Source organism: Vicia villosa, unplaced genomic scaffold (assembly GCF_029867415.1).
Source record: "Vicia villosa cultivar HV-30 ecotype Madison, WI unplaced genomic scaffold, Vvil1.0 ctg.005968F_1_1, whole genome shotgun sequence".
Lineage (NCBI taxonomy): Eukaryota > Viridiplantae > Streptophyta > Magnoliopsida > Fabales > Fabaceae > Vicia > Vicia villosa.
Window position 1 is genome coordinate 1 of NW_026706703.1, and position 72,089 is coordinate 72,089.

Here is a 72,089-nt window from a genome sequence, read left to right on the forward strand (position 1 = left end):
AATGGATATGCTGATGTATTCATAATACAAAAGAAGAAGAATGTGTTCCACTCAATGCACCTTTGGCCTGGTTCAAATATGGTGTAGAACTCAACTACTGTGTTCTCTTAGCTCTGATATTCCCTAATGTTGGGCAGCATTTATTCTAAAGCCATCAAAAAGATTGTTATAGCAGTTTTTGCTCTGATGTTCAGCTTGAGACATGCTTGATTATGTTATCTTTCGAACTCCGTCGCTTGAGTTAATTCTTGTGCTAAGTTTTGGCAGCATATGCATCATTAACATACATCAAAAACAGTCATACATTTCACATTTGCTATCATGAAGTTTACTGTCAAACAGATTGCTCTTTCATTTAGAGTGTCTTAAGCAGAAAAAAAACTCACTTTCCTTGAAAATCCCCACTGAATTTGTTTCTAGGTGGATAATATGTTTCAGTTTTTCTGTTCAGATGACTACGAACAGAAGACCAGTGAGTTTCTCCCTCACATGGTCCAGTCTTTTTGGCAGCTTCTTTCCATTTTGGTCATGGATTGAATTTTTGTCACTGGATGATGAATATTGAGACTAGGCATTTATGTATGCATCCTCAAATCATTGAAAAAGTATTATTGATTGCTCTTCACCATCATTGGTACAAAGGGACAGCTCTTCATGCCTTCAGTGGAACGTTGGTATGTGTTATCGTCAATGGTACGGCGGTACATCTCTTTCATCGTCAATGGTACGTCGATGAATCATCTCTTATTATATCATCAGTGGTACGGTGATATACCTCTTCATGCCTTCAGTGGAACGTTGGTATGTGTTATCGTCAGTGGTACGGCGGTACATCTCTTTCATCGTCAGTGGTACGGCGGTACATCTCCTTTTATATCATCAGTGGTACGGTGGTATACCTCTTCATGCCTTCAGTGGAACGTTGGTATGTGTTATCGTCAGTGGTATGGCGGTACATCTCTTTCATCGTCAGTGGTACGTCGATGATTTATCCCTTTTATATCATCAGTGGTACGGTGGTATACCTTTTCATGCCTTCAGTGGAACGTTGGTATGTGTTATCGTCAATGGTACGGCGGTACATCTCTTTCATCGTCAATGGTACGTCGATGAAATATCCCTTTTTATATCATCAGTGGTATGGTGGTATATCTCTTTCATGCCTTCAGTGGAACGTTGGTATGTGTTATCATCAGTGGTACGGCGGTACATCTCTTTCATCGTCAATGGTACGTCGATGAAATATCCCTTTTTATATCATCAGTGGTACGGTGGTATATATCTTTCATGCCTTCAGTGGAACGTTGGTATGTGTTATCGTCAGTGGTACGGCGGTACATCTCTTTCATCGTCAGTGGTACGTCGATGATTTATCCCTTTTGTATCATCAGTGGTACGGTGGTATATCTCTTTCCTGCCTTCAGTGGAACGTTGGTATGTGTTATCGTCAGTGGTACGGCGGTACATCCCTTTCATCGTCAGTGGTACGTCGATGATTTATCTCCTTTTATATCATCAGTGGTACGGTGGTATATCTCTTTCATGCCTTCAGTAGAACGTTGGTATGTGTTATCGTCAGTGGTACGGCGGTACATCTCTTTCATCGTCAGTGGTACGTCGATGATTTATCCCTTTATATCATCAGTGGTACGGTGGTATACCTCTTCATGCCTTCAGTGGAACGTTGGTATGTGTTATCGTCAGTGGTACGACGATACATCTCTTCATATCATCAGTGGTACGATGGTGTGATTTCTGTTAACGGAAGATTGGCATTCTGATTCAGGATGCATACTTTCTCATCCCCAGTGAAAGAGGATGTTCCCCTTTTCTCATCCCCAGTGAAAGAGGATGTTCCCCTTTTCTCATCCCCAGTGAAAGAGGATTCTATAACCTCTCTGACGCGAAGTGTTTTCCCCAGAGAAATTTTCTTTCCAAAGTTTCATCTCTCCAACAAAGTCTTGCCTTCCCCAGCGGAGATTTGCCAGCAAGACGTTTATTTTCCCCAGTGGAGTACCTTTTACTCCCCAGTGTTGTCATGCTTTATTATCATCATATGCATCCATTAAACATTGCATTGCATCTTAGGATCAAAAATTGTGTTTTATATATTTAAGTCTCTTCGATTTTGTCAAAACGAAGATTTCCAATCATCGTATCTCCAAATCGAAGAAACTTAAATAGGGGCATCTGTCATACCCCAATTTTTGACCCTAAGATCCTATATCATTCATATCCCAATCACTAATCAAGAGCTTCACTTGGAAGTTTTGTTTATGGTGTTGCACTCACCTCATCAATAAGAGGGACCATCAAGCACCAATGATTGTTTATCTTGTATGCATATTATACTAACCCAAATACCAAAAACATTGCTTTGTTTCTTTGTAGGCTTTTGTTTTGTAGGTACCAAGCCAAGACATGCAATAAACAAGGCATTTTTCAAATTTTTGACTGATGAAATCGATTTCCCTACTGGGTAAATCGATTTCCCTGCAGCAATCTTCAACAAAATCACATTCTGGACAGCATGAAATCGATTTCCCTCCTGGGTAAATCGATTTCCCTAGTGTATTTTGCGCCAAATTCTCTTCTGGAACAGAGTGAAATCGATTTCACTCCTGGGGAAATCGATTTCCTTAAGGCGAAATTCAAAAAATATAAGGAAGGAAGCTTGACATCATTTTGGCACCTTTTTATTTGATCATTGTACCAATTTTCCACCTCATCAAAATAATTCTCTTCATTAAACCCACTTAAACCCCATTTTATCACTTTTTACCATTTAATTGCCACTTTAATCACCAATTAAACACAAGCTAATTACCAAATGCAAAAAGACCAAACTACCACTACTCTTGCTCTCATCCTATAAATAGAGCCCACTACTCTCTCATTTCTCAAGCTTGGAGAGCCAAAAAATTGCTTGCAAATTCATTTCTCACCCTTTCCAAAACCCTCACCCAAAGTTCATTTTCATAAGATTAGTGAGATTCACATTGAATCTTGCTAATTTTGAACTAAGCCTCCTACATTTCACTCTTTTCTTTGTTTGATCATCTCCAAATTTGAAGGATCTACACACCTTGTGCTTGCTCTTGAAGCTACTCCAAAATCTTTGTTCAAGAAGTGGTAATTTGCTAGATCCATGATGTAGATCTTTATTGCTTGTGTTCAATGCATCTTTGATGCTATATTGATGATATTTGTTGGTTTTGTGATGGAAATTTCGTGCTCAAGTTGATGTGTGATCATAAGGTGTTTGTATATTTGTTCAAATCAAGTTTCATGCCTTTAAATGCTGTTTTTGCTGAAATTTACACTGAGGAAATCGATTTCCTTAAGGCTGAAATCGATTTCCTGCTGAACGTAACTTGTTTTTTGCCTTTTTTGTGCTTGTTTTGGCTTCCTTCTTCCTACACTTCATTAATATCATTGGATCTAGGGTGTTGATAGGTTTGAAATGACCTAATCCACCAAAATGGATGAATGATATTAATGATAGTGTGAGTTGATTATCTTTTGTGTTTTCATTCTTATTTTCGTCTTATTTTTCTTTTGATCGATGAAAGTCTTAATATCTTGAGAATTCTATGGATTCTTGATGAAGACTAGATCGATTTGTTTTCATTCTTATCTTTTCATCTTGTTTTTCTTTTGATCGATGAAAGTCTTAATATCTTGAGAATTCTATGGATTCTTGATGAAGACTAGATCAATTTGTTTTCATTCTTATCTTTTCATCTTATTTCCTTTTGATCGATGAAAGTCTTAATATCTTGAGAATCCTATGGATTCTTGATAAAGACTAGATCAATTTGTTTTCATTCTTATCTTTTTTCATCTTATTTTCTCTTGATCGATGAAAGTCTTGATATCTTGAGAATTCTATGGATTCTTGATAAAGGCTAGATCATTTCTTCTTCTCCTTCTTATTTCTTTTGATTGATGATCTTGATACATGGAGAGTTCTCCTACATTTGTCCCGACTCGATAAAAGATCAAATATGGAAGAGAATTGTATGCGGTTGATTTATGACTTATGGAAATTTATCGTGTAGTCGCTATGATTTTATCAAGCTTCTGATAAGTTTCCATTGACCTTAAATCCGAGTACATCATTCACTCACCATCGATCTTCATTACTAACTTTGATAACATACTTGACAAGTTTCAAGATGGTTATCTTTAACATCTAACAACTAACTTTAATTTCCGCCATTTATTATACCGCTCTTTATATTTCTCGCTTTATCGCTTTATTTTATCATTTCATCATATTTACATTCCGCCATTTTCTCTTTGTCCATTTGGACGTTTATAATTCCGCTATTTTCTCTTTGTCCACTTGGACATATTGTTTATGCTTCCGCTATTTTCCTTTTGTCCACTTGTACCATACTTTACTTTTATGCTAAAACACTAATAAACAACAAAAATCTAAAAAACACATAAGGCTCTCTTTGGACTATTGGTTACTATCCTTAGCATTTTGGAGATTTGGACTTATGGACCTAGTGCCTCTGGACTCTTATTCTGTTATTACTCTGCTGTTATTCTGTCTGTCTGGCATTGGATTGTTGTCTGTTTGTATGTGCAGGTATTTCCTTGAAAGCCCTTGATGGTTAATTCCAAGGCATTGAGATAAGGATTTTACCCGAAAACAGCCGTTACTCTGCCCGATTTTTGTCAGAATTTTAATGTGCTTAATGCAAAGTGGTGCTAAGACAATAAGTTCATCTGGATCCCCAAGTGATAATGTTGGTTTAGTATTGATATTCCAAAGGATGGGAAATCTACCTTGACTCATAATGTCAAGTGTTGGCTTCTTCTTCGGTTAGACCGTTCTTTTCCTTAGCTTTTATTTTACGCAATAGGATAGCCTCTTCATCTCCTCCCACTTCTTAAATTTTCAAAATCTTCTCCCTTTTTCAAAATATTCTTATGTTTGCAAATCTTTTCAAAACCTTTTTTTCTTAAAAAATATCTTTTGCCCTTAGTGGCCTCTTTTCTTCAAAAGTTTAGACACTATTAATCGTCGAAACGAGTGGTTATACCCCACGATTTTGAAATTGATTGATATAATGAGATCTTTTCCGCGTGAGAGAGCTAGTGGCATACTCGTCGATTTTACCCGAGTTGGAGCCCTTCTTTCATTTGCGATGCAAAGAACTCGTTTGTTCTCATGCTCAAAATCAATGGCTGAGTATTTCTCTCCGACGACGATAAAGTGTTTATTCGTTTTTAAAAAATGTTTTCCCAAAAAGCGGAACTACATTAGCTCTGACTTCTCCATTGCACCGAGGAGGTATGTAGGCCCAAAGCTTAACGCTTTGCCGAGCTTATTTTAAAAATAAAACAAACCCTTTTTTAGCACACACACACACAGAGATTTTCAAAAAGGTTCCTGTGGAATACCACAGATATGAGGGGTGCTTTAAACCTTCCCCTCATATAATCAACACCCGAACCTGAGTTCTCTTTCTTGTTTTAAAAACAAAACTTTGGGTTTTACGTTCTTTTCCCTTTTCCTTTGAAAAAATAAAGCGCGGTGGCGATTTCAAACGGAATATTGATTCGAGTCAATCCCATGGCTTCGATATCAGATTTTCCCCGCTACACTGACCATTTCATCACTTCCAATATTTACCGGCTCACGGAAGTCGGATTTAGTTAGTCTAAACACAACAATAGATCAAAATGTCAAGTCTTCTATCATAGAATATGAATTAACTTGAAACAGTTTAGTTACTTGATTAACACCAAATCAACTTCCTATCCTACCAATTAAGGCAAATACTAAATTATAAAGAAGCAGTAAGTCCTCTTATAGTCATTTACTCCAATAATGTTATTGAGTCAGCTAACCGAATTTTGCAAAGAAACATTTTAATGAAAATAATGACTCCTTTGAATAACTCAAACATTAAAAGCTTAGTTTAATAGTCATGTTTACATCAATCATAAATATCATAAGCTCAAAATTCTAAATCAAACAGAGAAACCCAACAAATAGCACATGAATAAAGCAGGATAGGCCACACAATCAGCCAAGACGTACCTAAGTACACCTTCAACACACTCATCAATGAATGTGAATGATCGTGTTTGCAAACCATCTCCCCACATCTCAAATTTGTTAGTAGACGTGATTGCTTTCCGACAAAAAGCAGCAGGAGCCTTCTCCCTTCCACCTGTATGACGAAGCAACAAACTTGTTAAATCCAAAAGCACGCCAAAAGTAAAATCATCTACCAATTTACTCATTCGGAAACAACGAAACAACCAAAATTTGCAGTTCAATAAATGGCATACCTTTCCATGTACCAAAAGGACCATATATGTTATGGAACCTTCCAATGCGACACAACATAAGGATAACTATGTCTAAGTATAACACAATTACAGTTTTAGTTAATACACTTAGAGTTACCTTCCATTCCACTTTGACCTTGATCCATTCCACTTTGACCTTGTTAAGAACAGGTAACATACATTAGAGTTAGAGAATTGAGAGAGTGATAGAAACAACAATAATGAATGAAAAACGCAAACCCTAATCACTTGTAGAGTAAGATAACTGGTTCAAAGTCCTTTACTCACCTGTAAAGCACAACAATTATCACAAACCCTAAATTAAAAATATGGAAATCTGGGAGTGAGTGAGAGAAGTGAGAACAAGAAATTTAATCAACCAACCTTGTAAAACACAATGATTAGAAGAACGAAGTTCATAATAATCATTGATTCTGTAGTAGCTATTCTTCGTACCGTAATATTCATCGATTCAGCAGCTACGTCAATACTTCAACGATTTACACAACAGATCTAAAGCAACACGCGCAAATAACATCAATTGGAATCACCGTTCGTCCTCACCGAGTCATCATCTACGCAACAACTTCAAATCGAACCGGATTGCATCACCAGAACAACGTACTTTCGATCGAGCTCAACACCGCACTGACGTCGCAAATCCAACGTCATCATATTGAAGAGTGAGATAAAGATGAGGGTGGATGTGAAGTTGTCATTGTTGATAATGGCGAGTGATGGTGGTGGATGATGGAGGTGAGTGATGAGAGGGAGGGGAGAGGAGAGGAGAAGCTAGGTTTTTGTTTTTTTTTTTGAAGTGGCTGAGTGGTTGAAGATGAGTGGTAAGTGAGAGAATCGTGTGAGGGGTTTAGAAGAACAAAATTAGGTTACAATTTTTTTTCCTTTTTTTACTAAAAAAAATTAGAAAAGAAAATAATTACTAGAGGGAAACTAAAATAAAGGAGAGGGAAATTCTGGCAGGATATATTTTTTGGGCTTCGGCCACAGTTTGAACTAAAAATTATAAGGCTGCGGTTTTTTTTTGCAGCGTAAAATATCTACAGTTACCTAACTGTGGCAATTGAAGTAAAGGCCACAGTTTCACACTCCAGATTCAATTTTTTAAAACATATTTCTACGATTTGAAAACCCTGGCAAAAGCATGTATGTGGCCACAGTTTCTGAGTTGTAGAAAAATTTAGCGTGGCCGTAGGCCAAAAATGTTGTAGTACATGATGTAACATAGATAGGCAAATAATTGTATTAATATTATATTAGACTACAATATTTTATTTTTTTTCAAAAAATTTGATTGAGAAAGACAGGAGAAACCATGTGTATAAAATAGTTCTCTCTTATGGAAAGCCAATTTCAGTTAAAGTAGTTAAGGTATTGTGGTCATCAAAAGATGCCATAACCTTTACAATGGAAGTTATATTCCTATAGAAGCACCATATTTAACTACTTTACAATAGTAAAAGCAACGTTTTTGTAACCTCCATTATAGTCTTACATACTGCATGAGAAATAATATGCTAATTTATGAGTTTTTGTTTGGTATATTGCAATAAAAAAATTACAAAAAATAAGAAAAAACCAATGTTTTAACATGAATATTTGACTATGGTAACTAAAATATAATTTATTTTTGTTTGTAATGCCTTTTGATCCTCATTAAAAACATTTTGATTGTAAAGTATGATATCCTATCTTACAAATATATATACTTAAAAATATTTTAAGCAATTAAAAGTTTAAGTTTAAGTACCTATTTATTATCTCTTTTAAAAATAATAAATTTTATTATTTATTGAAGTGTTTTTTAATTATTTATGTTATTGATATTTTTATTCTAAAATTATTTTTAATTTAAGATAAAATATTTTTTAAGGTAATATATAAAAAAATGAAATATATATTATTAATGTAAAACAATTTTGGTAAAATAATAAAAATATGTCTTTCTTTTAAAAATAATGAACTCTTTTAGTAAAATTATTTTGTTTTTCGTTTTTACATTTTTATTAAATTTTAAAAACAAAATGCACGTATCACACAAGTACCCGTGCGAACGCACAGGTATTCCACTATAATATATATATATATATATATATATATATATATATATATATATATATATATATATATATATATATATATATATATATATATATATATATATATATATATATATATATATATATATATATATATATATATATATATATATATATATATATATATATATATATATATATATATATATATATATATATATGGCCGGCCTTGGGCTAGGGCAACCAGGCCCACAGCCCAGGGCCTCCAAAAATGAGGGGCCTCATAATTTTTTTATTTGAGCTTTAGAAATTATAAGTAATCTGTTTATATATACGGAGAGAAGAAAATAATTACAGTACAGCAGTTGTAGGGCAGTGGTTCTGGGGATTTGTTATTCATCTCAGGTCGTGGGTTCAACTCCAGAATCAAGTTTATTTAATTTTTTTCTTCATTATATATATATATATATATATATATATATATATATATATATATATATATATATATATATATATATATATATATATTTGTTAATTATTTCTTTAGTTTTATTTTCATTTTTTTAAACATAAGTTTTAAATAATATTGATATTTTTTAAATAAATGTTTTAAGATTTATTATTAAACTATCTCATTTATTATTAAACTTTTATAATAAAATATAACACAATATTATATGTATTTAATTTATTATTTTTTTATATAGAAAGATATATTATTTTGTGTTATTTTATAGTCATATAAAAGTATTATTTTTAATTAAATTACTATGATTAAGTATATATATATATATATATATATATATATATATATATATATACACAGTTGTTTTTTAATTGTTCTAATTAGTTCGACCTTCTTCATGCTACTATCATTTCTAATCAAATCTTGAAGCGTTTATGGCATTGTCTCAAAATATTAAAAGTCTTATAACTTTAAGAATATATATAAAATATAAATTTTAAATACATATTTCTCTATCAGTATAAAGTGACATATTATTATAATTACTCTAATGATTAATTAGAATATGACATTTTTTATTTTATTTTCTTGCTTTCGCACCGATTCCGACCTACATAGTAGATTGACTAATTCGGCTTGTACTACGGAGGCACGTTCACTGGTGGTGGACACATGGAAGTTGTGCATGGATATTTAAATTCATGCACTTTTTTCTTTATTGCCCTTTGGCGAACAATATTCAAGGTGTTGAAATACCTCTTCAACTCCTCACATTCTTCTTCTAAGTCCAATTATATCCCACTCTTTTCTTCAGTGACTTCATCCTCTTTAATGTGTAATTTCTTCTAAAACACATGAATGGATTTTAGTGGAACAATGTAACCTTGTATTTGAAGACCTACAAGTTCACACAAACAAGATAACCCATGTTTTGTCCCAATAAAGCAGCCACGTGCAACTTTGTCATAAACGAATATTTTATACCCTTTCCAACTCCTTTGTAATAAGTTGTTTACATTGTCTTGATACGAAGCCATGCATTCTCAAGTAAAATGGGGTGTTATACCAATGCATAATGTTGGCAACACTTTTTTGAAACGATTTTCTGATAGCACTAATTTTCAATTTCAACATGGGGTTTACAGCATCCCAACATCTGCACAAATATCCTCGACTAATGCTCAACATGTTTTTGATTCTCCAATGTTCATACTCTCCCCTATAAAATTTATAAAAGAGAAATATGCAATAAAAAAATTGATAACTAATTGTATAATAAATTCAACCCATAAGGACGTCCTTGTTTATTGTCGTGTTCCTTAAATGAGTGACTTCACTAGTCCATGAACCAACAAACTTTACTTTATATAGGGTGTCAACCATGTTTTGTGCTCATACTTAACTAATGAAGGCATATTAGCACATACTTACCAAATACTTTGCAAGCACACCTTTCAAATACTTGTTGCTGAAGTGCGCCCCCATCATTGATCAAGACTCTAAGGACTTCGAACATAACAAAAATATTCTTTTTCAAAAAGTTAGTAACAGTGTGGGCATCATTAGTGTTACATACAGTGACTTTAACCCACTTGGTAACATAATCAACATATACATGAATGTAAAGATGTGAATTAGATGGTGGAAAAGGACTCATGAAGTCAATTCCCCAACAATTATAAGGTTCTACTTCTAGCATACAATTGAGGAGCATTTCATCCCTCTTGGAAATATTATCTATTTTATGCCATTAAAGACATGCTTGAACATACAACTTGCCATATTTAAATAGAGTCGGCCACCAAAAACCACTATAGCACTTTAGCTGCAGTTCTTTCTCCATTATGGTGGCCTCCATTAGTTGAGTTATGGTAGTACCACATAATACTTCTTGTTTCCTCACCTACAACACACTTGCGAATTAAACCATTAGGACTAATCTTAAAGAGTTATGGTTCATCCCATAAATAGGAAATAGCCTCTTTGTAAAAATCTTCTTTTGTTGCTAGGTATAGCCTTCAGAGCTTATTTATAGCTTTTTAGTTAGCCATATCAGAAAACCAAGGTATTTCGTTGATTGTCATTAAGTGTTCATCCTGAAATTCTTCAGTGATATTATTTTCCCTCTTAGCCACTTCACTATTATCTAACTTTGAGAGGTGATCGACTACTACATTTTCAACACCCTTTTTATCTTTGATTTCTAAATAGAATTCTTGCAACAACAATATACATATGAGCAAACCAGGTTTTGAATCTCCTTTATTGAAAAGATATTGTAATCTTTCATGATATGTGAAAATAACAAATTGGGAACAAATTAAATAAGGGCGAAATTTTTCCAATGCAAATACTACAACCAACAATTCTTTTTTAGTGGTGGTATAATTCATCTGATTTTCATTTGAAACTTTGATAGCATAGTATATTGCATAGACATACTTCACATGGTGTAGGGCAAGAAGTGCTCCAACAGCGTAATCATTTGCATTGCACAAAATTTCAAAGGGAAGTTCCATATTAGGAGCGACGATTACGTGCGTAGTGACCAACATCTCTTTAATAATATAAAAAGAATTCAAACAATTAGCATCTAACTAAAATTCATTCTCTTTCACTATAAGGTTGCAAAGAGGTTTTGTAATTTTTTTAGAACTATTTTATGTAACATCGGTAAAAACTAGCGTATTCTAAGAAACTTATCACTCCTTTTACATTAATAGGAGGGGGTAATTTTTCAATGAAATCTATTTAGCTTGATCTACCTCAATACATTTTGATGAGATTTTGTGTCCTAAAACAATATCTTTGGTTACCATAAAATCACTTTTTTTTTCCAATTTAAAACTAGGTTTGTTTGAACACGTCTCTTTAAAACTATATAAAGGTGATCAAGACAACTCTCAAAAGTATTACCAAATACAGAAAAAGTCATCCATAAATACCTCAATGGAATTTTCAATCATATTCGAAATATGGAAAGCATGCACCTTTGAAAAGTAATTGGAGCGTTGCATAGACCAGAGGATATCCTACAATTAACAAAAACTCCAAATGGGCAAGTAAAAGCGATTTTCTCTTGATCAGATGGATCTATAAAAGTTTGATTATATCTCTAATAGTAATCTAAGAAACAATAGTAAGCTTGACCTTCTAACCTTTCCAACATCTGATCTATGAAACGTAATAGAAAATAATCTTTTTTCGTAGTCTAATTTAACCTGTGATAATCAATACACATGTGTCATCCGGTAATTGTGTGAGCCAGAATCAACTTGTTAATTTCATTATGAACGATAATCATACCTTCCTTCTTTGGAATTACATGCACAAGGCTTACCCAAGAAATATCAGAAATAGGATAGATCATACCTTCTTTGAGTAACTTGAGCACTTCCTTTCTCACCATTCTTTCATGGTAGGATTTATTCTTCATTGAGGTTTAACTACATGTTTGAATTATTGCTTCAGTTTGATCTTGTGTATGCAATGGGCTAGACTTATTCCTTTCCAATCAGTAACACTCCAACCAAGTGTTTCTTTATTACCTTGTAGGACACTCAAGAGATTTTCTTCCTCTAAAATAGAGAGTGAACTACTCATAATGGCTGGTTGTAGTGGTTGCTCTTCCAAGAATACATATATCAAGTGTGGTGGAAGCTCTTTCAACTAAGGATCAATCTAATTTTTTTTATCAAACTCTTCTGCTCACTACCACCTAACTCTTTAATCTTTTTTGTTTTTCTTTCAACTTAGGTTACTTGCAATTAAAGTACACATTCCTTAGGGTCTGAATGAGTACCGCCCCATATGTTGAGGCGGTTGTTTATACAAAATTGTGTCTAAATTTCTAGCCAATCGTATCAAGAAGGTTTTGAAGAGTATCATTTCATCTTCTCAGTCGGCCTTTGTGCCTGGCTGGCAAATGCTAGATGGGGTCCTGGCATTAAACGAAATTATTGATCATGCGAGAAAGGAAAAGAAGGAATGTTTTAAATTTAAAGTGGATTTTCAACAGGCGTATGACTATGTAAATTGGAAACTCTTGAGAGGTTTGTTTCAGAAATTTGGTTTTGGTATCAATTGGTGCAAATGGATGGAAGCATGTATTTTCAATAGTTCGTTGTCAATCCTCGTCAATGGGAGCCCAACTAAAGACTTTTGGATTGAGAGGGGTCTGAGACAAGGAGACCTACTATCTCCTTTTCTTTTTACACTGGTCGTAGAAGGTTTGGCAGGTTTGGTCAAGAAGGCTGCAGAATTGGGGAAATTTAAGGGTTACAAGTTGAGTAGTGACTTGGAGGTGAGGGATCTTACAATTCGCAAATGATACAGTGATTGTGGGAAGTGGTTGTTGGGAAAATATTTGGAGCATTAAAGATATCTTTAGGGGATTTGAATTAGTTTTCGGGTTAAAGGTTAATTTTTGCAAAATTAAGAGTTATGGAGTAAATTTAGAGGAGAACTTCTTGGATAATACGTCTCAGTTTCTTTATTGTTGTAGAGACGTGTTGCCTTCCAAATTCTTGAGTATTCTAGTTGGGTCTAACCCAAGAAGATGTGATTCTTGGAATTTGGTGGTGAGCAAGTTGAAAAAAACTGTCGACTTGGAAGGCTCGATTGCTGTCCATTGGGGGACAGGTAACTCTTCTCAACTCGGTGTTGTCTAGCATCCTCATCTTCATGATGTCATTCTATAGAGCTCCGGTCAAGATAATTAAAGAAATCATATCCATTCAGATTCGTTTTCTATGGTGTGGTAACGAGGAAAAAAGATGCATAAGTTGGGTGAGTTAGGCAAATATCTGCAAACCCAAATCTGAAGGTGGATTAGGAGTAAAACACATGAGTTTCTTTAACAAAGCGCTTTTGTGCAAATGGAAGTGGCATATTTTGATTGAAAAAGATGCCTTGTGGAGAAATATCTTGGAATTCAGATATGGTGATTTAAACCAAGCGGTGATTAGGGGTTTAGAGCATAAACCCAAAGCGAAATATTTTGTGTGGTGGAAGGATTTATGTGTGGCTAGTTCGCTTAAAACTAACGTATTTGATTGTTTTGCAGGTAATATCAATTTTGTTTTGGGAAGGGAAACAATATCCCATTCTTGTTCGGCAAATGGCTAAGGGGTTCTTCCATGAAATCATTGTTCCCCTCTTTGTTCAATTTGTTACGGCGTCCTAACGGAATGGTATGCGAGATGGGGTACTGGCTGGAAGAGGTTTGGCAGTGGGACTTTCAAATTCCAGGAGATGTTTTGTTGGAAGCTTTGGATTTAGTGGATCTCTTGGCAAATGTTAACCCAACGGACGCGGTGTGTGGGACTCTCTCGAATGATGGCCGAATGTTGATGGAGTCTTCTCCATAAAAAGTTGTTATTCTTCTCTCCGCAACAGACAAGCTGAAAAGGTAGTGGATTCGAATGGCTTACTTGCTCTGAATAGATGGAGAACACAAATTCCAACTAAACTTAAGGTATTTGGGTGGAGAGTGGTATTAGATAAATTGCCTTCAAAAGTCCAATTGGCTAAGAGAGGTATAATTCATAATGATCAAGGCTAATTGTGTGCATTTGGCTGTGTAGAGTTGGAAGATTTAAACCATCTGTTATTTTTATGTACCTTTTCCAAAAATGTTTGGAGCAACATATGTTTGTGACTAGATATTCAAGTGCAGGAGGATTTGGTAGGAATTCAACATTTGAATCAATTTCTGCAAGTTCTTAAGGGGAAAATTAAAAAGAAAAAAATTTGTTTAATATGGTTGGCAAAGATTTGGATAATATGGATCACACGAAACAACCTTATCTTCAAGGAAGAGACTTGTGTTCTAGTGGATGTCGTGTCAAGTATTAAAATAGTTTCGTGGATTTGACAAGCGATCGGTTTAGGAAGCCGAAAATGTTCTTCTTTTTATAATTGATTACAAGCTCCTTTAGATTTCATTAATGTGTAATATCTTGGTAGCTTTTTTAGTGGTGTAATAGATTTGAGTACCCCTTATATTCATTTTTAATATAAATTAACATGCCTATAAAAAAAACTAAAATATTTAGATTTTTCCAAAGAAGTAGGTCAACTATAATTTATTTAAGACATACTTTCCACAAGTATATATATAATATAAAAAAGTGAAATATTGTTTTTCTCTTTATGAATAGTTATAATTAGAATAAAAACTTCTATATTAATATTTTTTTTAACATCTAAACTAATTTTCTATTAGATACCTGAATTTATAACTCGAATACAAATTCTTTTCTTGCAAGTTTACTTGCTTAGAGATGTGTCGTCTTGTCTATGTTCCGTTGAATGTTTTATGAATTTAACTTTATGCTAATTGTTAAATTTAAGACATAGTTAATTTTCATTTGCTTGTCAATCTTTGTTGTTATACATTCAATCTCTGTCCAATCTTTTGTTTGATCCCAACTTACATTTCATCTTTAAATAGATCTCACAATTTATTTTGAAAAATGAAGAAGATCCGAACACATATATCAATCACACCCATCTTGATTCAAAAGCATTCAACAAAAGGGTCAACAAAAAATGCAATAAACAATTCAATCAACTATATAACTGGAGTAATCAGAGGCTTATTCGAAAAGAAAGCTTCCAAATTTTGTTCCACAACTTTGCTGATACCATTGAAAGACTCTGAAGTTAATATACCTGCATGTGGTGAAAGAACAACATTATCCAAAGAAAAGAACTCCTTAGGAACATGAGGTTCATTCTCAAACACATCCAAACCAGCACCTCCAATCTCACCTTCAATCAAACACCTTAACAATTCCTTTTCATCAAAGAGAGCACCTCTTCCAACATTCACTATAATTCCCCCTTTTCCCAATACCAACATGACTTCTTTGTTCACAATGTGTCTTGTTTTGTCATTTAGTTCACAACAAAGAATAAGTACATTGGTGTTGGTGGCAAAATCTAAGACACTAGAATAGTAAGGGTATGAAACTAATGGTTTTTTGTTCTTAGAATTATATGATATATTGCAGCTGAATCCTTCAAGCCTCTTTGCTACTTCTGATCCAATTCTTCCCATACCAACTATTCCAACTTTTTGTCCTGTCAACTGAAACACCATAAAACTTCAATTAACCTACCAAATTATCAGTCATGTTATAAATTATAGTGATCGAAATTTCATTACAGATTCGAACTCGCGTCCCTACAGTCTAAACTATCATCTGAGTTGTCTTAACAGAACAATTATTCTTTTTACTAAACTGAAATGTAAAATAAATAAAAATTTGAGGCAATATTTATTTTCTATTATAGAAAGAAAAAAAAACTTGATTAAAAAACTTTAAAATAGAAACTGCAGACCTTAGAACCAAGTGGAAAATCCCAATAGGAAGGCTGAAGCTATCGTCTCAGCCATCGATCCGCCGCGAAGATTTTTCTGCTAACGTCAATCAACAAAGCGACTGCCATATCAGCAACATCCGTTGAGAAACGTAACCTTACTCTTCTGAAACTTTTCCATGGCAAAAACAACCTTCGGCCAGCCCATGAAGAACCACCCTCTGCCTCTTCCTCCATGGAAGATTCATCGGAAGATTCTTCCGAAGAAGAAGCAGAGGTACCTCAATCCAAAAATCCTCCACCTCTTGCTTCCAAAAACCCTTCATCAGCTACTTCAAACTCAAACCCTAAACCACCATCATCTTTTGAATCCGAATCTGGATCAAATTATGAATCCGAAAACCGATTCTGAATCGGAACCGGATCCACTCCGCCTGTGAAACCACTTGCATCGATGCCGTTGAAGATTCTAACCACTCCTTCACCGGCTAAAGCTGGAACCAAGCGTGCCATCGAGTTTCAAACCACTGGAACCAAGCGCGCGACTGATAACAACGACACTGACTCTGACTCTTCTAAGCATTTGAAGAAGAAAGCAAACAAAACTGAACATCGTGGTTCCGGTGACGAGAAGGAAGCGGCAAGAGACTCTATCAAAAAGATGTTGGCTCAGAGACTATTCAGCGAGGAAGACGAACTCGCCATTCTAAAAGGTCTAGCTGATTTCATTTCCCTAACTAAAAATGATCCTATGAAAAACACACAAGCATTTTACAATTTTGTGAAGAAATCTATTCGAGCAGACGCTAAAAAGGATCAACTGAGGCGTAAGGTTCGTGTTCTGAAGAAAAAGTTTGAAAGCAATGGTGAAAATTTCACCAAAGAACATGATCAGAAAGCTTTTGAACTTTTCAAGAAGATTTCTGATCAAAAGCTTTCACCATTGCTTACAAAATTTATCTTATATGTAACTTGTATTTTTTTTTAAATTATACTCTTGTTTTAAAATAAAAAAGAGTATTTACTTTTGTTTAAGATTTAAGAATTAAAAATAATAATGATATTAATTTAGAATGCAATTTTTGGTTTTCAATAATTATAAATATTGTCAAAACATATTGTAACTATTAATGGATTAATAAAAAATATTAACAATTAAAAATTAATCGGGTATTAGTAGTTTTTATTTTCTAATATCAATAGATATTCACTTATGTAATTAATTTTACAAAAATTAAGTTCTTTTTTATAATAACAGTTATCAACTAAATTAAGTTATAATACAAATTATTTATTTTACACTCATTTTAGAGGATCTAAGTTCATACCCTAAGCTGCTGAAAAAAATTCATCATCTCTAAAAAATTCATCATCTCTAATTGTGACTAAAAATTAATTGGATTGGAGCACCTCTTAATAACTGACTAATTTGATTGGATTTGTTTTAGCTTTTTCAAGATCTATTTTGATTATTGTTTTTTTTTTTACAGAAATATTTGAACAAAAGAATTAAATCGACATTCTTCTATTTAGAAATAAATTAAAATAAATAATAAAATGTATAAAAACTAATTGATTATTTGATTTGTAGTTTTAAAAATAGATTTTAAAAATAATTATACCAAACAACGGACATAGAAGTCATGATTAAACTCTATGTAAAAGCAAGAACTTTGAGATTCTAAAAATTAATCGGTTGAATTGATTTATGAAAAGTGAAATTTTTAATAATCAATACCTCTTCTAAAGAAGGTCATATTGAGAATGATATTGAAGTTTCTATTGATTTCTATTTTTTTTCTATCACTTTAGTCATGTTTATTTTTAAATGACAATATTTTTTAGATAAATCAAATAGAATTATATTATATAATCATACCTAAACTACTATTTCCGTATTTTCAAAATAACTATACATTATTACATTATAAAAATTCAATATAAAATTATTTTAGGCAACAATACACACTTTAGAATTGTTCCCAATTTGTGTGGTTGAGATTGTTTTTCTCGAATCCGATCCTCCACACTATATAAAACAAAAATAAAACTTCATCAATTATCGTTCCCAATTTTCTCACATTTACCGTAACTTTTTTTTTTCCATTACACTCGTTCTTCCCCTCTTTTCCCCTTCCTCTTCGCAAGAATCAGGTATGATCGCTACTCTATTCTTTTCCCCTTTCGAATTCATGTTGAGATATACCTATCAAGTTTGTAACTTCAGCCCGATTAGGTTTAAACGTGGTTGTTTTTTAGAACCATGTTTTGTATTATATGTATGATATGTGATTATTTCATTGTTAGCGTGATAATAATAAATTTAGGGATTTCAAGATTATTCTATTATGGTTTCCCTTCTAAGCATAAGCATAATTTAGGTTTTCATTGATGAATTATATTGTGTGAATTAAAAAAAAATAATGAAATTTGGGTTCGATATATTTTTGTTGTTACATATGTGCTCTTTGTAGTTTTGTTGTTTCTAATACTTATAAGTCCCCATTTGATCATGTAGTATAAACTATGAATTAATGAACTCTTAAGTGATTTAATGCATGTTTGTAATTGCAACCAATGTTGTTGAAATCTTGATCCTAAGCCGTTGTCCGACAAAACCCATCAGGGTGCTGCGTATGGGTCTCGCGTGTCTGTTTATCTCCTTGTCGGAGATTTGGAGATTTGTCGTTGTCTCTGTGTAAACAACCATATCTGCAAGAACATTTCATTGTCTCTGATTGTTATTTGCTACCATGTTTGCACCCTCTCTGGAAGAGGAAGAAGCCGGCTGGGAAGAAATGAAAGTTAGGGTTTCGTTTCTGTTGAGAGATGGGTATTGTGCTATTTTAGGCCGAATTAATAACATTGGTTTGGGCTGAGTGTTATTCATGAAGGCCCAATACTAAATTAAGCAAAAAATGACTAATTAATTTGGAATATTGCCTAAAATTTATTAAATGAAATATTTTCTTTATAAAATTAACTAATACAATATTTCTTAACTATACGTAACTTTTTAATTTCCTTAAATCAACTATATTTAAATGGAAAGGGATTAATTTAATTTCCTTAAATCAACTATATTTAAATGGAAAAGGATTAATTTAGTTTATACAGTATGTGTGTGTAATTTTATATTTTGGTAGGATCTTATGATATTGGTAACGATCTTTGCTAGCCCGCCAGCCCCCTCTCACTCCTAGGTGATTGTTGAAGTAGAATCTTACAATCCTAGTTGCAATTTTGCTACCCCCTCTTGATCTTAGTCTTGATCTCGATCGTGAGAACATTGTTGAGACAATGATATAATGACTAGAGAGGGAATGGGCTGATGTATTTCCTTGCCCGATGTTTCTTTTCACGACAATTGAATTATTGTGAGGATGGGTAATTGCAATTTTTCTGTTTGGTCTGAAACATGGCAAGATCTGAGACCATGAATTTGAAGGTGCGGCTAGAACTGGGAAGGCCATTGTTACAGTCAAACTGTGCATCCATGTACAATAAGCAATTGATCTAGTTGTGAGGAGTGTAGAATCTACAGTTTAGCATTAAATGTCTCTATTTTTTACTATCTTTATGCATAATAGTATACATATTTAGTATAATTTAAGATTTAAGATTGGTAGAAGAGCCTTATGATCCTCAACTTACAATCGTTTAGCCTCCTCTCACTTAGGTAGGATCTCAAGTTTAACAACATTGGTGTATATATTCAGTAGATGGTTGGAATGTATATGACTGACCTCATGTTATTTACGTTGTTATTTTTTTGGAAGAAGTACTATATATGTTGTTAAAAATGTTAAATCATTCTTGAGCCTTCATCTAAAAGAATAACGTTTTCGAAAAGTTGGGTTTTGATATATTTAAGGACAGTGAAGATTTCTTGTTTGTCAACATGTTATTGATTTTATCATTTTGAACTGGTAAGGCAACCAACCTATTGTTATAAATCTTCTAACTTTCCATCATGGCGGGGTAACTTAGTCTCTTAATTCGTGCATATTTCCACTGTATAGTTAAAATCTGTGTAATCAAATGTTTCTTATTTTAATGCAGTGCATTTGTTATATTCTATATCCCAGTTCGTATATTTGAAAATTGAGAGCTACTATTAAGCATAATATAGATTGAGAAATGTCTTTTGGCACATCTCATCTCTGATCTATAGTGTATTTGATATTTTTCCAGTGCTTAGTGGTTGATTACACCAGAAGGACTTCACTATTACAAGTTACCAAGGGCAAGTTTCATGTCTGAGTTTGACACAAACATCCCAACAACTTTTGGTGGGTTTTGAATCTCTTAAGTTCGTGTTTTCTTTTCATATTTAATGAATCAGGAAAACTGAAACAAAATATGTAACAATTTCTTGTCAAAAATTTAGCGTTGGTTGCTGATGTGGTATATGTTAATTGATTAGATCCCTTTGCTGAGGCAAATGCTGAGGACTCTGGTGCCGGTGCCGGGACAAAAGAATATGTTCATGTCCGTGTACAACAGCGTAACGGAAGGAAAAGCTTAACAACTGTTCAAGGGTTAAAGAAAGAGTACAGCTATAGCAAGATACTGAAGGACCTGAAGAAAGAATTCTGCTGTAATGGTACTGTTGTCGAGGACCCTGAGTTGGGCCAGGTTTGTCTTCTTTTTTTCACGCGTAATGTCAATATACTACTATGCATTCTTTTTATTTTGCAAACGAATCCAAACATGCAACTAATAGGTGTTTTATCCGGGAGATAACTTATTCTCGTTGTTATCCGTTAAAGCCTAAATGTTAGTTTTGTATGGATGCAGGTCATACAACTTCAGGGTGATCAAAGGAAGAATGTTTCTACATTCCTTGTGCAGGTAAGCATTATGCTTTTGTCTAAATTATTATGTGCCTAATCAGGGCCGTCTTTGAGGGCCGTCTTTGAGGACATGCCAGACAAACTATGGCATAGGGTTTAAAATTTAATAAGGTTAAATGGTGACTAAAAAAGGGGCTCAAAATATTTTTCAGGGTTAAACTATGACAAAATAAGGCCTAATAAAATATTTGTCACAGTTAAACTATGACAAAATAGGGTCTCTATTTGTTTTGCGACAACTAAATCGTGTCTAACCTACACAGGGCCTCCCAAATTTTAAGACGGCTCTGTGCCTAATGTTTTACTATGAAATAGTTGTACTCTAACTTTTTCTATGGTGTTATAAACAGGCTGGCATTGTAAAGAAGGAGAATATCAAGCTTCATGGTTTCTAAGACTAATCAAAAGTGCACAATTTAGCTACATGTTAAATGCTTAACATGCAGACTACAGTCAATATCATCTGAATTCAAGAAATCAGTCATAGCAACATATTGTCGTTAAGGGGTTTTATATAATCTACTTGCTACATATTTTGGATTAGTATTTGCTAGGTTACTTATGATAAGGATTAATGTCTGCTTCTGAGACAAACATCTTGAATAAAATTGTCATTATTTCTACCCATTCATGCCTGATCGCATTCTGTTTTGCGCCATTGAAATGCTTAACTTTTAAATGCAGTGAAAATTTTACAGTTAAGGGTTGCTTGGTTGAGTTGAGGCATTTGGGACTGGGAAGGATTTTTTAAAAAATAAATAAATAGGTGTTTATTACTCTAGCTTAATTAGTGAATAGATAAATATTAGGGGTTAATGAACTTTTTCGTCCCTTTAAATATTTCAAATTTTGTTTTTAGTCCCTCCAAAATTTTCCTTCAAGAAATCGTCCTTTCAAAATTTTTCTTCTGAACTATTGGTCCCTAACGTCAAATTTCGTAGCTAATCGGTGGCTAAAGTCGTAGCTAATCTCTAGCAAATTTGACGTTAGGGACTAATAGTTTAGATGAAAAATTTTGAAGGGACAATTTCTTAAAGGAAAATTTTAGAAGGACTAAAAACGAAATCTGCAATATTTAGAGGGACCAAAAAGTTCATTAACCCAAATATTAGTGCATACATTTTTGAAATTTGTGATATTAGTTAAACAATTATGCATCAGAATCGTGGTAATGGATATCTTGATTTTTTTAAGAAATGAAAATTATCTCAATAGTTCACATCACCAATGTAGTGGCAACACCAAGAAAAAGTTATAGTCTGATATGTAAAAATTTGTCCAATACGATTCTTTTTTCAAAATTGAAATCTTTGAGCACGGTTTGCTTTCTTTCCTATTAGATAGGGTGGCAAAAGCTAGGTATATCTAGTCATCCAGAGTTCGCGCCGAGAGGTCATGGTACTAACTAAGTATTGTTTCTACCAGGAATCAAACTCGGTATTCCCCGAACTTTGTCCTTAGTCGGAACTCGTTTACCACTCGAGTCAACTTGCTTGGTTTACTAGTATGTCATTTTTGTTCGGCTATTTGGTCGATGCAGACATTAATTATTCTGATTTGTTTGTTTTTTGGGAATTGATTAAGGATTTAGATCTCCAACCAATTGTTTTAAAAACTTGATCGACATTAAATCAATGAGAATACTGAGTCACTGGATTATTGGTCGAACCAATGAATCGAATAACTTGGTTGAAATATTGAGTCACTAAATTATTGGTCGAACCACTGAGTCACTGGTTGAACCGCATGACTAAATCGAATTAAAATGAATAATTCGGTTGAATAGACCAGTCGTTATAACAAAATTATATAGTTACAAAATATGTTGAACCAGATGATTTAATCGCTACAAAACATAACTTGCATTTAAATTTTTTGAAAATATCATATCATAAATAAATTCAGAAGTTCATAATTTAAATTCATATTTTAAACATAGATATCACACATAACAAAATAGTACAAAATTTCAAAGTATAATTGCAAACAAAGTTTAACCGCATCAAAATCTAATTGAATAATTTATAATAAATTAACTTCATTGTCTACTAAATTTAATTTCAAGGAAGGAAAAATTGTTTCAATATTGAAATCTCCTTCATTATCAAAATCATTTGCAACAAAATCAACCTTATCCACAACATTTTTATTTTTTATTTCATTTCTTTTAATTTGTATTTTAATTTTTCATTAAAATAATTAAAACGGCATCGTTTTAAATTTTTTAAATAAAAAAAATTAAAAAGCACTTAAACCATCAATTTTTTTAATTTTTGTTACACCGGTTTTAACCGGTTCACATCGATTCAAAAACATATCCAATCTAGAAATTAAACCAGACCGATTTCTGATTCGACCGACCGGTCCAATTTTTTAAACACTGCTCCAACTTTTAATGTCATTTTTGTTTGGCTATTTTCTGAATGAAACATTAATTATTATTTTTTCATATTCCATTCAATGTTTTTGCAGATGGATTAAATTAGAGGTGTTTATTAATTGGGGTAAATCCGAACCAAACTAAAATCCAAACCAAATTATAGTATTTAGTTGGACATTTTTTTAGTTCGGACAAGAACCGAACCAATCAAATAAAATTCAATATCAATTATGCCCGTCCGATATTTTTTTTTGGTTTTTTTTAAGGCGGATCTAAACTAATAAATTCGGCTATTTCGCTTGTGTGCATATTAATTATTATTTTTTACAACTTGCAGTGTTTATTATTCAAAGTCCGCATTTCTGCTCTCTCCCACCCTCATGTTTTTGTGTGCGGATTAAGATTTTGATAAACACTTTCAATTACGACAGTAGCATAGTACTATAAATACATATTTTATTAAAGCTAGACCATGCTGATATATTACTATATACATACTCTTTTGTTTTTCACCTCCACTTGATTTCCTTTGTTTGTTTGTTTGTTTGAGTGTGATGTGGATAACTGGATATCATTACATTCATGAAAAGTATCTAACTAATTAACTAAGTCTCATTTGTTTTAAAATATTAGATTCTAGAAGCTATATGCCATCAAATGGACATGATTGGCCTGTTGACGGTCTTTTTATATAATATTTACCAATGGTCTTTTAATATTAAAGATTAACTTCTTAATTAATAATATTAAAGATTAACTTCCGTTTTTTAAGGTATAGTTTTTCTTCTTATAAAATTGGACGTGTGATTTGAAGCTTCAAACTGAATACGTTGGTCTTTTTGGAATACTTCAAAGTCTACTAGATGGAACAAAATTATTATTTAAAGAGTTTTTTTTTCTTCGAATTCTCGTTTTTAGAGGAATGAGACTCTAATAATTCAGAACTCGTGCCGAGAAGTCATAATACTGACCAAACATTATTTTCACTAGGAATCGAAAGCTTACTTTTCTGTCAAACGATACTTCTATAAATTAGAAGATGTCCTTATTAGAAACATCTCTAGTCAGAAATTTGCTGGTCTCCTGACTCTGAGAATATTAAGTCACGAGTTCTTAGATAAAAGAATATGATTTGACTTATAAATCATATTTAGCTTTCAACTTTTCCTTTATGATCTTTCGAGTGGTTCTTTTTTGAGATCGAAAAAAAAAAGTGGTTTTGTTTGATCCTTTCCTCGCATAAATTGTTAAGAATTGCTCTGCTATTAGTAGGTTAGAGACCAAAAACAAAAAATACAAATATTCATATATTATATGGAGACGTATCAAATGAGAACTTTGACTATAAAGAGAATTGAGAACTTTTAATAATAACCATTGAATTTGAATTAATGGCTGAGATTTACCTCATATTTTAAATACATATTACATAAATGTTTTGTTCACTTAAACATTAATTAAATATTTTAAAATATGAGGTAAATCTGAGCCAATAATTCAAATCCAGTGGTTATTATTAAAAGTTCTCAGTTCTCATTATAGCTAAAGTTCTCATTTGATACGTCCCCTACACACACACACACCCATATATATATATATATATATATATATATATATATATATATATATATATATATTAACAAAAAGTTAAAATGATAAAAACTATTGTGATTTCTCTAAAAACGTACGCCATTCATTGGCAACAACGCCATTTTGTTGCAACGTCAGTTAGAAAGTGCAATATTATAGTATCTAAGCAAGGGTTTATAGTTGTTTGGTTGCGGAAAAATAAATAAGAAAATAAATGGTGGTTTTGGTGTTAATATTGAGAAAACTTGCTAGGGATAGATTTTGTCATCGTTTATACTCGTGCATAACTATTAGTCAGTAATGTGCTCTTCTACTCAACTATTAATATTATCACTTGGTGCTCTCATCGTATCTCATTTTTGACTCAATGATGTGAGATCCATTGTTTTATGTAATAGGTGATTTCTCAAACTATTAAATACAACAACATTAATTTCCAATAGTGATATAAAGATATTGATTACCAACTATCAGTATTCCGCAGATATTAAACCTAACCCTATGTCTAAGCATTAACTTCTAATAAATTGAGACTTGGATTTTGTAATGTCAGTACCTTTCGTATGTCAAGTCGTACCATGAAAACATATTTTGTGTTACTAATTGAAAATAAGCATTAAGAATGAAGAACCATCAATAGTAAAGCGTAAGTAGAATTACATAAAATGCCATGACCATAATAAGACATGAGAATATAATAACTATATGAATCCCTAACAACGAGATTATATCTACTCTTACTCCTCATATTTGTACATGTAATATCGAGAAGACAAACTTGGAGAGCCATCTGCAACATGTCACGCGAGCAACGCTTCTGCCTTTCCCTCTCTCTTTTTGTCCCCCCCCCTCTCTCTCTCTCTCTCTCTCTCTCTCTCTCTCGCTCCCAGGTTCTCATGTTAAGACCAAGGTGAACCTGCTACCTTTCTGTCCTCTCTTGAATCCATCGTAAACTCCCTTAGAAAGGAAGCTGGACCTCTTATTCATGTTGCATCTTCATGAGTTGTTATCATCAAAACCATGATGTATAATGTCTAGACATATCTTTCTTGGTGTTGATCACTTTCTGATTAAACCTGCAAGTACATTGTTCCACATGATACTTATTACCTTAAAACATATCTCGTGTTCTTTGATCCCGACATTCACTTGACCTTTATCAATGTCCACCAACATCATTGTAGTATTCATGAATGGCCGTTCCAAAATGAGATGCATTTTCTGGGTGGCCTTAACACCTAGCACCATGAAATCTACAAGAAAAGAAAACTAGTTAATATTGATCAGTAGATCTTTAATAGTTCCCACTAGCTTCCTGCAAGTTTTGTCTGTTGTCTATAGTGTTACTACAATTGGCTATATCTTGAGGTCCCCAATTCTTTTCACCATTGATAATTGTATTTTATTTACACTTGCACCCGTGTCAACGAGTGCATTTCTAACTTCCATATTAAATATAGTGACAGGTAATATGACTACTACATGGTTTTATTTCTACTAGGTAGAGTTTGTTAGTTGATTTTGCAGTTTTCCCTACGATTCTTCTTCCTCTGGTCCTTCTTCTTCTTCTTCCTTTACCATGAATTCAACAACACTGTTCTGATTATTCTTAAATACACTACTATACTCCTTTGATTTGTTTGGGGGTTAACACTAAATGTAGAGTTCGAGATATCAGCTAACTGTTTCACTAATTGGACAACTTGTGTTTCAAGGGTTTTTATGGAGGCTTTCGTATTTTTCTAGTCGGTCTTAGAGAATAGCACTAACTAATTAAGTCATTCTTCCAAGTTTGATAACTTATCTTGTTGTGGGGTGCTTGTAACACCCCAAATCTACCCAACAGTTTATAATACAAATCAGAGTGCAAAATTCCAAACAACATGAGGTGTTACATTACGACATGAAAACAACCATATAAAAGCTCATTATACCGATACATAACACATATCAATAGGGAGAATTCATAGCAATTAATAGTCTCAAAACCAACTCAACTTTGATAAACAATGAAGCGAAATTCACAAAATCATAAACTTCAAAAGTTAGCATATCGGTCTAACTTGAAAAACAACAAGTCATAATCCTCTTCATAAAACAACACATAATTCATACTTAAAACATAACAAAAGGAAATAAGTGTCAATCCCCCCGAGTGCTACGTATCAGAGCATAGGACACAGACTCGAGGTACTAACGGTAACGGCTACTCATCTTGGTTACCTGCACGTTGCCAACAAAGGGTAACATTCAAACACAAGGGGTAAGATATCAAATAATATAAAGGAACGTATGATAATACTTATAGAAAAGATAAGATCATACACATTTCACCACTTCTCATCTTTAAGCAACTTGCATCACAACAACAATGTTATTAATCATCCATAACAACATGTTCAAATTCACGACTATGTCATCAACCAATTATAACATTCACTTCATAAACACAACGACTCAAATGCAACTCAAATGCGACTCAACATTATGCACATGCATGTGGTACCATTTGGAGTAAAACTCCCGTCTCAAACATTTTCCACTTGGGCCATCGTTGTAGCCATTTTCAGGCTAAAAGTCACTGTTTCCATTTTCAAGCCATCGTCGTTGCCATTTTTAGGCTAATAATCACTTATGCAATGGATGCGACTCAATGATGCACATCCACAAAACACAACATTCATAATACACAACAAAATTGTCTCAACAACATCGAATCAATGCCAAGATTTCAGTGACAACAACAGTATCATTACTATTAGCGTAATTCATCACTTCTCATCCACGTCTTTAGGACATACAAACATACACAATTATTCAACTTCACAATACATCACCAAATGGGGAAAAAATACAATTCAAGAAAACTTTTCAAAAGTCATTCCAATCATTCTCATTAGATAGACATTGATTTTAGCTTTACGGAGGTTCAAATGGTGAGTAAAAAGGAGTTAAGGATCAAAAGATACAGCAAGTAGAAGTTTCAAAAAGTTTTTGACAGCAAAGTTTGCTTAGCGGGCTTCAAGCGTGCTTTGCAGAACTAAAAGCGAACACTTTTCGCAGCTCTGCTTAGCGGACTCGCGATTTTCAAAATTGTTCCCAAACTTCGCTTAGCGGACCAGGGGTCGCTTAGCGGACGTGCGATTATGCAGAGAAAATAACAGCAAACTCAGTTCTACGAAAAGCTATCCCACTACTCCAAAATCATATCCAATCAACAATTAACAACAAATATAACCATTATTCAACATCTATTAACAACAATCATCATCAAAACATGTTTAGAACCATAAATTCATAGAATCTAGCATAAACCCTAACAATTTCAATTTCACAAACATGGTTACTAAGCATATAATCAAAACCCCACCATAATCTATCACCATACAATCCCTTATCATGAAAGAATCCCACCCTTACCTTGGGTTTTGGATTGAAGACAATTCTAACTTCAACTTTGAGATTTGACCTAGCTTTCTCTCCTATTCCCTTCTTTCTCTTCTTTTCTCTTATTTCACCAAATAGTTTTCTAATTTTTTATTTTCTCAATTTCCCTTGTTTTGTTAAACTTTCTAACTTATTATTACTAATGGGCTCTAATTAGCACCTCTCACTTACTAACACTAACACTAAGTTAGGCCCAATTACTAAAATCTCACTAAATCATTACTACTAATTCTTACTAAAACAACATAAAACCAATTAATCACATAATTAACAAATAATTCACACAACACACAATAAAATAAATAATTAAAATTAAAACGGGCGTTACAACTCTCCCCCACTTAGAATATTTTCGTCCTCGAAAATTTACCTCAATCAAAAAACTCAGGATACGACTCGCATCTTGCTTTCCATTCTCATGTCATACTCTCTCCAGTAGCTCCCGACCAGACTATCTTCACCAAAGCAATCTCCTTGCCTCTAAGCATCTTCGTCTCGCAATCCTCAATTCGTACCGGCATAGTCTCCACCGTGAGATTATCCCGTACTTGCACATCATCCATATGAATCACATGAGACGAATCATAAATATACTTCTGAAGTTGCGACTCATGAAACACGTCATGAAAATTTTCAAAGATTTAGCGGTAATGTCACTCTATACGCCACATTCCGAACCTTGTCTGAAATCTGATACGGACCAATAAAACGAGGAGTGAACTTCTTAGACTTCAATGCTCGCCCCACACCGGTCACCGACGTGACTCTCAGAAACACATGATCACCAGCCTGAAATTCCAAATCTTTCCTTCGCTTATCATGGTAACTATTCTGTCTACTTTGAGAAGTTTTCATCTTTTCTCTAATCAACTTCACTTTCTCAATAGTCTCCCGAACAATTTTTGGTCCAAGTACTAAACTTTCTCCAGATTCATGCCAACACAACAGAGTCCTACATCTCCGACCATACAACGCTTCAAAAGGCGCCATTCCAATACTATAATGGTAACTATTGTTGTAAGTGAACTCGATCAATGGAAGATAAGTATCCCACAAACCTCCCTGCTCAAGAACACAAGATCTCAATAAATCCTCCAACGACTGAATAGTTCTCTCCATCTGACCATCTGTTTGAGGATGATATGCCGAACTCAACCTCAACTTAGAACCTAGTGCTCCTTGCAAACTTTTCCAAAAATCATAAGTAAGCCTCAGATCTCTATTCGAAACAATACACAAAGGTGTCATACCCCAAAATTTTCCCTCCTCGTTTAATTTTTAATAATTCAAGGTTCAAAGGTTTTCTCAAGTCACTCTCTCCTATTCAAAATTAGGGTTGCATTTTATCAAAGGAGTTTGAATATCTGAGGCCTCAAATGGATCTCAAGGTGTCTCATATGTCTCAAAACATCTCCATGTCAAAAGTCAAGCTTCTATTCCAAGGATTGCTCATTCAATGGCTCAGATGATCAATAATCGACTACGTTGACCTAACAGTCAACTATAGTCAAAATACACTCAAACTTCAAGATTTTTGGTCAACATCAAGTATGTGAGGTTATATCCATCATTTTATCAAAGGTTGATCATGATCCATCAATAAAAACTCAGAAATGAACAATTTCAAAAGGTTCAAATTAGGGTTTTTGTAGGAGAAAGTCAACTCAACTTTGATTGGCCATAACTTTCATGTGGTATATCATAAATTCCTCACTCAAAGCCCAATCTGAAGGAAATTGGATTCTCTATAATTTTGTCTCTCACAAGCCAAGGCCAGAAAAGCTTCATTTGAGAGATATTATGATCCAATACATTACAGGTCCTCCAAAAAGTCAACAAAAACACCTTTTGGGTCAAAGCTCATAACTTGAGTATGGAAGCTCCAGTTGAGATGAAACCAAAAGGGTCATTTAGAAGACCCTTTAAGCTTTCCAAAAAGTCCAAGAACACCTCAAAATGATAAAAATTGATCAAGATACAAGCTGCACAAGTTGGGTAAAATTCATGAAGTGTTTGAAACCCTAATTGACTATTTGCATACTTTTGAGTATTAGGCCTCTAAAATCAAGTTATCCATGTGATATTAAGTTTATTGAAAGCCCATAAACCAATTTATAATTACTTGATGATTTTTATTTAATTTAATTTTGGATTTACTCATTTTATCAAATAAAATCATGATTTAATATTTAGAAATCATGTGATTGATTCCCTTGAATCCAAATTGGTTCTAAATTGGTCATAAAGCCAAATAATACGTGAAAGATAGAGGAGAAGCAAGATTGGCCAAGTTTGGAAAGATTATATGCATATTGCTAAATCAATTTTTTTAAGAATCAAATCACTTGATTCTTTCATATGTTATGAAACCTAAATTACCTCATACATATAGTGAATAGATGCAGCCACGAAGAGGGGTTTTTGGGGACAGCCAATAACTAGGGTTTTGTGTTAGAGAAATTCTTCCAAACTAGGGCATAACGAAAAGAATCGGTGTAGAAAGTTTCAGCCATTTACGACCAAGCTGTCATACACTTGAGGTCACCAGCATCCATTCCCAATCGCCATGGAGGCTTGGAGCAAGATGAAACTCTACTTTCACGGCCATGCTATTATGGTAACATTCTGATTTTTATAAACTCTTTATTTAAGCATCATGGATGGTTTGTATGTTTCACATGTGTCCAGGAGAGCATGTAGGTTCGGATTGACGCATCGTTCATAAGGTTTGACGCTGGGATAGCCATATGCCATGTTTAGGGCGTGATGGTGGTGTAGCCTCGTATCTCCGTGTATAGTTATTTTCAAACAAAAATATGCCGGATTTCGATTCAGGGGATGATTTTACGCTACTAGGGGTTGTCTTCGTTTTCGTTTGGCTCCGTTTTGTGCAAGTTTTAAATCTGCAGGTTCTATTACCATGGTTCGTGGCCGTTTCGTAGCAGCCGCGAGGTTGGGTCGTAGCTAAAGCATCCCGTCTCAAGGTAGAAGACGATGCACAGTGATGAAGGACTCTCTCTCCACACGCAGCGCATGGTGATTGGACGGTCAATAAGTCAAACTCCTCATCCTCATTTGATTGGCTAGTCATGACAATGGTGGGGCCCACGCGCGTGCAACTTTGGAAAATCAAAGGTCTAGTTCAATATATTTGATTGGATGAATGAGACTAAGCATCAAAGCAGAGATCTAGCACAGATGGTAACAACACATCCCTTGTAACTTCAGCCTCCTGGGTTCGATTCCCAGGAGAGACATTTATTTTTTAAACAAAACTTGGCTCTCAGATCCAGTGGGCGTGATGCTATGCACTCCACCATGTACCCTCTAATCAACACCGTCAGATTCCGTATAAGGCCAGATCTAATGCCCAAGGACTTGAGGCTTACCATGGACATCCAGAAACGCACTATACAGGATCGGTGCCAAGTTTTCTTTACAATTTTTATTTATTTATTTGTTTTATATACTTACATAGTTGATTTTAATTATTTTTACCACATAATTTAATTTTAAAATCATATTAACAATATAATTAGCATTAGGATTATTTTTCCGATGATTCGATTATTTCGATTATTTTAATTGTTATAAAAAAATCACACAAACCCTAAAAAGGTTATCCATGCATTAGGGTTTGCCCAATCCCACTGCCCATTTGGGCAAAAACATTAATCCTCAATCAATTTTCTCCTCGATCCGACTATACCTATTAGTCGCATTGGCGAGAAATAAATTTAATCTAATTAATTTATTTATCAACATTAATACCAATTTAACTAATTCCTGTCTAATTCTCTCCTCGATCCGACTAAATCTATTAGTCGCATTGGCGAGAGATAAAATAATAAAATACAAATAACGAAATTCATTATCATGTAATAACCAAATCTATTGGTTATGAGAGATAATGATGAAACATGAAACTTAATTACACAAAAATAAAATACACTTTATTTGCTATTCGTGACGATCGAATCTATCGGTCAGAATGGTAAGCAATCCTTCATTCAATCTGTTAACCATGGTGATCAAACCTATTGATCATCGCAACTAACGGTAACATATTAAAACAGGGTTGTACGCCAAAATCTTAAAACATTCCTTCAAACTACGGATTTTCATCTCTTCAATGCTACGATTTTCAAAACTACGATAAGGTAATTCAAAATACCTTGCGAATTTCGCATTTCAAAACTACGATAAGGCAATTCAAAAAGCCTTCAAACCACTTCATACTAAATTCTAAGGCGTACAACCCTGTGCCCCCGAACTACGTTGACTCTGATTCTCCCTAAGGAGATACGTAGGCACTTGGCAACAAGGCGAGTCCCCTTCCCCCAAACTCTAATCAGGTTCGAATCTTACCGTTCACCCTTTTCATTTCCTTAGTTATTGACCTTAATAAATTTAGTCATAAAACCATTGCCTTAGACAAAACCTTAGGAAAGGGTTGAGGGTGCCTAACACCTTCCCTCGACCTGATTATAATAATCTTACCCCGATCTCTTAACTGCGTAGGGTTTCCTATTCGCCCTGGTAGAATAGGTGGCGACTCAAAAAGCTAATTTTTAAGGCAGGTTGCTACAAAAGGAACACCATGCATCTTAACAATCACATTTGTATAAATCTCCCCAACTTCGAAACTGGATAAGTGATGTCAATAGGAATAAAATGAGCCAACTTCATAAGCCTATCAACGATCACCCAAATCAAATCATGTCCTCTCGAAGTATTAGGCAAACCCGTCACAAAGTCCATTGAAATGCTATCCCATTTCCATTTAGAAACTTCTAACTGTTTCATCAACCATGCATGCTTCTGATGTTCAACTTTCGACTTCTGATAAGTCAAACATGCATACACAAACTGCTCTATATCACGCTTCATTCTAGTACATCAAAACAAATTCTTCAAATCTTGGTACATTTTAGTAGCTCCTGGATTAATACTCAAATTACTTCTGTGACCTTCTACAAGAATCACTCTCTTCATATCCACATCACCAGGAATACAAATTTGATTACGGAATCTCAACACACCTTGCGCATCCAACTTAAAGTCACTATTCTCAGATTGATCGATTCCAACCATCGAATCTACCAACTTCACATCTAACTTCTGAGCTTCTTTGATACTATCCAGAAAGTCATTATTAGTCTTTAGCATACCCAACCTAACACTCTTAGGTGTCACCTCACAGACTAAACTCATATCTCTGAATTTCTCAATCAATTCTAATTCCTTAACCATCATTACCGACATATGCAAAGTCTTTTGGCTTAAAGCATCAGCCACAACATTAGCTTTTCCTGGATGATAATTCAAACTGAAATCATAGTCTTTCAACAATTCTAACCACCTTCGCTGTCTCATATTCAGTTCCTTCTGATCAAACAAATACTTTAAACTCTTATGGTCGCTAAATACTTCAAATCTAGAACCATAAAGATAATGCCTCCAAATCTTCTGTACAAACACAACTGCAGCAAGCTCTAAATCATGCGTAGGATAATTCTTCTTATGAACTTTCAACTGCCTTAACGCATAAGATACAACTTTATCATTATGCATAAGCACACCTCCTAAACTCATATTAGAAGCATCACTATATACCATAAAAGATTCTTTTGGATTAGGCAATATCAAGATCGGAGCCGACGTCAATCTCTTCTTCAACTCGGTAAGACTTTCTTCACACTAAAGGTCCCACACAAAAGCCTTACCCTTACAAGTCAACTTAGTCAACAGAAGTGCCAACTTAGAAAAACCTTCTATGAACCTTCTATAATAACCGACTAATCCCAAAAAGCTTCTAATCTCGGTAGCCTACTTTGGAGTTTCCCATCGCAACACATCATCTACTTTAGATGGATCCACAACTATGCCATCACCTGAAATCACATGGCCAAGCAAACTGACTTCTTTCAACCAGAATTCACACTTGGACAACTTCGCATACAACTTCTTCTCTTTCAAAACTTGCAACACAAGTTTCAAATGCTCAGCATGCTCTGTTTCTGATTTAGAGTAAATCAAGATATTATCAATGAACACCACCATAAACCGATCTAGATAATCATGAAAAATACAATTCATGTGCTCCATAAATACTCCCAGCGCATTAGTAACACCGAAGGGAATTACATAATACTCATAGTGTCCATAACATGTTTTGAAAGCCGTCTTCTGCATATCCTCATCTTTCACTTTAATCTGATGGTAACCGACCTCAAATCAATCTTACTAAACACACGGGCACCAACCGATTGATCCATCAAGTCATCTATTCTTGGAAGCGGATACTTGTTCTTGATCGTCACCTTATTCAATTGCCTGTAATCAATACAAAGTCTCATACTTCCATCTTTCTTCTTGACAAACAACACTAGAGCTCCCCACAGTGACACAATTGGTTTGACAAACTTCTTCTCAAGTAGTTCCTCTAGTTGCTTCTTCAATTCCGACAATTTTGATGCGGACATCCTGTACGGTGCCATAGACACAGGTCTAGTACCAGGTACAAGGTCAATAGAAAATTCAACTTCTCTCTCTTGCGGTACGTCAGGAATTTCATCATGGAAAACTTCACGAAATTCTTGCACCAGTTACAACTCATCAATTATAGCTTGATTCTCAATAGACAACAATGCCACCAATGCGAACACTTGCACTTCTTCTTTTATTAACAGGCGCAATTGTCTAGCAGACAACAATTCAACATGTTCTTCTTCAGGAGTAGAGAACCTCACCGACTTATCATAATAATTAATATGAACATGGTTATACTCTAACCAATTTATACCTAAGATCACGTCCAATCCTCTCAACGGCAAGCAAACAAAATCGACAATAAAGTCTCTGTCGAAAATCGACAAGGGGCACTTTAAACACACAAGAGAAGTAGTCACCAATCCCTTAGCTAGAGTATCGACGATCATCTCTCCATTCATAGAAGACAACACAAGACCCAATCTTTCAACACAATCAGCAGAGATAAAGCAATGCGTAACACCAGTATCAATAATAGTAATTAGAGTGCTATTAATGAAACATGTACCTCTAATGAATCCGTCCTCACTAGTGGTCTGAGTCCCTGACAAGGCGAACACCTTTCCACCAGTTTGTTCCTTCTTTGGTTTTTGGCACTTGCTACCAATGTGCCTCTCTTCACCACATTGAAGCAAACCATCTACTTATGCTTGCACTCTGGCGCCTCATGTCCAATCTTACCACAACAAAAATACCTCTTGGCTTCAGCAGTACACACATTACTCTTATGACCAGCTCTACCACACTTGAAGCGCACAATACCAGCATGAGCATATCCCTCACTAGTTCTCTGGCAACTAGTAGCTTTCTGCTTACTGTAACACCCCAATTCTACCCCGCAGTTATAAGCGAAAATCAGAGTGCATTAAAAAAAATATTCATCAAACGATGGAATGTCACATTTCGACTTAACCAAGCAAACATACTTATATTTCATTTCACAAAGATACATAGCATTCGGAAGCAAAACTTCATTCACCACTTACATCTTTAACTTATAAACATCTTTCAATCCAACTCAAAACAAATGTCATCATGGAATACAACAATTAAATATTAAAGACTAATTCCCCCGAGTGCTACGTATCAGAGCAATAGAAACCAACTCAACTTGCCCTAAAGCAACATAAAGACTTCATAAAGTCACTCCGAACATCCACATCTAATCTTGAATACCTGCCCATTTCCCATGGTAGGGGAAATATCAGCAAAGGGGTGAGATATCTTACAATATAAAGGAATGAATGATAACTAATATAGGAGATATAGATCATACATAATTTCACCACTTCGCATCACACAACATCTTATAACAAACTTTCATCACCAACAACTTATCAATATAATACAACTTTTAAAAGCGGTAACAATGTCATTAACCAATTAACACAACATACTCAAATTCACAATTATAATATGATCATGTCACAACAAACATCTCATCATTATGTCACAACAAACATCTCATCATCTCAACAATCCAAATCACATAATCAACTTATAAAACGGAAACAATGTCAACAATCAACCATGAAAATATATGCAATTCACAAGTAAGATTCCAACACATCACGACAAACATCTCTTCATCAAGTCATCACATCACAACAAACATATCTTCATCAAGTCACAACAACATGATCAAATAAGACTCAAATGGAATTCACATGTGACTCGACTTATGCAAATGCATGTGGTACCAATTGGAGTAAAACTCCCACCGTCTCAATTTTGCCATTGGGCACAGCGTCGCTATTTGCCATTAAGGCCACAGTCGCTTTTGCCATTAAGGCCACCGTTGCTTTATGCAAATGGATGTGACTCAATGAATGCAACATCCACACAAACACAACACACGTAAACAATACATCACAACATCGTCTAAATCACCATCAAACATTATCAATATAATGTCAAACTTCAACAACAACAAAATCATCATCATTCATAAGAATGCATCACTTCACAATCACGTAGCTATGTTGCATCATCATCATACAATAATACTTCACTTCACAACAACATTCACAACATAAAGCAATTCTATTCAAGGAAAGGATTCATTAAGATTTCCAAGGGTATTCAAAGCATATACCATGGATAGACATCAATTAGAGCTTCATGGAAGTTCAAACGACATTTAAAAACAAGTTAAGGTTCAAAAGATACATCATGTCAAAGTTTGAACAAGTTTTGTGAAACAGGGTCCGCTCAGCGACCGTCAAGCGCGCTTATGGAAATACCAATTCCATAACCCCGCTTGAAGCGGCGAGGTCCAGTAGCGAAATCAACTCTGAGCTCCGCTTAGTGGGCTCACTTTATTTTTCAAAAATAAATAGTATATAATCATTCACACCCATCATGAATATCATATCACATATCATGCCAACCATAATGTTATCAATCAACACCAATTCACATATTACATAAATACGATTCAAGTAACATGTTATCACTAGCATATAAATCATACTCATAGTATTCACCAATTCAACATCTTATTATACATGTAGTCAACAATTGCCGATACATTTGTGCACATCCTCATCAATTCATTACGGTATACAATATGAATAAATTACAACGTATCATATCAACACATGTTATTCACATTTTATCAAGCCATAACACATATTCACATACATACATGTTATTAAAACCACCACATCATAATTAAGTCATCAAGTAATCATTCTCCACAAGAATATTCAAATAACACATATCCATTCACACACATCATGAATATTACACCACATAACATGTCGTCACAATACTATTCACAAATGATCAAGTTATAACGCACATATACATAATTGCATGTTAACATCATCATAATTAATTCATCATGTTCTATCCATTCTACTTCTATCACATAGATAATTTCATTATCTTCCCAACGCTTCGAACGGCTCGTAAAACGGAGTTACGGATCAAAAGTTATGACATTTTGAAGTTTCAAAAATATTTTTGACAACAGGGTCCGCTCAGCGGGCTGGGGTCCGCTTAGCGACCACACGATTATGCAAAAAATACAGCAGCAAACAGACCTACGAAAATGCTATATCTCCACCCAAAATCACTTACAATCAACAATTCAAAGCATATATGATTAGCATACATCATTTATCATCATCAAATTATACCAAAACATGCTTAGACCACCAATTTCATGAAATCTAACATAAACCCTAACACTTCTAAAACTATGAAATTGAAGGATTAAAGATGATACACCAATCACAACCTTACTCACTCTCATAAACCTCTAACAACTCATCAAAAGCTCAGCAAATCATTCATTAATTTCAACATTCATCAACATTGCAATTTTTCACACATTCATGGATTTCAATTATGAAACCTACTCTCTACCATACCCATCATCATGCCAACCCTTAGAGAGTAAGAACCCCACCCTTACCTTAGTAAAAGCTTCACTTTCTTCAATGGAGTTCTTCTCCTTCAAGCCCTAGTTTTCCTCTTTCATCCCTTCTTTCTCTTCTTTCTCTTCTTTCACCAAAATGAGTTATGAGACTAAATCTCTAAAACCCTAACTCTTACTATCTCACCTATGGGCTTAACCCATAACCCATCTATTGTGTTATATTTCTTCCACTTCGGCCCAATTCATAAGATTCCTCTAATTACTCAATTAAGCCAAATAACGCACATAAATAAATAATCACATAACATAACAAATATTATTTCCAATAATATTCCACAACTACAATCGATCCATAACGCAAATAATACCAACTCGCAATTGTATTTCTCCAACTAATCCGACCATAACTTAACTACTCAAATCAACACATTAATCCAATTACGCCTTTAGAATAATACCGATAAATCCCGACTTCAACTAATTCCAACGAATAAATCCTTGATCAATTTAATTAAATAATTTATTAAATTCGGGGCGTTACAACTCTCCCCCACTTAGAATATTTTTGTTCTAAAAAATTGATCTTGACATAACCATCCTCAACTTCGCTTCTAACTCTCCGATTCTCAACTGCGTTTGACAACACTTCGACTACCAAAACATCTCAATCTGACTTAAATCTAGCGTCAATTATTCGACATCTCTATGACATACTCGTTAACAACTTACTAACCACCTCAGGAATCTCTCGGCTTATCAATACTCATGGTAGCAACAACTATAACACGCTTATACGTGGAAATACAATCTCACTTTATTAACTTAGCAACCGAATCATCATTGCTTCATAATACCTTGACATATGATTCTTAAGGTAGTAACACTCATAACCCTCATATACTTGGGTGTTCAATGCCATACCATTATCGTATCAACAACATTCTCAACATCAGAACACATACGTACTTTTATTCTCATAATTATACATGCCAATCTTCAACAAACACCAACAACTCTCTCTCCGCCCCGTTGTATCACTCTTATAGTGACATTAAGATAGCCAACATACTCAACTCAGTCATAGTATGAAATATCACTTCTTACTTACATTGCCCAAAGTTATACCCCAAAATTTGCCCGCATCTTTTTCAGAAAGAAGGCAACAGACTTCTGTCTAAAAATTGGGAGTTTCATATAATCTTGGATGTTATTTCACAAATATCCTGATTTTTTGAATACTCGGTTTTTAGAATATTTCTTATACGGTATTTTGGTTCGCTGTTGAATTTATTCTTACACAAACGCCAAGTACTATTTATCACTTCACACACGCTGTTTATTTGAGATTTATTTGCAGATAAATAGTACTGACACAATTGGTACAGAATTAAATTTTGCAGGCGCAAAGTCCAGGGATTCAGACTGTACTGGTAACAAGTAAATTATTATTAGTTTTTGTTTCCCACTAATTTTTGTACTATATTATTATTTTCAAAATCTGTTCTATTATTTTCAAAATCTCTTCCTTTCTTTTCAAATCTCTTTCTTTCAAATCAAATCCTAACTTTATTCCATACATGTTTCTTTTCAAACCCTACCATACACTTTCTTTCAAATCCTACTACCACTCAAATTTTCCTTTTTTGTACGGAATCACTTCATTCCCCAACGTCTCTATCCTTCTTTTCACTCTATAAATACCTCTCATTTTTTCCATAAATTCTCACATCAAATTTCAACTAATTTCTCAAACTTCTACCTCATAATTATTTTCTCTTCTTCCCAGGCAAAAATGGCAAAGTGGATGGATACGTTTTTTCTTATGGTCATCACTATTTTGGTGGTGATCATGTCCTTTTTTTGTCTGCATAGTCCTGAAAAATGCGGACCTGGGTTGCTTACACTTCCGTTCATTTATATGTTGCTATTTATAGCATGGGTTTTTAATCGTCATTTTTAAAGTTTGTCGTATCTTTCACTTTCAAATAATGTACTGTTTATTTTATTTGTCGTACTATTCATTATATTATGTAATATTTGTACTGTCAGTATTAAATATCGTACTATCTGTCGTACTGTCGTTTAATTATCAAGATAATATTATGTGTGTTTATTGCTAGTTAAATATTTATTCTTCTGTGCATTAAATATATTTCAAGGTTATTATCGGTAATTTCGTTCGCGTACCGTATATTTTATTTATTTATTATGTTTATGTTTTTCTAACAACTCATGTAAATAAATTTTCACCATTAACACAACAAAAACAAAGAAAGAAAAAATTAACTTTAACTGTTATGTTTTCACTTTAACTGTTACGTTAATGCCCGGACAGCCAGTTGACAGTCAAACCCACTGACAGCACAATTCTTCGTGTTTTGTACCATCAATCAAGTCAATCTTTTGCATTTCAAAATTCCAAGATTTTTGTTCTAGAAGTCTTCTGATAATCACATGATCAGCAGAGGCTCAACACTGCACAAAAATCAGGTACGCTTAACTGTCTCCTACACAAACAGTCCCTAACTAGGGTTTTTGTTTTTTTTCTTCAGGAGAACAAGTTTTTTTTGAGACCTCAAATGGATTTCATGGACCTCCATATGTCTCAAAGTACCACAAGACAAATTTTCAAACTTCAATTCGCTCAGACGCACAGTCAGCAGTTCAAACAGTCAACAGACGACCAGTTTGACCGAAAAGTCAACAGACAGTCAAAAATGAAATTTTTTGTCAACATCCATATTTTGTCAAAAGATTCATCATTTGATCAATGGTTGATCATAATTCATCAAGAAAAGATCAAAAATCAACAAAACCCTAAGTTTCAAAATTAGGGTTTTCTCCTAAAAAGTCAACTGAACTTTGACCGGCCATAACTCTCTCCTCGTTCATTCAAAAATTTCCAACCAAAGTTTTTTTTGAAGGAAGTTCAATTATCTTTCAAATGCAATTGATCCCATGGTCATTGGAATCACCATTTGAAAAATATGAGCTCAGACATTACAGGTCATTTTCAAAGTCAACAAAAAATGGTTTTTTGTCAAAGGCCATAACATCAAGATAACTTCTCCAAATGAAAAAAAGTTTTCAAAGTAGCCTGTAGAGGACATCTTGAGGTTTCTAAAAAGTACAAGAACTCCTTCATATGATCAAAATTGAGGAAGATATGCCTTGTTGAAGTTGGCTATTTTTTGGGAAAATGCATGAAACCAACATTGATCAAAAATGTTTTTTTTCCAAAAGAGGCCAAGTTTTCATGATCCAAACATGATTCTAATGATGCTAAGGGCCTCCCACGACCAACCTAAGGCCCATAACATTTTTATTTCTTTTTTAGTTTAATTTTATTACATTTAAAGTTTAATTAAAAAAGAAATGGTGTAAGATAATGATACAATGCTTTGTTCTTAAGCAAAAGCCATCAAAATTGATCCAAACTCTGCAGCATAAAAGTACATGGCAGGCCTAGAGCAAGAGGGATGAAGAAAATCAAGCCATGGCCAAAAATTCAAAGTTTTTATTATTTAAAAATTCAAAAGTTCAAAAGCAATCAATGCTTGATAGCTTAAGTTTGCAGCACTTCCATGGCCTATAAATGCACTAGAATACTTCATCAACAAGACACACACGAAAATACACCAAGGAATAGCCAAGAAACTCACAAAATTCTCAAAAAAATATCAAAACTTTGTAATTTTCATTTTTTGGTTTCCAGCCATTATCAATACAAACTAATTGTCCTAATCATCTTCTGAGACATAATATAGTAAGTTGGGATCAAAATCCATGGCTGAAAGTACTCGAAACGATCATACTCATGCTCTCCGATTGGCTTAAATTTTCGTGATCCATATCTCATTCATAAGCATATATAAATTATATCTAACATTTTGTTTGAGTTTGTGAAGTGATTTAGAGTAGCTTTGACGTACAACATGGAAGCATAGGTCCCTGAAACAAGCTTGGCCATGTTCAACCGTGTTTAAACTCTTTGCTTCGAATCTCTTGATACGAACACTTTTAGAAAAAACCAAGGCCACCATCGTGTTCAGGAGGTTCGAATTAGGTGGATAGGGTGTTCCTTGCGCTTTAAAACTAACAATTTTGCAGGTTTTAAAAGTCACCTCGCCGGAGAAGAAGACCGGAAACACTGTTCCGGCGGTCAACAAGTCCAAGGGGGGATTGATTGGCTCGCATGGCGTTTCTTCCTTCTCTCATTGGCTGGTCAAACATTGACAGCATGCGTGGCAAAATCAAATAACCTGATTGGCTCTGGTTTAAGTCGTGGGCCCCACATGACTTAAATTAAAAAAAAAAGTAGAAACAATTGAACTGGGCCTTGCACGAACTGATTTCCACACCCTTGGTTTCTGGCCCAAACGCATCTTTTGAACTAAAATCAGTTCTTTTCCAAATTTACTTGATACACCCCCCAGTTTAAGTTAATTAAATCATTTTAATTTTTACTTTTAAATTAATTCAACCAATCAAAAACACCCAAAAAATATTTTCCTTTTAATTTAGGTTTTATCATCTAATTTTGGGACATAAAAATTATTTTTGTTTATTAGGTTTAATTATTTGTTTAATTAATTAGTTAATTAACTTAATAACCTCAAAAAACAATTTCAAAAATCACAAAAATTAATTTTGTTTTAAAATTAATTAACAAACAATTTGAACATATTTTAGACTTAATTTTTCTTAGGTTTAAATTTTAGTTCTAATTCTTAATTTTTTAATTAAATTAATTATGCATTAATTTTGATTAAAATCAACCATCCAAAAATCCAAAAATATTTCCCCTTTATCTTATTGCAATTTAAATTCATAGATAAGTGTATAGGTTGTCAAATTCATGTAAATAGTGTAGTTTACATTTCTCGCACAATCGATGTAATAACGTAGATTTATTTTCCGCATTTTACATTCCAACACTTTAATTTTTGTACATATAAAACTGCGTGTATGTCAAAAGATAAAAACTGAAGCGTTAGGTCACTAATTTCAAAGACAAAAATATCTGAATCAAAACACAATCACACTTGCACCTCTTAGGGTAATCCCTTTGTTACTCTTTTCAAAATCAATTCTACTGTTTCAAATACAATTCAAATAATTTCTTTCTGTATCCAGTCAAAGAAAATTTTCTAAATGAAAATAGGAAAGGACCTTATAAATTTAGGGTAGATCTCCTAATTGCTTGCTCAAATCAAAACAACAAATGTTTCACATATCACTGTTTTTCAAAACAAAACTTTCAAAAAAGACAATACTTTGTATATATCCAAACAAGGATCATTACGAAGTTAAAGATCTTTTTTTCAAAACATCTTTCGAAAGATAAAACAATCTGTATACATCCGCACAAGGATCATTACAAAGTTAATTTACAAAGGTATTTTAAAACCACATACAAGCATTTCAAAGCAAGACAAATGATTCAAACAAGTGAGCTAAGCAATTAAGAGCCCATGGATAACCATGGATACAAAGGGGTGCTAATACCTTCCCTTTGTATAACCTACCCCCGAACCCAAAATCTCTTAAAGGTCTTTTTCTGTTTCTTTTATAAACCTTTCCTTAATTGGATAAAATAAAAGTTGGTGGCGACTCTCTAATTTTCAAAACTCAAAAATAAAAAGAAGAGTCAGTTCGTATCTCACGAGAAAAACCGAGGACGACAGAACTGGCGACTCTGCTAGGGATTTCAAAAACAAAATGTTCTCAAAAGGGGTTACCTTAGAGTTTAGATCACTTCGATGTTTTCAATTGCTAGTCTTGATTGTTCTATTTTTCAAAGGTTTGTTTGGGTATTTACTTGTGTGAAAGATTCTAACCCGAATCTCGAGATACCTTAAGTATATGACAATAGACCAAGGAGACTGTACGGCATGTACCGATACGGTTGATCTGGTAGTCACCGTTAGTGCGACACTTTGGTTTGTACTGATATCCCTTGAAAACGATCAAGGAGTATGTTAGGCTTCCGAAATGTCATTAAACACTAATTTGTCTTAGAACCTTTAGTTGAACTTGACTTGTGGCCTATTAAGTGACTAGCTTTGTAATTGATCGAAGTTAGTTATCCTCGAGGAATGTTTTGATCGGCCGTCCGAGCGCCGTATTGAGATGTTGTCTCCAAGGATCATAGAACCCGAATACTATTTTAAGACAGGTTTGAACCAACTCAACTTCAGTGGGGAGGGTATCACCTATAAACCTCATGCAAGCCTTTAAACCTAAGGCTATTGTTTGATTTGTTTGTGTTTGCCACATGTTTGACATCATGACATCATAAGCATCATAAACATATCATTTTCTCACTAATCATTTCAAGGATCGAAGAGTTTACCTTTGTTTTGTTGTTACAGGTAATGGCTCCCGCTACCAGAGATTATATCTAGATCAACATCTCAACAGTACCATCTGAACTTAATGACTTAATATCAGAATTTCCTAGAAATGCTCAATTCACCGAAAAGCACGGTCACCTACTCCATTTGGTTACCTCAAAATTTGAAGAAGACATGATACGGGTCCTGTTCCAATTCTTTGATCCCGAACATCATTGTTTTACATTTCCTGATTACTGTAACACCCCGAATTTAATTAAATTGGTTAATTAAATTATTGAAGGATTTAAATATTTGATTTAGTCGAATTTGGATTGTCAGTGTTATTTAAGGGCGTATTTGGAATTATATAAATTGAAGTCGGATAGTCGGAAAATAATATTAAGAATAATATTATTTATAAGTCGGAATTATTATATTAAAGAAATTATTATTATAAGTGATATAATTGATTATTTGAGTTATATCTCTTATTGGGCCTAAATTGATTTTGGAGGATATTAAATAAAGAGAGGATTTAAACACTAAGCCCAATTGGTTTTATATTAGGGTTTTAGAGATTTTGGAAAGGGAGAGTTGTCATAATGAAGAAACAAGAATAGAAGAGAAAGAGGCAACTTTTGGAGGAGAAGAACAAGCTTAGAGATTTCATCCATGGTGTCAAAGCAATTGGAGACCCGCTAAGTTGCTTCCATTGATAAGGTAAGGGTGGGGTTCTCTTCCTATAATGGGGCTTATGAAATCTTGTATGTTGGAAATTAGGGGTTTAGGTCATTACTTTTGCTGTGTTAAAATGGTGCTGGAAATTAGGGAATTGATATGTTCATGTTGCTGTTCATATGTTGTTGTTCTTTTAAATGGGAAACATTACAATGCCATGCATTTCGTATGCCAAAGAAATATATTATATAAACCAAAAATAGGCTAGAATATGAAATGAAGTCTGCAAAATACTGAAGTTTCATGCCGTAGGACGACCGGCAAGCCTTAGTGACGACAGACAAGCATGGTGGTGGTCGTGTAACTCTCCAATTTTTCCAATTTCTTTGCTTAAGCCTGTGTCTTATTAATTAATGCAGCATAATTTATGTTCCTTTAATTTCCTTCTTTATTAACTTGCCGTGTGTCTTGTTAACTAATTCAGCATAATTGATGTTCCTTTAATTTTCTTCTTTATTAACTTGGTGTGTCATTATGATTAGGATAGTATAATGTTAAGAAATAACCAATATAACTTATAGTAAATAAATTGAGACAGTAGGCTGGAATAACATGGTTAGTAAAAGAAGCAAATTATAAATGGAAATGAATGATAAATGCAAAACAGTCTCGTTCGGTCGAAATAGCCGAATTAAGCGGTATAATTAGTTGTCAGGAATTTGATGAAAATTTACGTGGTAGCTAAGTTTAATTAGTAGATTAACATGGTGGTGTTATTTTGTTGAAGTTGTGATATTTTACGAATAGACTAAAATTGTGTTTGGTTTAAATATTCTTTATAAATAAATCATAATAATTTAATAGAATTGTCAATAGAGTTGTTAGAGTTGTCAATAGAGTTGTTAGAGTCGACAATAAGTTGTCAGAGTTATTTTGAATTATTAAGAGTCATATTTTTATTTGTTTTGAGTAATTCTGACATGTTTAGAGTTGTCAGTGTATAACGTCGGTGTTTGTTTTTTTTATTGGAACTTTAACAATTCATATCTTTAGAACCGTAACTCCGTTTGAGTCTCCGTTCGAGGCGTTAGAAAGCTAGCGCGATATTCTTTTTAATAAAAATGGTCTTAAGCAATAGAATGCTAGAAATTGGAAATGGAGTAGAAATAAAAGTGAATTAAATTAATATAGTTTGATATTAATTGGTTAAACTAATAATTGAATCAATTGCGATGAGTCTATTTAATCAGATTATGTTTGGACTTGGATGACTTATTCGGTTTATCGGTAAATTACAGTATTTTGAGAATTTGTCCGTAATTGTGTTTTTGGCCCGGATATTTATGTTGAGAATAATATATTGTTATACCAATGATGTTGTTTTGATAATGTGTATATTCATATATATGTGGTAAATGTGAATTGACATGAGATAGTATGGATACTAGAGTTAATTGGATTTTGTGAATCGTAATTGATTAATTGGCCTCTTATATGTTAATGATGTGTGTGTGTGTTGCGAATGTTGTGTACGATTGGTGGATAATTCATAGAGTTGAATTATTGTGATATGCGGAAAGTTAAGATGGTAGAGATGATCTTAATTGCATATATTTGTGATATTGTACATACATTCATATCATAGTGTGCCTTGAAACACAGGTGGATTTGCTTTGAAACACAAGCGGGCTTGAATTCTAGAGTGAATTCGGAAAGCGGTAAACTATATGTTTACATTTGATGGCTTTGATCTTGTCCGGATCTGAAGCGTGGCTAGATTCTATATGAATCGGAAGCGGTGGAACTTTGGGTCCACATTGGGTACCACATGCATAGAGTCACATGTCTTGCATTGAGTCACATTGAGGTTATGTGATGTTTGAATATATGCATTTATGTGATTGTTATGTGTACATGAGATGTGATAATTGAAATTGGTGGTGTTTTGATACATAACTGGTTAAATGTGTGGATATGTGATAATGATGGATTGTGTATACATTTGGGATAATAGTATTGAATCTTTTGAGTATTATACTATTGAATTTTGTGCATACTTGAATATGTGAAATTTATTAGAGGATACTATTTACATGATTATGACTTGTTGTGTGATGAAAAGTATGTGAGACTAATGAACTGTAGAAGTATGATGTGTATAGTAGCTATTGATACTTGTGAGGTGATGATTTTATATGTCTGAATCCTAGCATGCAATTTATCATACGCCCACTTATATGATTTGATATCTCACCCTTTTCTCTTGTTTCGCCATTGCCTTTATATTGGCAACGTGCAGGTATTCAAGTATGAAGATTTAGTTGCCGTTACTCGAGTCGGTTGTCGCTCTGATACGTAGCACTCTGGGGGGAACGATTTATATTATTTATGATGTTGCTATTTAATTGTTTCATTTTGGTCGGACAAAATGATAAGTTAACTGAAGATATTTTATTGAATATATTCTTAAGTGATTCCGCTGTGTTTTAATAAAATAAGTTATTCTGCTTCAAAGGTGCTATGTATCCGCTTTATGCGACGAGGTGATTTGTTTTGTTTTGATTATGTGACGCCTCATTTGTTTATTGAGAAATTTTTAAAACTCTGATTTTTATATATAATTGCCGGGTAGAAATGGGGTGTTACAATTACCAGCTAGTACCCACTTTGGAAGAGTTCTCTGAACTGATTGGGATACCTGTTCGAGATCAATTACCTTTCACTGGTTTAGAAAAGATTCCAAAACCTGAAATAATTGCTGCTGCCTTACATTTACGAAAGTCAGAAATCGAGTCCAATTGGGAAACAAAGAGTGGAGTCAAGGGTTTGCTCGCTAAGTTCTTAATGGAAAAGGCTCGATTACTACTAAAAAACAGAAGTTACCTAGCTTTTGAAGAAGTTGTGGCTCTTTTGATTTATGGGTTGGTTTTATTCCCTAATCCCGACCAATTCATAAGTGTACACGTTATCAACATTTTCTTAACCCGCAATCCGGTACCTACTTTGCTGGGAGACATACTACATTCTTTACACACTCGTACTATGAAATAGCAAGGAACTCTTATGTGTTGTGTACCACTACTGGCTAGATGGTTTACATTACACCTTCCCCGATCAGTGTTGAGAAACGAACAAAGGATGCAATGGTCTCGCAGGATTATGTCTTTGTCTCATTCAGATATCCGGTGGAACAACTTCTTTCAAAGAGACATCACTCTCATTGACCATTGTGGGGAGTACCCTAATGTACCACTCCTTGGCATCAGGGGAGGCATCACTTACAACCCCTCTTTAGCTTTACGCCAATTTGGATATGCACGAAGAAATGGTCCTCATGACATGATTATCCGTGGCATTGTGTTCAACTACGAAGATGATTCCCAAAGGCGTCGACGAAGGTTTATACATGCTTGGGGTAGTGTCTACAAAGTAGAAAGCATGACTTTAGGACAATGGAACTCTATTCCCATGGAGCCTTACCTCAAATGGGTGCGTGCTCGTGCTCAGAAGTTCATCATGCCATATCCCGCTATTTTACTTGTGACTATTGAGCCAGAAGTCGAAGGGGACGAACCTCGAGTTATTCTACATCCGGACATGCCAACTGACCTGGAAGAGCTGCAGAAATCTTGGGTTCAACTAAGAGAAGAAAGAGACACCTTCAAAACACACTGTCAAGACTATGAGAGGAAAGTGTTGGAGCTCACCAGACAACTCTAGGAAGAACAACAGATCAACATGTTCCTGGGTGCAAAGAGAAAGCGTCCATGGGAGGATTGAGAAATCCTTTATTGTCTTTATTTTATTTTGTAAGCCCAAAAAGAGGCAAAGAAAAGAAAAAAAAAGAGACAAAAGAAAAGAAAAATAAGAAATAAATTGTTTGACTAATAAATGTTTGTTTCTCTTTTGTTTAAACAAATTTAAATTCTAAGATCCTTGAAAACATTGAATATACATTTCATTCATAAAAATTGCATAACAGGTTCACATGACAGGTTTCTCATCTCCTCGCTGTTTATTTCAGTTAGAAGGGATGGATTCTGAAACAAGCATCAAGAATCTCGAAGCACAGAACGCCCAAGTTCAGATGGCAATTTTGGAGCTAGCAAAGGGGCAACAAGAACTGAAAGCCCTGATGATCAAGAAGAAAAAGAAGCCCAAAGGATCTGTAGGCTTAAGTCACCTGGCAAGGAAGGTCAAAATCCCAGTCAAGAGGTCCAAAAAGGCGCCGATCCCTGAAATAGTCGGTGAAGGTGATCAAGGAGACAATCACAGCAACCAGGGTTCTGCCAAACCCTCTCTTTCTTCTAACGAAGAAGATTATCATTCCGAAGACGAACAAGGTGATAGCAAATACCAGCAGTTGGAAGAACGCATGAAAGCTATGGAGATACAAAAAATACCTGGTTTAGACTTCAATGATATTGGACTAGTCTTAGATATTGTCATCCCTCCAAAGTTCAAAGTTCCTGTCTTTGCAAAGTATGATGGAGTCTCTTGCCCAAAGCTGCATCTAAGGTCCTATGTGAGGAAGATACTACCTCATACGGAAGATAACAAATTATGGATTCATTTCTTCCAGGAAAGTCTGTCGGGTACACAACTTGAGTGGTACTACCAACTAGAAAGTGCAAAAGTTCACACCTGGGAAGATTTGGCTGCTGCTTTTTACAAACAGTATCAATACAACGCTGACCTTGCACCAACCCGTACTCAGCTACGGGGCATGACTATGGCACCAAAAGAAAGTTTCAAAGAGTATGCACAAAAGTGGAGAGATCTAGCTGGAAGGGTTCAACCACCCTTATCTGATCGCGAGCTGGTCGACATGTTCATGGGCACTTTAACTGGCCCTTTCTACAGTCATTTGCTGGGAAGCTCGTCGTCAGGTTTCACTGACCTGATATTAATTGGAGAGCGTGTCAAAAGCGGTATTCAAAGTGGAAAAATTCAAATAGCCTCCTCCTCTGGTACTACAAAGAGGCCCATCAGTGGGAGAAATGAAGTCAATACAATGCACAGTCAGAAAAGTCGCAAAAGTGAACATCGCCAATCTGTAGGGGCTGTTCTGATCTCTGCATCTGCACCTCAAAAAGATCAACCGCCAAAGTATACGCGTCGACCAGATGCACCAAGAAGAAATTTCACCAGAATTAATATGCCAATCTCTCAAGCATTGCAGCACTTGCTAAAAGCAAATCTGATCACATTGAAAGACCCTCCTAAGAATGTAAACACTTCCTCTCCGAGTTATCGCCCCGATGCAACATGTGCATACCATTCTAACTGTCCAGGACATGACGCAGATCACTGTTGGGCCCTGAAAAATAAAATACAAGACATGATAGATGCTGGGGAAATTGAGTTCGATCCTCCAGAGACTCCAAATGTTATCACTGCACCTATGCCAAAACACGACAAGACCATCAATGCTATCAGAGACACTATTTATATCTATGATGTGAGAGAATTGTCAACTCCGCTCCTTGAAGTCAAAATAAAGCTAATACGAGCTGGTTTCTTTCCAGGTTGTGACCCTGATTGCTTTTATTGTGCACACCTACCCAATGGTTGTGAGAATCTGAAAATAGGAATTCAAAAGTGGATGGATCGTCGTATCATTATGTTTGAGAGGCTCCCTTCTATGGACGATTTATGCGAAGTTTTTTCAAATGGGATGAGGATAGAGGACGTCTCAGTGGTTTCTAACTGTAGCGGGGAAAATCTGATATCGAAGCCATGGGATTGACTCGAATCAATATTTCAGTGAAAGTCGCCACCGCGCTTTATTGTTTCCAAAGGAAAAGGGAAAAGAACGAATAAAACCCAAAGTTTTGTTTTTAAAACAAGAAAGAGATCTCAGGTACGAGTGTTGATTATATGAGGGGAAGGTTTTAAGCACCCCTCATATCTGTGGTATTCCACAGGAACCTTTTTGAAAATCTGTGTCGTGTGTGCTAAAAAAGGGTTTGTTTTATTTTTAAAATAAGCTCGGCAAGACGTTAAGCCTTGTGCCTACATACCTCCTCGGTGCAATGGAGAAGTCAGAGCTAATGTAGTTCCGCTTGAAGGGAAAAACGTTTTTTTAAAAAAAACGAATAAACACTTTATTGTCGTCGGAGAGAAATACTCAGCCATTGATCTTGAGCATGAGAACAAACGAGTTCTTTGCTTCGCAAATGAAAGAAGGGCTCCAACTCGGATAAAATCGACGAGTATGCAACTAGCTCTCTCACGCGGAAAAGATCTCATTATATCAATCAATTTCAAAATCGTGGGGTATAACCACTCGTTCCGACAATTAACAGTGTCTAAACTTTTGAAGAAAAGCCACTAAGGGCGAAAGATATTTTTTTTTAAAGAAAAGTTTTGAAAAGATTGCAAACATAAGAAGGCTTTTGAAAAAGGGAGAAGATTTTGAAAATTTAAGAATGGGAGGAGATGAAGAGGCTATCCTAATGCGTAAAATAAAAGCTAAGGAAAGAAACGATCTAACCGAAAAAGAAGCCAACACTTGACATTATGAGTCAAGGTAGATTTCCCATCCTTTGGAATATCAATACTAAACCAACATATTACCACTTGGGGATCCAGATGAACATATTATCTTAGCACCACTTCGCATTAAGCACATTAAAATTCTGACGAAAATCGGGCAGAGTAACGGCTGTTTTCGGGTAAAATCCTTATCTCAGTGCCTTGGAATTAACCATCAAGGGCTTTCAAGGAAATACCTGCACATACAAACAGACAACAATCCAATGCCAGACAGACAGAACAATCACAGAGTAATAACAGAATGAGGGTCCAGAGGTCCTAAGTCCATAAGTCCGAATCTCCAAAATGCTCGGGATAGTAACCAATAGTCCAAAAGAGAGCCTTAAGTGTTTTTTAGATTTTGGTTGATTATTAGTGTTTTAGCATAAAAATAAAGTATGGTCCAAGTGGACAAAGAGAAAATGGCGGAAACATAAACATATGTCCAAATGGACAAAGAGAAAATAGCAGAATATAAACGTCCAAATGGACAAAGGAAAAATAGCGGAATGTAAATATGATGAAATGATAAAATAAAGCGATAAAGCGAGAAATATAAAGAGCGGTATAATAAATTGCGGAAATTAAAGTCAATTGTTAGATGTTAAAGATAACCATCTTGAAACTTGTCAAGTATGTTATCAAAGTTAGTAGTAAAGATCGATGGTGAGTGAAGGATGTTCTCGGATTTAAATTCAATGGAAATTTATCAGAAGCTTGATAAAATCATAGCGACTACACGATAAACCTCCATAAGTCTTAAATCAACCGCATACAATTCTCTTCCATATTTGATCTTTTTTATTCGGGACACGAAATATTGCGCTATGTTAAGCAGATCGCCAAGTGATTTATGTAGAAATCACCCTACAACGAGGCCGGTCAAAACTTTATGTGCTAATGCATGCGAGAGACATGATATGTAGATCATTCTCCGAAAGCAATACCGAACGAAAAGAAAATAGGTAACGATCTAGTCTTTACCAAGAATCCATAAGAATTCTCAAAGTATTAAGACTTTCATCGATCAAAAGAAAAAAGGAGAAGAAGAAGATAAAATGCATAAAGTAAAATCAACTCACACTATCATTAATATCATTAATCTAATATTATGGATTTGGTCCTTTCAAACCTATCAACATCCTAGATCCAATGATATTAATGAAATGGAGGAAGAAAAATAAAATTCACAAAAAGATAATCAACTCACACTATCATTAATATCATTCATCTAATATTATGGATTAGGTCATTTCAAACCTATCAACATCCTAGATCCAATGATATTAATGAAGTGGAGGAAGAAGGAAGCCAAAACTAGCATAAAAAAGGCAAAAAAAACCACATTCTGCAAGCAGGAAATCGATTTCATGCAGGGGGAAATCGATTTCCATAGTGCAGTTTTCAAAAAAACAGGTTACGTACAGCATGAAATCGATTTCAGCCTTAAGGAAATCGATTTCATCAGTGCAAATTTCAGCAAAAACATCATTTAAAGGCATGAAACTTGATTTGAACAAATATACAAACACCTTATGTTCATATATCCATTGGAGCACGAATTTTCCATCAAACCACCATCAAATAGCACCAATATAGCATCAAAGATGCATTGAACACAAGCAACAAAGGTCTTCATCTTAGAATTTAGGAATTTACCAATTCTTGAATGAAGTGTTGAAGTAGCTTCAAGAACAAGCACAAAGTGTGTAGATCTTTCACAATTGGAGATGAACAAGCAAAGAAAAGAGTGAAATGTAGGAGGCTTAGTTCAAAACTAGCAAGATTCAATGTGAATCTCACTAATTCTATGGAAAATGAACTTTGGGTGAGGGTTTTGGAAAGGGTGAGAAATGAATTTGCAAGCAATTTTTTGGCTCTCCAAGCTTGTGAAATGAGAGAGTAGAGGTCTCTATTTATAGAATTGGAGCAAGAGTAGTGGTAGTTTGGTCTTTTTGCATTTGGTAATTAACTTATGTTTAATTGGTGTTTAAATGGTATTTAAATGGTAAAATGAGGCTTAAGTGGGTTTAATGAAGGAGTTAATTTTGATGAGGTGGAAAATTGGTAAAATGATCAAATAAAAAAGGTGCCAAAATGATGTCAAGCTTCCCTCCTTATATTTTTTTGAATTTCGCCCCAAGGAAATCGATTTCCTCAGGAGTGAAATCGATTTCACTCTATTCCAGAAGAGAATTTGGCGCAAAATACACTAGGGAAATCGATTTACCCAGGAGGGAAATCGATTTCATAATGTCCAGAATGTGATTTTGTTGAAGATTGCTGCAGGGAAATCGATTTACCCAGTAGGGAAATCGATTTCATCAGTCCAAAATGTGAAAAATGCCTTGTTTATTGCATGTCTTGGCTTGGTACCTACAAAACAAAAGCCTACAAAGAAACAAAGCAATATTTTTGGTATTTGGGTTAGTACAGTATGCATATAAGATAAAAAATCATTGGTGCTTGATGGTCCCTCTTATTGATGAGGTGAGTGCAACACCACAAACAAAACTTCCAAGTGAAGCTCTTGATTAATGATTGGGATATGAATGATATAGGATCTTAGGGTCAAAAATTTGGGTATGACAGATGCCCCTATTTAAGTTTCTTCGATTTGGAGATACGATGATTGGAAATCTTCGTTTTGACGAAATCGAAGAGACTTAAATATATAAAGCATAATTTTTGAACCTAAGATGCTATGCAATGGATGCATATGATGAGGATAAAACACGACAACACTGGGGAGGAAAAGGACTCCACTGGGGAAACAAATGTCTTGTTGGCATAATTCCACTGGGGAAGGCAAGACTTTGTTGGAGAGACGAAACTTTGGTGGGAAAAGAAACTTCTCTGGGGAAAACATTTCTTACCAGAGAGGTTAAAGCATCACCTTTTGCTGGAGCTGAGAAAATGGGGTATCCTCTTTCACTGGGGATGAGAAAGTATGCATCCTGAATCAGAATGCCAATCTTCCGTTAACACACCATCGTACCACTGATGATATGAAGAGATGTATCTCCGTACCACTGACGATAACATATACCAACGTTCCACTGAAGGTAAAAAGAGATATACCACCGTACCACTGATGATATAAAAGAGATAATTCATCGACGTACCACTGACGATGAAAGCGATGTACCGCCGTACCACTGACGATAACACATACCAACGTTCCACTGAAGCCATGAAGAGATATACCACCGCACCACTGATGATATGAAAAAGATAATTCATCGACGTACCACTGATGATGAATGAGATGTACCGCCGTACCACTGACGATAACACATACCAACGTTCCACTGAAGGCATGAAGAGATATACCACCGTACCACTAATGATATGAAAAGGGATAATTCATCGACGTACCACTGACAATGAAAGAGATGTACCGCCGTACCACTGACGATAACACATACCAACGTTCCACTGAAGGCATGAAGAGATATACCACCGTACCACTGATGATATAAAAAAAGGATAATTCATCGACGTACCACTGACGATGAAAAAGATGTACCGCCGTACCACTGACGATAACACATCCCAACATTCCACTGAAGGTATTAAGAGATATACCACCGTACCACCGATGATATAAAAAGAGATGATTCATCGACGTACCACTGACGATGAAAGAGATGTACCGCCGTACCACTGACGATAACACATACCAACGTTCCACTGAAGGCATGAAGAGATATACCACCGTACCACTGATGATATAAAAAAGATAATTCAATGACGTACCACTGAAGATGAAAGAGTTGTACCGCCGTACCACTGACGATAACACATACCAACGTTCCACTGAAGGTATTAAGAGATATACCACCGTACCACTGATGATATAAAAAGAGATGATTCATCGACGTACCAATGACGATGAAAGAGATGTACCGCCGTACCACTGACGATAACACATACCAACGTTCCACTGAAGGCATGAAGAGATATACCACCGTACCACTGATGATATAAAAAAGATAATTCATCGACGTACCACTGACGATGAAAGAGATGTACCGCCGTACCACTGACGATAACACATACCAACGTTCCACTGAAGGCATGAAGAGATATACCATCGTACCACTGATGATATAAAAAAGGATAATTCATCGACGTACCACTAACGATGAAAGAGATGTACCGCCGTACCACTGACGATAACACATACCAACGTTCCACTGAAGGTATGAAGAGATGCCCCTTTGTACCAATGACAATGAAGAGCAATCAATAATACTTTTTTTAAAAATTTGAGGATGCAAACACAAATGCATAATCTCAACATTCATCATCCAGCAACCAAAATTCAATCCATGACCAAATGGAAAGAAGCTGCCAAAAAAACTGGACCAAGTGAGGGAGAAACTCACAGGTCTTCTGTTCGTAAACATCTGAACAGAATAACTGAAACATATTATCCACCTAGAAACAAATTCAGTGGGGATTTTCAAGGAAAGTGAGCTTTTTCTGCTTAAGACACTCTAAATGAAAGAGCAATCTGTTTGACAGTAAACTTTATGATAGCAAATGTGAATGTATGTCTGTTTTTGATGCATGTTAATGATGCATATGCTGCCAAAACTTAACACAAGAATTAACTCAAGAGATGGAGTACGAAGATAACATAATAAAGCATGTCTCAAGCTGAACACCAGAGTAGAAACTGCTATAACAATCTTTTGATGGCTTCAGAATAAATGCTACCCAACACTAGGGAACATTGGAGCTGAGAGAACAAAACAGTTGAGTTCTACACCGTATTCGAACCAGGCCAAAGGTGCATTGAGTGGAACACATTCTTCTTCTTTTGCATATGAATATATCAACATATCCATTCCTTGTAATGCACTTATAGATCAAAGTAAAACTTACTTTTATATATTTCAAAAAAGGATTTTGTTGAGATCAATTTTCTTTTTGTTTCAAAAAATTACTATCAACAATAAATGACATTTTGAGAGATATGAAAGAAATAAGATTGCCAATAAAAGGTAAAGGCTCAAACTTTTTTAATAGAATGGTAGCCTGCAAAAGGCAAGACCCCATGGATTATTACAAAGTTTGGAAAGTGGTAATTTTGTGGAAAAGGTACATTGAAATGTAATGACCCTATCCTCTCTCTCAACTTGGAATTCCTGAGCAAAGGCTTCCGTTGAAATGTGTTGAACTTCTTTATGATAAACAGATGACTGCTGATGATCAAGTCTTGTCTGATGTAGTTACTTGCCATGAATCCCTAACTTTTGCCTGGACCGCCCTTTCGGGTTTTCAGTCCATCGGGTATTTTATTCTGTTTATGTCTCTAATTTTTGCCTGGACCGCCCTTTCGGGTTTTCAATCCACCGAGACGCTCTTTTTTGCCTAAGCTGCCCTTTCGGGTTTTCAACTTAGCGAGCTGTTCTTTTATTATTTTTAGGCGAAGTATTTCTTGACTACATCAGCATTCACGGGACGTGGGAGCTCTTCTCCATCCATAGTTGCAAGAATTAATGCACCGCTAGAGAAGGCTTTCTTAACAACATATGGTCCTTCAAAATTAGGAGTCCACTTGCCCCTTGAATCGGAGGTGAAAGACAAGATCCTTTTGAGCACGAGGTCGCCTTCTCTGAATACACGAGGTCGAACCTTCTTATCAAAAGCTTTCTTCATTCTTTTCTGGTATAACTGACCATGGCATAAAGCCGTCATTCTCTTTTCTTCTATCAAATTCAACTGATCAAACATGCTTTGACACCACTCAGCCTCAGATAACTTGGTTTCTATTAAAACTCTCAGTGATGGAATCTCAGCCTCAATAGGGAGCACTGCTTCCATACCGTAAACCAAAGAAAAGGGGGTTGCCCCGGTTGAAGTACGAACAGATGTACGTTACCCATGCAAAGCAAATGGGAGCATCTCATGCCAGTCCTTGTATGTAACAACCATCTTTTGCACAATCTTCTTAACATTCTTATTTGCTGCTTCAACAACTCCATTCATCTTTGGCCTATAAGGCGAAGAGTTGTGATGTTCAATTTTGAAATTTTCACAAAGTTCTCTCATCATGCTGTTGTTCAGATTCGAGCCATTATCAGTAATGATCTTGCTCGGTACACCATATCTGCAGATGATGTTGTTCTTGATAAATCTGACCACAACTTGCTTTGTCACATTAGCATATGAAGCAGCTTCTACCCACTTGGTAAAATAATCGATTGCTACCAGGATGAATCGATGTCCGTTCAAAGCCTTGGGTTCAATCATGCCAATCATATCGATACCCCACATAGAGAAAGGCCATGGAGAGGAAATAACATTGAGAAGTGTCGGAGGCACATGAATCTTGTCAGCATACACTTGACATTTGTGACACTGCTTTACAAACTTGTAGCAATCAGATTCCATTGTCAGTCAATAGTAACCTGCTCTAAGCATCTTTTTAGCCATCAAATATCCATTGGCATGAGTACCAAAAGAACCTTCATGGATTTCATGCATCAACATGTCTGCTTCGTGTCTATCCACGCATCTGAGCAAAACCATGTCATAATTCCTTTTATATAAAACATCAGCATTGATGAAGAAACTGCCAGCCAATCTCCTCAAAGTTTTCTTATCCTTACTTGATGCCCCAAGTGGGTACTCTTGAGTCTGAAGAAAGTGCTTAATATCGAAGTACCAAGGCTTTTCATCTGTTGATTCCTCAACTGCAAATACATGAGCAGGTCTATCAAGACGCCTGATTGTAATCTGAGGCTCCTCATTATGGAAATTCACTTTATACATGGAGGACAATGTGGCTAATGCATCAGCCATCTGATTCTCATCTTGAGGGATGTGGTGAAATTCAACTTTGTTGAAGAATGTCAATAGCCTTCTGGCGTAATCTTTGTAAGGGATCAAGCTAGGATGACGAGTTTCCCATTCTCCTTTAATCTGATTAATCACAAGCGCAGAATCTCCATAAACATTAAGAATCTTAATTCTCAGATTAATGGCCTCTTCCAGTCCCATGATGCAAGCTTCATACTCAGCAATATTATTTGTGCAATCAAAACATATCCTTGTAGTAAAAGGTACATGTGACCCATGTGGAGTGACAATAATGGCGCCAATTCCATGGCCATGAACGTTAGAAGCTCCATCAAAAATTAAACCCCACTTGGATTCAGGATCGGGCCCTTCTTCTGGCAATGGTTCATCCCAATCTTGAGATCTCAAATACATTATATCTTCATCTGGGAAGTCCATTCTGATAGATTGACGATCATCAATTGGTTGGTGAGCGAGGTACTCCGCCAACACACTTCCTTTCACAGCTTTCTAAGCTCGATATTCAATATCATATTCTGATAACAACATTTGCCAGCGAGCAATCCTTCCAGTTAATGCAGGTTTCTCAAATATGTACTTAATTGGATCCATTTTAGAAATCAATAGGGTGGTGTGGTTCAACATATACTGTCTTAGTCGGCGAGCAGCCCACACCAAAGCACAACAAGTTTTCTCAAGCAGCGAGTATCTTGTTTTGCACTCGGTAAACTTTTTGCTAAGGTAGTATATTGCATACTCTTTTCGACCAGACTCGTCATGCTAACCCAACACACATCCCATTGAATTTTCAAGTACTGTAAGGTACATAATCAAAGGCCTTCCCTCAGCTGGAGGGAGCAAAATGGGAGGTTCAAGCAAATATTCTTTGATGTTGTCAAAAGCTTTCTGACAATCTTCATTCCACACACATCCCTGATTTTTCTTTAACAACTTGAAGATGGGCTCACAGGTAGTAGTCATATTGGAAATGAACCTGGAGATATAATTCAAACGTCCGAGGAAACCTCTCACTTGTTTCTCAGTCTTTGGTGCTGGCATTTCCTGAATTGCTTTGACTTTATCAGGATCTACTTCAATTCCTCTCTGACTGACAACGAAACCCAATAACTTTCCAGAACGGACACCAAAAGTGCAGTTGTTTGGATTTAAGCGGAGACGATACTTTCTGAAACGCTGAAACAACTTTAAAAGATCCTCCATGTGCCCCTCTTCTGACTGGGATTTGGCAATCATGTCATCCACATAAACCTCAAATTCTGTGTGCATCATATCATGGAAAAGAGTGGTCATGGCCCTTTGATACGTCGCGCCAGCATTCTTCAACCCAAAAGGCATCACTTTGTAACAGAATGTCCCCCATGGCGTAATAAAGGTTGTCTTTTCCATGTCTTCAGGTGCCATCTTAATCTGATTATATCCTAAAAAACCATCCATGAAGGAGAAAACCTCAAACTTTGCCGTGCTATCTACCAACATATCAATGTGAGGTAGAGGAAAATCATCTTTCGGACTGGCTTTGTTCAAATCTCTATAATCAACACACATGCAAACTTTTCCGTCTTTCTTCGGAACAGGCACAATATTGGCAATCCATTGAGGATATACAGAAGTGACAAGGAAACCTGCGTCTATCTGTTTCAAGACCTCATTCTTAATTTTTTTCGCCATATCGGGATGACTTCTCCTCAGCTTTTGCTTGACAGGAGGGCATTCAGGTTTCAACGGCAAACGATGCTCCACAATATCTGTGTCCAACCCAGGCATGTCTTGGTAGGACCACGCAAAAATGTCAACATACTCTTTAAGAAGCTCTACCATCCTCTTCTTAACATCTTGACCAAGCAGTGCCCCAATCTTGACTTCCTTCTTATCTTCTTCAGAACCCAAGTTGATGACTTCTAACGGCTCTTTGTATGGCTGAATGGTGTCTTCCTCGTGCTCAAGCAGTCGGGAAATCTCATCAGGAATACATTCATCACTCTCTTCTTCCGCCTCATACACAGGACACTCGAAGTTGGGATAGGGTGCAGGGTCATTACTTTCAACGGTTTTATTGATTAATCTGCACAAGTGATTATTATTTCAGGAAAAAGGAAAGATATATGCAAACATGTAATCGTGCAGATTATGGCAAATGAAAACATTTTTAAGGTTTTTTTGTGTTACCACTTTCCAGAAAAAGCAAAAAGATAAAAAGCATGTATATGCAGAAGCAAAATGATTTTTATTGATGATTTTAATGTTTAAAACAAACAGAAAAAAGCCCCAACAACTTCACTTTCATCTTGGGCAGAATGAAAGGATTTTGAAAAACATAAAAGCAAATTACTTTGAAGCATGAGTACACTCAGGAATGTCAATGATGATCCAATTCTTAATCATCTTTCCATGGGTCACAAAGTTTGGCACTTCTGGCTCTAGTTCGTCTTCAACAATAGCGTTCACTTCTGGAGGAGTCGGATGTAGAAATCCAGCACTATGGAACATCTCCTAATAAGGACGAAAAGCAGATTCAGGCTTCGTCACAGACTTGTCTGAGGCAGAAAATCCCAGACCAGCTCTATTCTTGTTCTCTTGCAAACTCACCACTTGTCCCCAGACTCCTGAATGTCTATTCTGAACTACCAGCTAAGCATCCTTGAAGGAGGCAATGGAAGCTTCATCCTTTTTGAATTCATCATTAACAGACAGGGCTTGGAATACAGTTCCAATGACCACTTCATCAGCCTCTATGGTACGGAACGAAGAGAGATGACTAATCAGCAAAGCTTGTTCTCCATTCACAACAACCATCTTTCCATCTTTCACAAATTTCAACTTTTGGTGGAGAGTCGAAGTAACTGCCCCAGCCTCATGGATCCATGGGCGTCCCAATAAGCAACTATATGCAGGGAAAATGTCCATCACTTGAAAAGTAATCTTGAAGACAAATGGTCCAATACCAATAGGCAAATCAACCTCTCCAACCACTTATTTCTTCGATCCATCAAAAGCCTTGACAATCACATTACTAAATCTCATTGGTGTGCCACCATAAGACAGCTTAGCAAGAGTGGATTTCGGCATGACATTCAGCGATGAACCAGTATCGATCAACACATTGGACATCGAGTCCTCTTTGCAACTGACAGAGATGTGCAAAGCCAAATTATGATTTCTCCCTTCCTCAGGCAAATCTTCATCACTAAAGCTCAGATTGTTACATGCAGTGATATTACTCACAACCCCATTAAACTGATCCAGCGTCACATCATGATCCACAAAGGCTTGATCAAGTATTTTCATCAAAGAATCCCTATGAGCAGGAGAACTCGTCAGCAGCTCCATTATAGAGATCTTGTACGGAGTACGATGCAACTGATCCACAATCTTATAATCACTCATCTTGATAAGCTTCAAAATCTCATCCATCTCCTTTCCTGAAGATGATCCAGCATTCTCTTTTGTCGCATCATTATTGTTCACAGGCACTTGAGTAGGATTCCTCTGGACATCCACAACTGTTTGGGGCTGAGTAAAAACTCGTCCACTTCTAGTCACTCTACTAACATCTGCTATATTCTCAACAGAAGACAGAGGCTTAATCTCAACTTCTTTTCCAGCTTCCAACATGGTGGCATTGTATTTGTAGGGTACAGCTTTGTCAGAACTATAAGGTAAAGATCCAGGCAAACATATCACAAGAGGTTCTACAGCAGCTTTGCCATAATAACCAATCTCTACACATTTCGGGATTTCAAAGCATGGTTCAATCACATTGACATCATTTTCATCTCTATCCCTCAAAATCTCGATGAGCCTTTGATCTATCATCTCTTGTAAATCTCTTCTCACAATATAACACCCTCGAGGATTAACTGAACAAATCCTACAAGCAGCATGATTATGCTCATAATGACTGTATTCACACAGAGTGGCATGCATCTCTACCAATGATCCTCTGATGTGTTCCACACGATAAATCTTATACTTCCCAGGGCATCCATGCACCATATTCACAGCAGACGCTTCATGAGTTGGCAACGGATTGTTCTGCATATTTGGGCCAATATCACGGAAGGAAAGCATACCCGAACGGACCAATCTCTGAACTTCATTCTTCAGGGACCAACAGTTTTCCAAATCATGTCCAGGAGCACTCTGATGAAAAGCACAAGTGGCATCAGCTTTGTACCACCAAGGGAGTTTCTCTGGAACAGGAGGTGGTGACCTTGGTTGAACCAGCTTCTTATGAATTAGAGCAGGATACAGTTCAGTGTACGTCATAGGGATAGGATCAATATTAACTCGAGGATACAGATTCCGCCTTGCTGGTTGTTGATTAACAGGAGCTACAGGAACTGAATTCACAATAGGAGTTACTGACGCCACTTGTTGAGATTGATTTCTGAATCGACTATTCCTCCCATGAGAAACATCATTAGCATCTGATTCCTTCTTCTTCTGGAATGAAGAACCATACTTCTTTGCACCACCAGACGAATTGTCATTCCGAACCAGACGACCTTCTCGCACAACTTCTTCCAGTCTAACACCCATACCCACCATTTCGGTGAAGTCTACAGGAGCACTTGCAATCATCTTCTCATAGTAAAACGGACCAAGAGTCTTAAGGAAAATCTTAGTCATCTCTTTTTCTTCCATCGGAGGAATCACTTGGGCGGCAACCTCACGCCGTCTCTGAGCATATTCCTTGAAGGATTCCTTCTCTTTCTGCATCATAGCTCGCAATTGATCTCTATCAGGAGCCATGTCCACATTATACTTGTATTGCTTCACAAACGCTTCAGCCAGGTCATTAAAAGTGCGAATATGGGTGCTATCAAGGCCCATATACCACTTAGAAGCAGCTCCATTCAAACTGTCTTGGAAATAGTGAATCAACAGACGTTGATCATCAGTGTGAGTGGACATCTTCCTTACATACATCACCAGATGTGCCTGAGGACAGGAATTTCCTTTATACTTCTCAAATTCAGGCAACTTGAACTTAGCAGGTACTTTCACATTGGGAACAAGGCAAAGATCATGCACATTCTTTCCAAACAGTTCTTTCCCACGCAAGGCTTTCATTTCTTTCTGCAATTCTTCAAACTGATCTTGGAAACCATCCATTCTGTCATGAACCAGAGCTTGGGCATTGGGAGGAGGAACTTGATTCTGATTCTGATTCTAATTCTGAGCAGCCATCAATGTCTCAACCAGAGCAGTGAGACGATCCACACCAGATCTCAAAGTAACAACCTCTTCACGTAGCTCACGATTCTCTTGTTCAAGACCTTTCATCTTCTTCTTGCAGTTAGCTCGAGTATTATACCGGTGAGACAACTTGATTCTGTATGAAGAACACTGAATAAGACCTCGGGAATACTCTCGGAAGCAAGACCAAAATGCGGAATGATGCATGAAATGCAATGCAAATGATTTTTATTTTTTGGTTTTCAAGGAACTTTAAGACATTGATTGTAAACATTAGCAAAAAACATAAAACATAACAACATTCTTCATTAATAATAGAAAAGCTTACAAAAGGATTCAAAGATCCAAAATTACAAAACAAAGGAAAAGCTAAAAACTAGAAGGGAACACTTCTGACGAAGATCCAACTCCTCTCTGCAGCTTCCTACGGAGCTTCTCCAACTCATCTTCATAAAAGGCCTTCAAATGAGCATTCTCGACCATCAGCTTATCAGCAACTTCCTTCCATGCAACTGAATCTTCTTGTTGTCTCTTTCGCTTTTCTCCATGTTGTTGAAGCAACTCTTCTTGATGACGGATTTGATCATCCTTTTCCATCAACCAACCATCTTGTATATCAAGCATTTCATCCTTTTCTTTCAAATATATCTTCAACTCTTTATTCTCCACTTCCAAAGCATAAAACTTCTTCTCCCAAGCATCTCTTTCCAATCTCATCTTAGCCACGAGCTCTAGGTGCTCTTCATTATTCTCGACAGGAATAGCAGAGGACAAAGGTGGAGTAATGAGTAGAGAAGGCTCCTCGAGTAAATAAGGCATCTGAAAAGTGTGAGCTCTAGCTTGAACCCAATCAGTGTAGTCTTTGAGAGCAACACATTGTTTCGTTCCCAAATGTCTCTTCCTATCAACATGGTGCCAAGCACGCACAAACCGATTTCTCATATCCGAATTTCCATCTTGATTAAGATAGAAGATTCCTGACACAAGAATACTAGCGGGTCGCTCCTTAATGGGATAGCAAAACTGACGCCTTGCAAGAATGGGGTTATAGGTAACTCCTCCTTGTATACCAAGAAGAGGTACATTAGGGAATTCTCCAAAACTATCAATAATCTCACCAATGTCATAAGCAGGATTGTACCAATGGATATTCCCATTAGTAAGAGGCATGATCTTCTGAGACCACGAGAGACCATCAGGATTGTTCAAGAAATTCTTAGCTTGAGGTAAGTGCGAAATAAACCACTTATAGAGCAAAGGAGTGCAACAGTTGATAAGTCCACCTTTCTTATCATTCCTATGGTGAATGGAATGATAAGTATCCCCAAGCAAAGTAGGTACAGGATTTCCAATCATGAAGATCCGAATAGCATTAACATCGACAAAATTGTCAATGTTGGGAAAGAGTATCAAACCATAGATGAGCAAGGCCAAAAATGTCTCAAAAGCAATCATACTTCCTTTACTAGCCAACATAGAAGCCTTTCCAATCAAGAACTTAGAAGTCAACCCCCAAATTCCTCCTTTTTTGGTCATGTTTGCTTTCACATCTGATATCTTCAACTGAAGGAGTTCTGCTATCTCATCAACCTGAGGATCTTTCTCCAGACCACTAAACGGTATATCATTCGTAACTGGTAAACCAATCCAATAAGAATATTCCTCCAAAGTGGGCATAAGTTGGTAATCCGGAAAGGTGAAACAATGATAAACTGGGTCATAAAACTGCACAAGAGTCTCAAGAATCCCTTTTTCCACTTTGGTCTTCAAGATAGAGATCAATTTCCCATAACGGTTTTTGAAGTTGTCAAGATTAGGAACCAAAGTTGCTAGCACTTTCAATTCCTTTGCGCTTGAATTCCTGAAAGTGTACTTCTTGATGCTTCTCTTTTGATCCATGGTACCTGTGATGTTTACAAAAAATGTCTCTAAGTTCCTTGAAAACCATTTGTGAATGTCATTTTTATGAATGCATGAATGCATGGTTTATGCATCAACCACAATCAAGAGCACACAAGGTCACAACAAATCACACAAAATCACACAATCCAGGTTCAAAGGTTCGACGTCACGAGCATGGAGCCATGGGTCTACCCATCCCACAAGGCGTGATCTAAGGAGTTTTGTACCTGCCAATCGGGTTCTACAAAGGTTCCCAGAGTTTTCAATCTTCTATCAGATATTACCGGCACACACAATTGCTCATGGGCGCCAATAATATGCCTAAAAAGACCTCGTCTGAGCGTAGTATCGCATGACAACAAGCTCAAATTGGTACTTGATCTTGTTTCTGCACTACATCCTAAAAAGGCTTAGATTGGTTAAAAAGGTTCTAGGCCATTCAGCTTCTACGGACACTCACTATTGAAAGTAATAGCGTTATCACGATGGTTCGTAACAACCTCTACTACCTTCCATGAGGCCTCCACTGATTGGGGTTCCACCATATGACGCTCATGGTAAGGATTGCTCCTGACATGCGACTATTGGTCTTACCACCTCCTATCTCAAGTTACTCACCAAAGTTCGGGTTAGAACTTTATCTCATCACAGAGGAACCATCGAGCACCAAAAAGAAAAAGAAAGTAAACAAACAACGCACACAATAATATATACAGGTAAAACACACAGATAAACAAAAATAGGCTTAACACACTTAAAACTGGGTCCCCAGTGAAGTCGCCATTTTTCTGTAGCGGGGAAAATCTGATATCGAAGCCATGGGATTGACTCGAATCAATATTTCAGTGAAAGTCGCCACCGCGCTTTATTGTTTCCAAGGGAAAAGGGAAAAGAACGAATAAAACCCAAAGTTTTGTTTTCAAAACAAGAAAGAGATCTCAGGTACGGGTGTTGATTATATGAGGGGAAGGTTTTAAGCACCCCTCATATCTGTGGTATTCCACAGGAACCTTTTTGAAAATCTGTGTCGTGTGTGCTAAAAAAGGGTTTGTTTTATTTTTAAAATAAGCTCGGCAAGACGTTAAGCCTTGTGCCTACATACCTCCTCGGTGCAATGGAGAAGTCAGAGCTAATGTAGTTCCGCTTGAAGGGAAAAACGTTTTTTTTTAAAAAATGAATAAACACTTTATTGTCGTCGGAGAGAAATACTCAGCCATTGATCTTGAGCATGAGAACAAACGAGTTCTTTGCTTCGCAAATGAAAGAAGGGCTCCAACTCGGATAAAATCGACGAGTATGCCACTAGCTCTCTCACGCGGAAAAGATCTCATTATATCAATCAATTTCAAAATCGTGGGGTATAACCACTCGTTCCGACAATTAACAGTGTCTAAACTTTTGAAGAAAAGCCACTAAGGGCGAAAGATATTTTTTTTAAAGAAAAGTTTTGAAAAGGTTGCAAACATAAGAAGGCTTTTGAAAAAGGGAGAAGATTTTGAAAATTTAAGAATGGGAGGAGATGAAGAGGCTATCCTAATGCGTAAAATAAAAGCTAAGGAAAGAAACGATCTAACCGAAAAAGAAGCCAACACTTGACATTATGAGTCAAGGTAGATTTCCCATCCTTTGGAATATCAATACTAAACCAACATATTACCACTTGGGGATCCAGATGAACATATTATCTTAGCACCACTTCGCATTAAGCACATTAAAATTCTGACGAAAATCGGGCAGAGTAACGGCTGTTTTCGGGTAAAATCCTTATCTCAATGCCTTGGAATTAACCATCAAGGGCTTTCAAGGAAATACCTGCTGTGGACCTCCGTTTTTTAATTCCCGGGCCATACCTCTGTTCTGTAGAGATACGTGAACTGACTCTTTTTTATCGCTTAATGCTTTCGCATTTTTGAAAATTCACAGAGTCGCCACCGACCTTTTATTTTATCCAATTAAGGAAAGGTTTATAAAAGAAACAGAAAAAAGACCTTTAAGAAATTCTGGGTAAGGGGGTAGGTTATACAAAGGGAAGGTGTTAGCACCCTTTGTATCCATGGTTATCCATGGGCTCTTAAGTTTGCTTAGCTCACTTGTTTTTCGATCACTTTTCAATTGCTTTAGAATGCTCATATGTGGTTTCAAATACTTTTGTAAATTGAATTTTGTAATGATCCGTGTGTGGATGTATACAAAATGCTTGTTTATCTTTCGAAAGATGTTTTGAAAAGAACGTTAACTTTGTAATAATCCGTGTTTGAATGTATACAAAGTATTGTCTTTTTGGAAAGTTTTGTTTTGAAAAACAACAGTGTATGAGAATTTTGTTTGTTTTGATTTGAGCAAGCAAACTAGGAGGTCTACCCTGAGTTGTAAGGTCTTTATCCTATTTCCTTTAAAAATCTATCCTTTCACCGGATATAAACGCAAGGTTCGATTTTGTACTCAAAATAGTGGAATTTTGACTTTGATTTTGAAAAGAATGAGAAGGGATTTACCTTAAGAGGTGCAAGTGTGATTGTGTTTGTATTCAGATATTTATCTTTGAAGTTAGTGATCTAACGGTTCAATTTTATCTTTGACATACACGCAGTTTATATTTGCTGGAAATTAAAATGCGGAAATGTAAAGTGCGGAAAGTAAATCTACGCTATTACATCGATTGTGCAGGAAATGTAAACTAGCCTATTTACATGAATTTGACATCCTATACATTTATCTAGGAATTTAAATTGCAAGGAAAATAAAAAGCCTGTTTTTGGATTTTTTATGATTGATTTTAGTTATAATTAATGCATGATTAATTAAATTAAAATGAAGAAAAAGGATGAAAATAGATTTAAACCTAGGAATTAAGTTTAAAATATGTACAAAATATTTGTTAATTAATTTTAAACAAAACTAATTTTTTTGGAATTTTTTGGAATTGATTTAAGTTAATTAAAACATAATTATGTAAATAATTATACAAATAATTAAAGCTTAAAAAGAAAATTATTCAAAATATGTACAAAATTAGTTTATAATATATAAACAATATTTTATATAAAGAACAAATTTTTTTATGATTTTTTGATTGGTTAGAATAATTAAAAAGCAAATATATAAATATATACTAATTAATTATGCAAAATATTGAAATTTTAAAGAAAAATAAAATATTTTTATTTCAGAAAATAATATATTATTTTAGAAGTCTAAAAATATTTTTTGTGTATTTTTTGGATTTTTAAAACTATTTTTAATTAATTTAACAAAGAAATTAAAATAAAATAGAAAATAAAATAGAAAATAAAAGGATACTGATCCTGTGTGGTTTGATTGAGGGAGTATGATGTGCACGCGCGTTCTGAAGCGTTGGATGAGCTGTTAAGCAAGATCAGGTGGTCCAGAAATTGAGGCACGTGGTATACGTTACACCTGCAAAACACTGGATTAGTGGAAAGTTTAAAAAAGTACGCGCGCTGCTGAACCAATAGGAGGAAGACACGTCTTCGTCTTCAACCTTCAGACAAGGCCTTTAACAGCGCTTTTGTAAAAAAGCGCTATAGTAAGTGAGCCCTAATTCTGCAAAATAACGAATAGGGGTAAACAAGCACATAAATTTGGCGCGATGGTACCATTCAACTCGTTTTGTCCATACGAATCTAATGGTACTATTTAGAACCTCTAATTTTGCCTAATTTGGAAAGCCCTAATTTTGAAGCTATGAACCCTAAAATGGTAGTTTCGTTTATACGTGTTCAAACTTCAATTAAGTTTCCAGAAATGATCTACACCTCAAACCAAACTTAATAGTATGTCTACATCTTGTTAAGCATGTGTGAATAACCAGATACGAATTGATTTTAGTTTGAACAAATTTGGACCTGTATAGCTCGATTCAGTGAGCTTCAAGGCTTGTAACTGATTGGGATAGTTTCAGTGATGTTCAAGGAAGGTGTATGAATGCTTAGTTTGTATTGAAATGGACTGAAATTACAAATTCGAATTTGAGTTTTCTTTGAATTTTTTTCAAGTGATTATAAGTGTTATGAGCTTATGTATGCTTCTGAACTCTCCTCCCCTTTGTTACTGAACTATGATAGCTTATTTATAAGCATTGAGTGCTTACAATTGAAGCTAAGAAGTGTCTTTAGTTGCCTTTGTTGAAACTTTGGTTTTTTTAATATTAAAAACCTTGAATTCTTGACCAAGTCATCTTGCCTTCAATGCACCTGCCTTGCCCTTCAATTCTCTGCAGAAAGATGAAGATTCTTTGAGGTGAGTCATGCTTGATTTGTAAGCTAACCATTATCCATGCATTTTCCTTTTAATTTTAATCTTAAAATAAGATAAAATCATGCAAAAATGGATAAAAAAAAGGTATGGGCTTAGTCTTGGTCGTGGGAGGCCCATAACATCATGGAAATGATGTTTGAATGCTGAAAACTTGGCCCCATTTGGAAAAAATACATTTTTGAGCAATGTTGATTTCATGTATTTTCCCAAAATTTAGCCAACTTCAACAAGGTGTAAATCCTTCAATTTTTGTCATATGAAGGAGATCTTGAACTTTTTGGAAACCTCAAAGAGTCCTCTAACCAATGCCTTTGGTCTCATGTCAAAATGATTTTTGAAGCTCCTTGTGTGTCCTTTTGAAAAAAGTGTCTTTTTGTTGACTTTGAAAATGACCTGTAATGTCTTTGGTCATATTTTTCAAATGGTGAATCCAATGACCATGGGATCAATGGCATTTGAAAGATAATTGAATTTCCTTCAAGATGATCTTTGGTTTGAATTTTTTGGATGAAGGATGAGAGAGTTATGATCAGTCAAAGTTGAGTTGACTTTTCAGGCAAAAACCCTAATTTTGAATCTTAGAGTTTTGTTGATTTTTGATCTTTCCTTGATGAATTATGATCATCCAATGATCAAATGATGAATCCTTTGACAAAATATGGACTTTGACAAAAAATTTCATTTTTGACTGTCTATTGACTTTTTTGGTCAAACGGGTCGTCTGTTGACTGTTTGAGCTGCTGACGGTGCGTCTGAGTGAATTGAAGTTTGAAAATTTGTATGATGGTACTTTGAGATATATGGATGTGTATGAAATCCATTTGAGCTCTCAAAAACTTGTTGCTCCTGTAAAAACAAGAAAAACCCTGATTAGGGACTGTTTGTGTAGGAGACAGTTAAACGTACCTGATTTTTGTGCAGTGTTGAGTTTCTGCTAATCGCGTGATATTCAGAAGACTTCTAGAACAAAAATCTTGGAATTTTGAATTGTAAAAGATTGATTTGATTGATGGTACAAAACACTGAGAATTGTACTGCCAGCAGTTTGGCTGTCGACTGACTGTCCAGGTATTGATGTAGCAGTTAGAGTGAAAAATCAACAGTCAAAGTTAATTTTCTTTTTTTGTTGTTTTTGTTTTTGTTTTATGTGAAAAATGAAAGTTTATTTACATGACTTGTTAAAAAACATAGACATAATAAATAACTAATATTTACGGTATGCGGGCAAAATTACCGATAATAACCCTGGAAATCATTTAATGCACAGAAATAGGAATATTTGACTGGCAGAAAACGCACAAAATATTATCTTAGTAATTAAGCAATATTATGACAAGTAGTACAATATTTAATACTGACAGTACAAATATTACATACTATATTGAACAGTACGACGAATAAACGGTACATTTAAGAAATAAGAAATACGGCAAATTTTAAGAATGACGGTTAATGACCCATGCTATGAACAATAACATGTAGATGATTGGGAGTGCAACCATTGCAGGTCCACACTCTTCAGGACTATGCAGGCAGAAGAAAGTCATGATCACCGTAGCAATGGTGATGACTGTAAGAAACAGTGTCTCTATCCACTTTGCCATTCTTGTCAGGGAAGAAGAGAAAATAGATATGAGGTAGGAATTTGAAAGATGAGTTAGAATTTGATGTGAGATTTTATGGAAGAAAATGGGAGGTATTTATAGAATGGAAAGAAGGATAGAGACGTTGGGGAATGATGTGATTCCGTACAAAAGGAAAATTTGAGTGGAAATAAGATTTGAAAGAAAGTGGAGATATTGTTGGAAAAAGAGAGATTTGATTTTTGAAAAAGAGATTTGAAAAGATTTTTGAAAATAATGGAATATAGTACAAAAATTAGTGGGAAACAAAAGATAATAATAATCTACTTGTTACCAATACAGTCTGAGTTTCCTGATTCTGCGCCT

At 35.3% G+C, this 72,089-nt stretch overlaps 3 protein-coding genes and 1 pseudogene across 3 annotated transcripts; 2 read left to right on the forward strand and 2 right to left on the reverse strand.

Moving 5' to 3' along the window:
- Window positions 1–15,274: 15,274 nt before the first annotated feature.
- LOC131642864 (glyoxylate/hydroxypyruvate reductase HPR3-like) lies at window positions 15,275–17,021 on the reverse strand (annotated as a pseudogene).
- Window positions 16,619–17,152, forward strand: LOC131642865 (probable transcription factor At1g61730). The gene has a single exon (XM_058913031.1). It carries the CDS (start codon window positions 16,619–16,621, stop codon window positions 17,150–17,152), a length of 534 nt encoding a protein of 177 aa, XP_058769014.1.
- Window positions 17,153–18,160: 1,008 nt separating this feature from the next.
- Window positions 18,161–21,647, forward strand: LOC131642863 (protein translation factor SUI1 homolog). Its single transcript, XM_058913030.1, has 5 exons — window positions 18,161–18,318; window positions 20,359–20,456; window positions 20,591–20,802; window positions 20,965–21,018; window positions 21,371–21,647. The coding sequence occupies exons 2-5, from the start codon at window positions 20,420–20,422 to the stop codon at window positions 21,413–21,415; spliced, it is 348 nt and encodes a 115-aa protein (XP_058769013.1). The 5' UTR covers window positions 18,161–18,318; window positions 20,359–20,419; the 3' UTR covers window positions 21,416–21,647.
- Window positions 21,648–35,045: 13,398 nt separating this feature from the next.
- Window positions 35,046–36,173, reverse strand: LOC131642866 (uncharacterized). The gene is made up of 3 exons (XM_058913033.1): window positions 36,166–36,173; window positions 35,685–35,804; window positions 35,046–35,412 (listed from the first exon to the last, which is right to left on the reverse strand). Exons 1-3 carry the CDS (start codon window positions 36,171–36,173, stop codon window positions 35,046–35,048), a joined length of 495 nt encoding a protein of 164 aa, XP_058769016.1.
- Window positions 36,174–72,089: the final 35,916 nt, after the last annotated feature.

Bases quoted from the DNA above. Each gene is read 5' to 3' on its own strand.
- LOC131642865 (XM_058913031.1), top strand. From the start codon at position 16,619: ATGCCGTTGAAGATTCTAACCACTCCTTCACCGGCTAAAGCTGGAACC.
- LOC131642863 (XM_058913030.1), top strand. From the start codon at position 20,420: ATGTCTGAGTTTGACACAAACATCCCAACAACTTTTG. The intron at 20,457-20,590 runs GTGGGTTTTGAA...TTAATTGATTAG, and splicing joins AAACATCCCAACAACTTTTG to ATCCCTTTGCTGAGGCAAAT. The intron at 21,019-21,370 runs GTAAGCATTATG...TGTTATAAACAG, and splicing joins TTTCTACATTCCTTGTGCAG to GCTGGCATTGTAAAGAAGGA.
- LOC131642866 (XM_058913033.1), bottom strand. The intron at 35,413-35,684 runs GTATTTTTGTTG...TTGTGTTGAAAG, and splicing joins TGTACTGCTGAAGCCAAGAG to ATTGGGTCTTGTGTTGTCTT.